Source organism: Littorina saxatilis, linkage group LG4 (assembly GCF_037325665.1).
Source record: "Littorina saxatilis isolate snail1 linkage group LG4, US_GU_Lsax_2.0, whole genome shotgun sequence".
Classification (NCBI taxonomy): domain Eukaryota; kingdom Metazoa; phylum Mollusca; class Gastropoda; order Littorinimorpha; family Littorinidae; genus Littorina; species Littorina saxatilis.
This window is the reverse complement of record NC_090248.1, coordinates 27,881,224-27,933,723: the sequence shown is the minus strand read 5'-3', so window position 1 is coordinate 27,933,723 and position 52,500 is coordinate 27,881,224. Positions and strand designations below refer to the sequence as shown.

The following is a 52,500-nucleotide window of genomic DNA, read 5'->3' as shown; positions in this document are numbered from 1 at the left end:
ATTTTTTTTCCCTGCATGCGTGTATTCATGTTTCCTGAGACTTAATGCCGTGTGAGATGGAATTTTTTTTACTTTATTCCAAGTCCCACGGGTATTTGATGGACATTTTTATCTATGCCTATACAATTTTGCCAGGAAAGACCCTTTTGTCAATCGTGGGATCTTTAACGTGCACACCCCAATGTAGTGTACACGAAGGGACCTCGGTTTTTCGTCTCATCCGAAAGACTAGCACTTGAACCCACCACCTAGGTTAGGAAAGGGGGGAGAAAATTGCGGCCTGACCCAGGCCTGAACACGCAACCTCTCGCTTCCGAGCGCAAGTGCGTTACCACTCGGCCACCCACTACTTTGTCTTTTGTCCAAATACAGAATGACTCAAAGATCATGCCATGATTATAAACATTTGAATCAGCTTTTGTATGCTTGGATGCATTTTCTTGTTTCTCTCTTTTTAATCTGTGTCGTATTTCTATTGAGTCATTACTATTGCCTCCCCCCTCTTGGCATTGTCTTGTGCACATTATTTTTCTTCTGTTCTTTAGTCAAGTTATGTACGTACGTGTGCGCGGTTCGAGCAGGAGGAATATCTTACGAATATTTGGAACGAGACATTTCGCAGAAGGCTTCCCCACAGCAAGAGAAAACGAGAAAGGGGAACACACACACACAGACACACACAGACACACATACACAGACACACACACATACGCGCCGTGCGCATGTATGCACGCACGCACACATACAAGTGCGCGAACGCACAAACGCACATACACATCCACACACACAAAAACACGCACATACTAGCGCACGCATGCACGCACACACACACACACACACACACATACACACACACACACAGACACACACAGACACACACACACACACACACAAACATACACACAGTTGGGTTGGTTGTAAGATGATTGTTTCCATCTTCTTGGTTTCATTCTTTCACTCAGTCTTGACGACGGTGTCGGTGTAGACTAAGGCTTGTCTGCCATAGGTTGAAATACGAATCATAACCACATCGTTCGGCAAATGAAAAATCTAACAAAACATAGAGACGTCAGCGCTCTATAGTGTAAGGGAGTGTCAAACGAACCCATTTTTTTCAGAAAAAAACAAGCATCAAAATGAAATGACATGCCTTTCACTTATCCTTTCGTTGAACCTACAACCGCAGAAAGTCACCGTGACACATGTGCCCGAAATACAGGTAAAATATATAGGCTAATCCGTCGTATGTAGGAATTTTTTTTAATTTTTTTTAACACGTTTTCAATTCTTTTTGGTACATGACAACAACATCAGACAACAACATCAAATAACATCAGACATGCAAAACTAGGCTAAATGCATCTTTAAAAATACAAGAACAAAAACAACGGGAAAGTACAATAAAACATACAATCACACAGCCCATATTGGGGCGGGGATATAGCTCAGTTGGTAGCGCGCTGGATTTGTATTCAGTTGGTCGCTGTCAGCGTGAGTTCGTTCCCAGGTTCGGCGGAAATTTATTTCAGAGTCAAATTTGTGTGCAGACTCTCTTCGGTGTCCGAACTCCCCCCCGTGTACACTACATTGGGTGTGCACGTTAAAGATCCCACGATTGACAAAAGGGTCTTTCCTGGCAAAAATTGCTTAGGCACAGTTAATAATTGTCTACCTATACCCGTGTGACTTGGAATAATAGGCCGTGAAAGGTAAATATGCGCCGAAATGGCTGCAATTACTGGCCGTATAAAATTTCATCTCACACGGCATCACTGCAGAGCGCCTAGAACTGTACCCACGGAATATGCGCGATATAAGCCTCATTGATTGATTGATTGATTTAATACATTTCTAAATTATGTAGGAATATAGAACACGTGTAGGAGCACGTGCAGTTGGCAATTCCACAAAATCCATCGCTGACGCAGGTCACGGACAAAATAATTAGTCTCATCGTTCCAGCATTGATACGACCAATGAGTAACTGAATTCCGACTGTGCAATGATTTGACTACATGGGGGCCCTATTACTATGCTATGAGTGTACATTTATGGCTTAAACCTGAATTGGTACGGTAACAATAACAGACGTCTATGTGATATTTTGATCTCATTGAAACCCCATTATCTAAGAGTACATGCATGATTTGCATCTAACTCGACCAGAGATCGCAGAGTGTACTCTACAGTCTCTCACTCGGCTAACTCGGCTTTCCGAACTCGGAAGTCTGTCGAAATAGACTCGGCTCGTGATATAAATTATCGAGCCAAACTTATGACTTCTCTCTGCCTGCCTGCCTGTCTGTCTGTCTGTTTGTCTGACTCTGTCTGTCTGTCTGTCTGTCTGTCGGTCGGTCTGTCTGTCTGTTTCTGAGTCTGTCTGTCTCTGACTGTCTCTGTCTGTCTTGTCTGTCTGTCTGTCTCAGTCTGTCTGTCTGTCTGTCTGTCTGTTTGTCTGTCTGTCTGTCAGTTAATCAATAATAATAATAATAAAGATAGCTTATATAGCGCCGCTTCACAAATTTAACTATGCTCTTAGCGCTGTACATCGAGATATAACAATTTCAATAATATAAATACAAAGATGATATTATCATAATACACATTTACAAATATCACTCACGTGCATACATCCTCGTGCACACCACGCGCATACACACTCCCACTCATTAGCAAGTGCTTCCATCCCCCTGCCACTGAGATGTTTGTCTTTCTGTCTGTCTCTGTCTGTCTGTCTGTCTGTCTGTCCTAGATCTGTCTGTCTGTCTCTGTCTCTCTCTCTTTCCCTCCCTCCCTCCCTCATTAATAATTTTTATTCAAATGTGATTTGTCACAAGTTCTGGGTTTGTGCGTGCGTTCGTGCGTGGGTTTGTCTGTCTGTCCGTTTGTGCGGACACGAACCTGGCACCGTCTTAGACACGCCAGGTGGCTGACTCGGACAACTGGCAACGGAACATATATCATGTCTTGGTACAAAAGCCATATCAAGCAATTTTCACCCTACAGGCTACTCGTATTAGAGTCATTCTCAAAAACTGGTAAACAAAAGCGGGAATATGGCCCAATAATCAAAAATGATTATTTTTAAAGGTGAATTAATGATAACAAGGTGCCTTTTTATCAGAAAAATAGTTCGCACGAAAAGAAACAGCAAGAAATAGTTTCCCTTAGGAATTACAGGGATCCTATAGGGAGGGGGGGGGGGGGGGGCGGGTGGGAGGGGGTGGGGGGTGGGGGGTCTGTCTTATTGTTATGTGTGCTCCACAGTTACACAATTTGGTCTATTATTTAATCATATTATTTTCATAAAATGTTATGCTAATTAGAGCTTCATAAGCATCTATAATTAAGGAGGTTTTTAATGCACAAAGATAATTAGTGTATGGCTAGGTATAGACTGTTGACAGCTTGATGTTTTATGCGAAACCGTAGCCGCGCACGTAACACAGAACGATAAACTTTTTTTTCACTTAAAGAAGTAAATTACAAATTAGTTGGATTTAGTACTACAAGTATTCATAACAGCCAAACAAATTATGTAATTTATTTATTTCTGGACAACGCTAATAGAATGATAGTGGGATATTGTCTCCCCAGCCGCCAGGTCCATAATTGTCGTGATATGATACCTGTCCGTATTTTTTCTTGTCACCGAGTCACCTTTGTTCGCGTTTTTATGTATGTATTTTTTTTTAAATATTTTACGCCGAACACAACACAACACTCCAATCAAATCAGATTTCAGTAAACACTGATGACAAATCCCTCGAGTATGTGTGTTGGATGTCTCCTTCAAGTTCTGCTTTTCTTTGTTCATTGTTCAGTGTTGCGGTTTAGGTGGTGTCACGGTCAGTGTGTGTGTGTGTGTGTGTGTGTGTGTCAGTGTGCAGTGTGGGCCTGTCAGTGTGTTTGATCACATTTAACACTGATGACAAAACCCGAGAGTACATGTATCAGTGTTGGCTTTCTCCTTCAAGCTTTACATTTGTTTGTTTGTTCAGTCATCATTAATATCGTGCTTGACGTGTTTTGTTGAACTATTAAATATTTTGTGGTTTTCTCGCAGGATCTTTTTAGGGAATCCCATCCAAACATGAAGCAAGGGAGCCTACTCTGTCTATGAAATCAAACGGAAGTTGCTGAGTCGCACGCAACTTCCGCTGAAACTTCACATCGAAGAAGTACACATCAAGTCGAACCATGCGGCTTGAAAAGTGTTATTTTTGCAGTTCTACAGTTTACCCCGGACACGGGGTAGAGTTTGTGAGAAATGATTGCAAGGTAGGTTCCCATTTATGACTGATCAATGTGTTGGTTTTGGTGATTTGTATGGTTCTGTGAGGTTTTCGTGCACTTACCTGTCCGACAACATAACAACGTGCTCATCCGATTGATCGGCTAACTAGTCCAGGCCTTGCTGTCTGGTTGTTGACAGTCAGATGGGTATCGTGGCTAAATATTAATATGTTTGCGACAGTATAGCCAGCTGCAAGCGCACGGTGTCTTATTTCAAGAGAACGGACCTTTATTGATTTCTGTCAAGACTCGAAAGTGACTGGAATGCAAGCAAACATTTGATGATCTATACTGGGAGCAACTATTTCCATACTAATAGTAATAAGGAATGGACTTGGTGTTTGCTCAAGGATCTTTGTGTCATGGAGGTGTTCTTCAGCGAATAAAAAGAGCCCATTTTGGCAAACCACAATGAGTTGCCACGATCGACGAATGGTTGTGAAAAATGATTTCTGTCAAGACTCGAAAGTGACTGGAATGCAAGCAAACATTTGATGATCTATACTGGGAGCAACTATTTCCATACTAATAGTAATAAGGAATGGACTTGGTGTTTGCTCAAGGATCTTTGTGTCATGGAGGTGTTCTTCAGCGAATAAAAAGAGCCCATTTTGGCAAACCACAATGAGTTGCCACGATCGACGAATGGTTGTGAAAAATCGGCTGAACAAGAAGAAAGTAATACAAACCACAACGACCTCGTCGATTTTCTCCACGAATCCGAAATCGTTGTAGTTCGCCGTCAAAATTTCGTCACACTTAGTGACTGTCTAACTCTCAGACTGAGATCATGGAGAATCGTATACGAATCACAACGGAGAGCAGCGATAGCAGTACGATGCACAAAGAACAAGAAGGAATTACAACGAATACACACAACGACATACAACGAATGTCATCAAGTCGTTGCGACTCCACGATCTCTGCGATGCACAACAATGTTTTTGCCAAACAAGAACGAAGTACAATCGAACCTGTCTAAAGAGACCGCCCAAGGGACTGAGCAAAAGTGGTCTCTTTAGTCAGGTGGTCTTTATGGACAGGTGATTTATATAGTTGTAAAAAACGTCGGGGATCCTTTGGGGTGGTCTTTATGGGCAGGTTCGACTGTAATACGAACCACAACGACCTCAACGGTTTTCTCCACAAATCCCAAATCGTTATCGTTGTCGTTCGCCGTCAAAATTCGTCACAGTGGGACTTACGCTTTACCAACAACGTTACTTAAAAGTTAAATTCTTTTCACTTACTTTTTATTCTGTTTGCAGATCTTTCGGTTCTGCCGATCCAAATGCCACAAAGCTTTCAAGAAGAAGCGTAACCCCAGAAAGACCAGATGGACCAAGGCCTACAGGAAGGCAGCAGGCAAAGAGCTGACTGTGGATCCTGTATTTGAATTTGAATGCAGGCGCAACGAACCGGTCAAACACAGCAGAGAGCTTATGCAGAAAACTTGTAAGTTTTTGTTTATACCTAAAGGGTCGAAAGTTCACGAATTCTAGATTTTTAAAATGGTTTTCAGATGACCTCCAGGATTTTTGTTTGCTAAAACAGTCAGATGGAAACATTTTGAAGATGCGTAGATATTTTGAATTTCTTTGCATGACTGTACTCATGTAGTGGTTCAACTGTGTGTCAGATATATGTAAGAGACATCCAGATTTGCCTTCGTCAAAAGTTCGTGAGTTCCGATCTTCGCGAGTTTGTTGAAGTGGTGACGTCACATCCCGTCACGGTCACCACTTTCCAATTTCGGTCCAGATCTACGCGAAGTTCTTCGTGCGCGTGCGTCTGTTTTTCGAAACAGTGATGACGAGTAGTGTTATATGACGAGTCTTTTTTATCGGAATATTCCAGACATCTGAATATGCTGGGTACACAAGCAACACTGGAAAAAAAAGGCGATTTTTAGATTCATTCCTGTAAAATCTCCCAACTCTAAAACAAATAGGCCTAGGGAAACAAATGTCTTGTGCAAGAGAGATCAAGGGAGATAATTGGCAGGATATGTCGCCCGTTGACTCAAGTTCTGAGTTTTGTGTGCACTAGGCCTCCAAAATGAACAGTTTACAGATGCACAGTCCACAGAAGCGTCGTAAAGATATCAAACTTTAACACTGCGCACATAAAACATATTTTTAACATTATGAAAAGGACTAATAAGTACTCACGAAGATTGCTGATTGAGGTTCGTCAAACACGCCTTTTTCACCACGCAGATCCCGGTCTTCGGCAAGCAGTGGTGGGCGCAAAAAACCAAGCGCATGCGCATTGAGGCACAAAGTTAAAAATAGAGAGGAAATCCCCACCACCGACGAATGTTCGTCTGACGAAGGTTGAATCTGGATGTCCCTACTATCACAAAAATGCAGTCGGTGCGATATCCCTTGACCCTGCCGGAAACCCGATGATCCCCATCTTATTATTTAAAATTTTTTTTTATACCTGATTTCTGTGTCGCAATCTTTCATCCCCGTAATGCTGTATCTGATAACAAATCAGGGGATGTCCGACAACATTCTTTTTTAATGTAGGTTTGTGTAAGACTATGCCCCCTTTCCCCCTCCCAACACTCAACCCCCGCCCCCCCCCCCCCCCCCCCCCAATCCCCTACCCTGCCTGCAAAAAAACAAAAAACGGTGATGGTTAAGAAAATTAGTAACCTGTTAGAAAAAATAGAAGTTCACAAGTAATCTTTTTTTACGCTCAGTATGGCTAACTTTCGTTCCAAGATTGCATCATACTGTGGCGTTTTTAATTTGTTTTTAATTTTAGAGGAATAAATGTTGTATAAATGAGACATGAATGAAAAGACTGTCTTTAAGTTTGACGAGTCTGTATTTTTTTCAGTGCAAGCAATGGAAACCATTGAGAAAATCAGAGTCAAGAGAGCTGGTCGACACATCAAAGACAGGTAATTTGATAACTGTTAATGTGCCCTGTATCAGTATGTGATCCAACAATATGTAAAATCATCATTGAACATTCTGCTATCGGATGAGTCAATTAAGAATAGTACATCAGTATCAGTTATTAACCCTTAAGCTGGTTGTCGCGACATATGTCGCGCTACTTTACCTATACTGTCACCTGGTTGTCACGACATATGTTGCGCTACTGGCTCAGTCTGTTTGGTCGGTTCCGATTACCTCCCATGGATGCGAAAACCTATATGACCGTTTTTCTTTTTTTTTCTCTCTGTTAATTCACCAGTGGGTATGTAACATGTGTTGCAGAATTGCACCAGTATAAGGGTTAATGTTGCCCAAGAGAGGATATTTTGTACAGAGGAAATTGTCATTTTGATTGTAACTGTACTATTTCAGATGAGCCTGTGTGTCAATGTGCATTTTGCTCTTTCAGATTGGTCAAGGGAAAGAAACTGCGTTTGGAACATGGTGCCAAGACTTTGGAAAAGAATATTCATCTCCTGCATCCACCCAAAGGTAAGAATAAATTACTGCATGACTTTATGTTTTACAGTTCAGGTACTGTAGTACCCCCCGCGGGTTAGGGGGAGTCCCATATTGGTTGGGACGAGAAAGAATTTACCCGATGCTACCCAGCATGTCGTAAGAGGCGACTAACGGTTCTGTTTCTCCTCTTACCCTTGTTAAGTGTTTCTTGTATAGAATATAGTCAATGTTTGTAAAGATTTTAGTCAAGCAGTATGTAAGAAATGTTAAGTCCTTTGTACTGGAAACTTGCATTCTCCCAGTAAGGTCATATATTGTACTACGTTGCAAGCCCCTGGAGCAATTTTTTGATTAGTGCTTTTGTGAACAAGAAACAATTAACAAGTGGCTCTATCCCATCTTTCCCCTATCCCATCTCCCCCCTTTCCACGTCGCGATATAACCTTGAATGGTTAAAAACGACGTTAAACACCAAATAAATAAAGAAAGAAAGAAAGGTACTGTAGTTACACTTGAAGATGAAGGAAAATTCATCAGCATCTGCATCAGTAGAGTTTTGTATGTATGTAGTTTCGTTGTGGAATCCATGAAGTGTGACTTTATTTCAACATTGTGTTATCTTGCTGTCCGGCCTAACAGTATAGACATGTGATTGACAAGAAGAAGTAAAATATGGTGTTATGTTAGTTGTTACTCTTGTCAAGTCTTGTCGTGTACATGGTTACTTCCCTTTGATTTTAATCGCTGAGTTGTTTCATGGTGTCTTTCCTGGTTTCCAAAGAATGTGTGTTCCCTCCTCACAATTTTCTTTCTATACTTGTTTCTTTGTTTGTGGTGTGTATGTGAATCTTTTTGATTTGTGTTTCGCAAGTTGATAAATTTGCCAGTGTTAGCGTGTTTTCTTGTAGAGATGAAAGGAAGCGGAAGGCAATTGGCTCAGACTGTTTTATTTTCCCATAAATCTCTAATTTGCCTTCCTGTACGATTGCTGTATTGAACAAAGTTTGTGACTGGTTTTGTCTGTGAACACAAATCCCTGGACATGATTTCACTTTGTCTTCTGTTTCAGTGCCTGGCGAGATCAAGAAAGAAAAGAAGCTTGTGGAAGTCATCGAAGAAAAGGATGAAGATATGCTACTAGAGTAACTGAACATTGTGAAAGGGGGAGGGGGTGATTTATTTTATAACGAAAAGTTGTTTTCGGTGAACCATGGCTAGAGTGTGACAGTCACTCCTCATCTTTCATGGTGATGCTGACGAGTCCAAATTAGTATGTTCTAAAAATCAAAAAAGAAAACGCAAGTGAAGGGAAACTTAGATCCCTCAAATGTTGCTAAGGGGTTGGGTGTTATGGATATGGGAAATATTAAGAAGGAAAATGAGCAGGTCATATTGGGTAAATTGACTACACATTGTTTGGGATTTGGGATGAATAAGGAGGCAGTTGTGTGATGACAAAGATCGTCAGGTTTTAACTTGGTGGTGTGGAACTGATACGAAAGAGATGGGTACTGTGGTGTTGATGAATAAAGAAAAAAAAATCAAGCTGATTGTGTTTGGTGCCTGTTATTGTAGAAAAACAAGAAAACAAGTAAAACGAAAATAAGTCCGTTTGCGTGTGTGTGTTGTGCAGTTTTTCTCACAATCTCAATCCTGATCTGTCCCAAATCTGTTTTTCATACTCTAGACATGTAAACATTGCTTGGTATATCCTAGTCTTAAATATGCTTCTCATGAGGAAAGGCAAAATCAGTTGAAGGGTTAAAAACGCCCAAGACTTAGGAACGAAGGGGTGTAACAAAGAGAGTAAATTGAGTTTATTATATGAAGAGTAAACCTAAAGTAGAAGGCCTAAAAAGAGAGCGTTTCAAATGAGATGCCATCATCCATAAGATAAAGTCAGAATTAATACTTTGAATCCACTTTTTTTATCTTGAAATTCAAAACTGACTGTATAAATACACCAGCTTGTGCTTTGATACATCTTGTGAAGTAAGTGGCGGCGGCTTAATGTTTTACGCATGGCGTACACAGCAGAAGAACAATTGTTGATACAGGTGTCATTTTGCAAAATTGATTTGAAAAATAATTACAAAAAATCCCACTCGGAAAATAAAAGTAAGCTTTTTGATGAATTTATACATGTGTCCAAGTTTGTTTGTTTTTGCTTAACGCCCAGCCGACCACGAAGGGCCATATCAGGGCGGTGCTGCTTTGACATTTAACGTGCGCCACACACAAGACAGAAGTCGCAGCACAGGCTTCATGTCTCACCCAGTCACATTATTCTGACACCGGACCAACCAGTCCTAGCACTAACCCCATAATGCCAGACGCCAGGCGGAGCAGCCACTAGATTGCCAATTTTAAAGTCTTAGGTATGACCCGGCCGGGGTTCGAACCCACGACCTCCCCGCTCACGGGGCGGATGTGTCCAAGTGGAAGGATTTTACCCTTAGCACATGTAAAAGCATCTGTTATTGCTTACATGATGGTTTACACCCAGAGGAATAATCTTGATGCTTTGACTGCACAGGCATTGGAATTCTCCTTGGATTAGAGGATTTGTGAGAAAAGCTACACATTTCAATTAAAAAAGAAAAATCGTCTTCTGAGAAAAATTTTTCGAGAGAAACAAAAATCGAAAAAAGACAATCTGCCTAGTATGGCCCTTCTTTCAGTAAAATTGCGCCCGCGTGAGTCACTTTTGCAAACAAAGAATAAGTGTGTTTAATAAATATAATCGTTGGTTACTGGCATAACAAAACATTTATTAAATTTGGTCAGTTTTTTTGCTGTGTAAAATTCATGAAACCAGCAGAATGCGCCACATTGCACAGATTTTAAACTATACTCATAGAAAAAAGTTAGGGACCACTTACGCAAACAAACACAGCTTCCAAACCACCAAACAAAATTGAATCAAATTTGTAACATGTTTAATTCATTATCTCTGCGATCCTTTTCCAAAATATGGTGACATTTCATTCACGCATTACGTGTAAAACAAGCTCTGAAACAACATGGGGGTCAAAAACAAAATGTGCAAGTTCCAAACAGTTCAGTAATGGGTGTGTCCGCCGCGTTTTGCGATGCCTTCTGCAGTCCTGTTCCGCATCGAGTTTACCAGCTTCCTGCAGAAGGCCTGAGGAATGGCCTGCCATTCCATTTGCAGGAACTGAAGCAGTTGCTGCAGGTTCCTTGGGGGTGGGTGGTTGTTCCTCACTCGCCTGTCCAGCTCATCCCACAGGTGCTCGATGGGGTTGAAATCAGGGCTGCAGGCCGGCCAGTTCATCCTGGTGACACCAGCCTGCTGGATGAAGTTGTTGACCAGCCTCGCTCTGTGAGGTGTCGCGTTATCGTCCTGGAACACAGCCTGCACACCAATCTGGTGTGGGGCGGGTAGAACCAAACGGGACAACCTGACGATGAGCTGCTGTCAGTCGTGGCTGTACAGCTGGACGACGTGATTGCAGGCCAACTTCGTGCAGGCATTTGCGGATGGTTTTCGTGCTGACGTTGGTGTTTGTTGCCACCCTCAGCTGGCCCCTGATCTGATGATGTTTGCAGTGGTGCCTCGCTGCTGCAGAGCTTGTCTTCTGATGAAGCGATCTTCACGCTGTGTTGTCTTCTTAGGCCGTCCTGACCTGGGCCTCTCCAGAACGCTGTTGGTGGCCTGGAACTTCTGATGCAGCCTGACCACGACAGAATGGGACACTCCAAGTCGTCTGCCCACTTCTCGCTTGCTTACGCCGTCTTGCAGCCATGCGATGGCCCGGGCTTTGTTGAAGGTGGTCACCTTTCGTCTGGGAGGCATAGTGAGAAGATGGTGGCTAGCGGAAAATCGCGGGGCTATAAAGCCTAACTGGTGACAACAGTTCACTCTCAACACATCCTCCCTGCACGTGCATAACGAATTTTTCATCTTTCCCGCCCAGGCTTGCCCACGCGCCAGCGTAAAAATGGTCCACTTTTTGCAGTTTGGCAGTTTCTGTCTTGTGCCCTAGTCAGGCCTCCGTGGATCCCGAGCAAGTTTCCTGCTAACACAGCATTGCTCATCCACTGGTGTGTACGGCATGACAGCCATTTGGTTTTATAAACTTAGCAACAAGGAGTTTGGCACAGATGAAGTCAGCTGGTTTTGTCAAGGGCGGCCCCTAACTTTTGCCTTTGAGTATAGATTTAAAAAAAATTCCGGCGTACCCCCCCTGGTTTTCCGAGATTTATCTTTCACTCAATTCCCATGACTGCTTGTGCCTTTGAGTACTGGATGTTCCAGAATCACGGTATTTATATATGAGTGCAAACACATACGTCAGTCTTCGTTTATTAGACTACAGGCACATGGACTTGGTGTGGTTGTTGAAGGTTAGAGGCTACTTGCTAAGCCTTAATAGTAGCAACAAGGAGAAGGTGCCCACCGTAAGACAGACATACCAAGACACATTTAATTGCCCGGAGGATCAGGAATTTGCCTTAAATTTTGCAGTGAAAATCAAAAAGGCTTACAATAATTCACACTGAAACACAGACAAGCTTAGACAAACAATCAACGGGATAAATTAAAAGATACATGCTAAATCATCAATCCCGTGAACAAGAATTAAAGCCGGTGACTAACAAATTGAAATATACAATACTGCTTGGATAATTGAGCCATAGGCTAGAATAAGAGTTTTCAATTAGGACATCGAATCTCGCATGTCTGCACAAAACGGAAGAATACCCGATCCCTCCTCAAAATCAGTCATGTGATTGCTTATCCGACAAACCCAAACACACACACAACACTTGTTTTTCCTTCCTGGTCCAAGTGAACGTTTGTTCTAGTAATGTAAATCAACCCATTTCAGCCTGTTAGTTAGCAAATGTAGGTCGAAAGGAGTCGGTGTATACATGTTACTGTGTTGAGATGTATTCGATAAAACCATTCTCCGTTGTGTAACATATGTCTCAGAGGAGGTCTGATCTTTCTTTAACGTGAAAGTACCTCTATTCCTTGCAAGCAACTGTGCAGACCAACTGCTGCACACGTCTACCCAGGCTATTACACAAGTAATGGGTTAGTGCATTTGTGAACAGGAATCGCTTGACAAGTGGCCCCCTTCATCCCCCCTTCCTCGTCCTGATATGGCTCTGCGTAGTCGGCTGGACGTTAAGCAACAAATAAACAAACAAACAAACAAAATCGTTCCACACGTACGCACACACACAAACACACACACATAAGCAAGCACGCACGCACACACTGGCACACACATATACACGCACGCACACACACACACACTACATAAGCAAGCACGCACACACACACACACATATACACGCACGCACACACACACACACAGACACACACACACACACACACACACACACACACACACACACACACACACACACACACAATTATTAATTACAACCTGACTGCATTCAACGCAGAGTGAGAATGTTTTTCCGAATTTATTTCGTTATACTGACACTTATGTTAAACAATGATTTTTTAAAATAAATAATTATAATACATCAGCTCTGCCAAGAAAGCAATTAAGCTGGACACTGTCAGCTGGCGTATGTCCGAGTAGAAGGATGCCTTTATTCCTGGTAAAATCTTGAACAGAGCACGACATTTAAAAAAAAACCCCGTATTTTGCTGAATCCCCTATTAAAAAAATAGCTGGCAAGATCGGGATGATAAAATTAGTCTGACACCCCCCCCCCCCCCCCGAACTAAGGTGGCAAAACAAGATAGCAGCTAGATCTTTGGACTATTTGAAACCTTCGAAGAGAAATATCATTGTGTTGACATATAAACACTTAAACTGAAAAAGGTGCTGTTGTATGACGCCATAAGCCTACTTTTAAATTGACCCGTAACTAAATTTGTCTGCTAGAGGTGGGAAACACAGCTCACGCTGACTAGGGGATAACTTGACTAGTTTAAGACGGTACTTTTGTGAATTTCTTGGACTTGTCCTCCCACACTTCCTGCAGAACGGAATTTTTCTTTTGAATTCAATTAACAGAAGAAAAGTTAAGGGGCTTACTGTCCGTCAGGTCTAAATTGCCTATATTGGACATGACTTGGTTTATACGATAGTTTAAAAAAAAAATTTAAAAAAATCGGGAGCTTGTTAAAAACTAGAGGATGACGGGAGTGGGGGTGATAAGATATTTTAAAGAGATCTGTTAAGATTGGATAAAATCGAGTACTTTGTATCCCCTTAGTATAGGTGGGGTCCACATACGTAATCTGGGGGGGATGGGACGATAACATCGAGTGTTTATTTCGTTAGTTAACTATTTTAAGACGACATTTATATAGGAGTGGGTTTTTTACGCTTTCCCATGGGGGTACATGACAAAAAATATATATACAAGAACAAGAAAGAAAGAAATGCAGGCTGTTCCACCAATACATACATATACACTAATTTTGTTGAACAATTTAAAAATTAAAATAAATTGTTTTACACTGTGGATTTTAAGTCTCCAAAATAATAATTCTCGGGTTATGGCTAATTTCATTCATAGTAACATTTCGGTGGAAAAAAAAGAACCCTCCAATTAACTGTCTATATATCATTTTCACTTATCAACACCAGTTAAAAATTCTTTTAAAATACCTGTTATAAAGTGAATTAAACTTAACAATAATGTTTTATTTGTTGTTGAAAATAGAAGTTGAAACTTAATTACATTTGGACTTTTGCGTGTTCAACCAGAACTGATTTCCAGTCACTGTCTCTCTGCAGAATTGATATTTTCAATTGAACTTTACCACTTTGAGTTGCCATAGGGTGTGCATTTTGGGCACACTGTGTCACTTACCACCAGTTGGGGGGGGGGGGGGGGGGGGGGGGGGGACCGTGTGAGCAGTCTTCTGCCTGTAATGCTTCTACAGCCACGCGTTTTCGTGGGATGAAAGTACAAGCTAAAAACGTCCCTTCGTCGCAGGTGGCCTGTTATAATATGCATATTTTGATAGAGATCATGCATAGACAAGAGGCGAAGCTTTCAAGGCTCCCGTAAGAAATCGAAAAACAGTAACACAAACTCAATCACTCCGTCACACATACACACACACAGTAAGGCCAAAAAAACAAAATTGTCTGTTTCTGGTAACATGGCTTAAAAAAATAGGGTCGGTAGGTCGGGATTTTTTTTTTAATTTTTTTTTTTTTTTTTTTACCCCCAAATGTAGACCAATAAAACTAACTTTAAAAATCGCGCAAAGAGACTGGATTCACTATACATAGAGACAAAATACTCAACACATTTAGAAATCGTCAGCGGACTTTCGTTTTCACACGTTTTTGTTGTTCATTTTCTCACCCTGTCCTTTACCACCACAAAAAAAAAAAAAATTTTTTGAGTTTGGAAAAAAAAAGTTTAGGGTCGGCGCCGAAATTTAGGGTCGGTCGGGTGACCAGAAACAGACAAAAATTTGTTTGTGGCCTAAGCATAGACACGGTGCAAGAGTGGGAGACGCTAGATCTAGATATGTCTGTCTGTAGCCTACTTACGGGGACACGACTGCCACTGAGATCGACACTGCCCTTTCGACAGCGCTTCCTCGCGCAGACACTGAAAACACGCTGTGCAGATCAACCTGTAGGAAATCTCCTTTGGTATCTTCTTTATCTATTTTTTCTGGAGCCGCTACGAAACCGAACAATGTGAAATCGTCTTCCCCGAATCGGCGAATGCAGCTCGGTTAGAACTGAGAAGTGAATCTATACCACAATCCTTCACGCGATCTGACCTAACCTTGACCCCTGACCTGGTCTACATACCACACACAACACAAACCAGTCACCTGTTTTTACCCCCTCACCCCCCCAAAAAAAACAAAAAAAACCACCACCACCCGTTTTCTTTGGATACACACTTTATCTACATACGTGCCGACGAAATGTTGATCATTGCTTCAATACTTTGAAGCTGTTGCTTGGATAATAACCCGGTAAAATTAGTATTTCGGTGTTCAGTCAAATGTTAAAGTTTCTATCATCACCTGTTTTTACCCCCCCCCCCCAAAAAAAAAAAAAAAAAAAAACCCACCACCACCCGTGTTCTTTGGATACACACTTTATCTACATACGTGCCGACGAAATGTTGATAATTGATTCAATACTTTGAAGCTGTTGCTTGGATAATAACTCGGTAAAATTAGTATTTCGGTGTTCAGTCAAATGTTAAAGTTTCTATCACACACGCACGCACGCACGCACAGACAGACAAAAGTTAGCATCGCAAAGGCTACATTTACGTGAGCCAAAAAAGGGATAAAAGAAGATGCCCTTTGAAAGAAGGGGTCCTATCGTCGGAGGGACCCTCAGAGCGCAGGTATTACTGCACAGCATTACTGGGCATGAGAGCTTAATGACAGTAGAACCCCCTTCTTAAAAAACACAAACTGTTTAAGACTTCCTCCCTTTTGAGACCCTGTTTTCTTAGACTTTCTATTCATAACCTATATATGTAAATGTACCCCCATTTTAAGACTCCCTCCTTTTTACATTTAGTCAAGTTTTGTTACATTTAGTCAAGTTTTGACTAAATGTTTTAACGTAGAGGGGGGAATCGAGACGAGGGTGTGGTGTTTGTGTGTGTGTGTGTGTGGAGCGATTCAGAGAAAACTACTGGACCGATCTTCATGAAACGTGACATGAGAGATCCTGAGTATAGTATCTCCAGACGTTTTTTTCTCCTTTTTTTGATAAATGTCTTTGATGACGTCATATCCGGCTTTTTGTGAAAGTTGAGGCGGCACTGTCACGCTCTCATTTTTCAACCAAATTGGTGGAAATTTTGGTCAAGTAATCTTCGACGAAGCCCGGACTTTGGTATTGCATTTCAGCTTGAAGGCGTAAAAATTAATTAATGAGTTTGCTCATTAAAGTTGTCATTAAAATCGTTTTTTCGCAAACAGATTTAAAATTGATTGCATCGTATTCTTCATCACATTCTGAATCTAAAAATATATACATATGTCATATTTACTCTTAAAATGTGATCACAATTAACGAAAATAGATTAATTAATCTTACGATTAAAATTTAAGAAATCGATCCAAAAATGATTTCATCTTATTCTTTATCATTTCCTGATTCCAAAAACATATAGATATGATAGGTTGGATTCAAAACAAGCTCAGAAAGTTAACACGAATACAGAAAAGCGCGCTTTCCTGCTTAGCACAATACGCTACCGCGCTAATCTGGCGTGTCAATATCACTACGTTTTGCACGTGGGAGGTGAGCGATTTCCTTCACGCGGGGATTGACGAAGCTGTACTGTCTCGGTGAAAAAATACAGTGCGTTCAGTTTCATCCCGTGAGTTCGACAGCTTGACTAAATGTAGTAATTTCGCCTTACGCGACTTGTTAAGACCTGATTTTGTCCGATTTTTGGAGGTCTCAACTTGAAAGGGGGGTTTCACTGTTCTGCCCATCCCGTGTCAAGCGCCTGTGATATTTCTGGCACCTCCCACCTTTCCCTCCTCTCCAGTGCTCGCCGTGTTGTTGCAACCCCGACCTTCGATCCCATGCAACAAAAGGGAAGTAAAAATGACGTGTTCTAGCAGGCGTCCCGGATTCAGGACTGATTTTTAGGGCACTTCCCTTTTGCCAGATCGAATTCAGTCTCTGTTGAGTTAGCGGATCGAATGGCAATGCGACCACGGATTTTTTTTAAATATTTTTTTATTGGCCTACCCAAATACAGGCTTTGTCCTCCTTTGGTTGCATGCTTGAATAGAGAGATAGCTCAGGTTAGAAAAGGGACCATTTGCATACCTCACAGGTATAAGTGAATATAGGCCTGCTATACGACAGTCCGTGCAGTATCAGAGAACAGTCTCCTCTGTCAGTGATTGGCACTGCGAAAGCAAATTATATGTGCGCCCATGTGTTCTTTACTCCAAGCTATCTGATTTTTGATTGCTTTTTCAAATGACTTGGATTTTTTCTTTGCTGCTCAAAACGGATTTGTGCGTGTGAGGTAACTGGCTTTCTTTATGGGTGGATGTCAGAACCTTCCTTAAATGATAACGTTATCAGTGTTTATAGACAAAAGATAGAACAGCCGCCTCGCAGGCGATGTCAGTCTTACACACAATTGTCACTACACGACAAGAGAACATGTCGATCTTCACTTGGTGAGAACGGAATGTGTTTTGATGGGTGTTCTTTGTGAGAAACAGAGAAATCGCGGGATTAATGTTCCTGCGGTGTCAATTAACAGCAAACCGACTGCGAACGTTACTGACAGGGCTGTGTGGGGCGACTGAAAATGCCAGGAGACCTTGAATTCCCCTCGACTGTTTCCAGTGCGCATTCGAACACACGACATTATTTCCATGCCTCTTTAGTGGTGTTAAGGTGGAAAAGGAAACCGTGACAAAAAGCACCCACGCCGAATTCCAGTCTAACGTTCGAACTGACCTGGCCATACCTACGCTCTCCACATCCGTTTGGCTGTCTGTGTTCACTGCAAAATGAGATAGATCAGAGCTTGTACTGTACGGAGGAGCATCATGGGGACTAGGCCGAATGACAGCAGAGGAGGAAAAGGGATGGTTGTGGTCAAGCCAAAGACACAGTGGACTCGAGAAAGGCGGTTTGAAGTGCTGGATCAGGTGTTCGATTCTCAGGGGTCGATGGTTCGATTCGAACGGTGCTCGGAGGTACAACCCAACGGTGTGAAGAAACAGGTAGGTAAACTGGTAACAAACTTACGAAGTAAGGTAAAGGAACTGCAGCTGTGAACGCAAGTATATGCATAGATAGGTATCAAACAGACTTACAAATATATACGAGAACCATAACATATGGTACGAGAACCCTACCATATGGTACAGACACACGCGGGCAAGCGCGCACACACACACGCGGCACACACACACACACACACACACACACGCACGAACGCACGGACGCGCACCGCATACACACACACACACACACACTGAAACACACTGAAACACACACACACAAACTGACACACGCACACATGGGTGGGATTCTTCCGGTATATGCCGAGAATCCGGATTCGATTATGGCCTTTTTTACATTTAGTCAAGTTTTGACTGAATGTTTTAACATAGAGGGGGAATCGAGACGAGGGTCGTGGTGTGTGTGTGTGCGTGTGTGTGTGTGTGTGTGTGTAGACCGATTCAGACTAAACTGCTGGACCGATCTTTATGAAATTTGACATGAGAGTTCCTGGGAATGATATCCCCGGATATTTTTCTTTTTTTCGATAAATGTCTTTGATGACGTCATATCCGACTTTTTGTAAAAGTTGAGGCGGCACTGTCACACCCTCATTTTTCAATCAAATTGATTGAAATTTTGGCCAAGCAATCTTCGACAAAGGCCGGACTTCGGTATTGCATTTCAGTTTGATGGCTTAAAAATTAATTAATGACTTTGGTCATTAAAAATCTGAAAATTGTTTACAAAATTTTTTTTTTATAAAACGATCCAAATTTACGTTTATCTTATTCTTCATCATTTTCTGATTCCAAAAACATATAAATATGTTATATTTGGATTAAAAACAAGCTCTGAAAATTAAAAATATAAAAATTATTATTAAAATAAAATTTCCGAAATCGATTTAAAAACAATTTCATCTTATTCCTTGTGGATTCCTGATTCCAAAAACATATAGATGTGATATGTTTGGATTAAAAACACGCTCAGAAAGTTAAAAAGAATAGAGATAAAGAAAAGCGTGCTATCCTTCTCAGCGCAACTACTACCCCGCTCTTCTTGTCAATTTCACTGCCTGTGCATCGAGCGGTGGACTGACGATACTACGAGTATACGCTCTTGCTGTAAAAATGCAGTGAGTTCAGTTTCATTCTGTTAGTTCGACAGCTTGACTAAATGTTGTAATTTCGCCTTACGCGACTTGTTTTCTCTTCTCTTTTTTGTTTGTTTTGTTTTTTTGGTTCCGTTGAGGTTCCAGGATTCATGACATTTTTCAGTCCCACCTACACACACACACACACACACACACATACACACACACACACACACACATACACACACTCACACACACACACACACACACACACACACACACACACACACACACACACACTCACAAACGCAAGCACGCACACGTAATCGGTTCGACGAAATGACAACCAAGCAAACACACATACACATGTGCACGGTGCGAAAAGACACACAAATACAGACATCCACAAATGCACACGCACTAATGGTGTATTTGCTGGCGTCGTGTGTGTTTTCTTAACAAGTAAATTTGCGAAGTCACACACACACACACACACGCACACATAAACACACACACAAACACACACACACACACACACACACACAAACACACACACACACACACACAAACACACACACACACACACATATGCACGCATTCACATAATTCTGCATGTGTGCGCTCTCACGTAGGCACGCGTTCACATATTGTAAAGGAGAAGAAAACAAAAAGAGAATAAAGATGACAAAACATGAAACGTTTGCCTGTTTGTCTGCAAGTCAGTGCAACCAAACACTGCGGCTATATTTACAGTGTGACAACTTTCCACAACCTACGATTTGCTGGCATACTGCCGAGCTCTTCACGACTTCTCACAACAAAAATCCCACCCTGGGTTTTACTTCTATCAGTGTGTATACGACGACGTACTATTCGGTCACTTAACCTGGGCTAGCAATATCGATCCCTCTTTCTTCCTTGTTGAAAAAGAATCACGGAGATAAATGGCTGATTTGCTTGCACCAGCATTATACGAGGTCCCATTTGACACCTGTAGTTTCCCGAGCAAGCATGTAGTGCTTACATTCCGTGTATGTGTATGTCAGTTTCTACCTTTCCTTTCATGTCCATATCGATGTCTACACAAATTTTGACGTCAACGTATTGAGACGCATTGAAAAGATCATGTGAGTGGCTCGATTATTTCTTTTGACATACAGTGGAACCTACCCCCCTTCGCTGTTGAGACTTTCCCCTTTTGAGTCTGTAAATTTACCTCCATATCACTGAGTGAAGTCTTCCTCTTGTTTCGGACCTAATTTTCCCAGATTTTTGTTGGAGGTATGAAAGGGGGGGGGGGGGGGGGGGGGGGGTTCCGCGGTATATACTTGGTATTATTCTTATAAGAACCTTCTGTTAACAAGGATGCAAAACGTAGGCCACTTCAGTGTCGTTATATTTAGCATTCGTATAATTATATATATATGTTAGGTTTACCTTTATCTTTGTCTTTTATCACACACTGTTATAACGTGTTTTTTTTCATATCAACTTTCTGTGACACCTGCAAGATTCTAATAAGGTGCTGTATGTGAAGAGACAATTTTAAGCTGATTATTGAGTCACTTGAGAAAAAGTGACTCTATGTAATCGGTCAGTGTTAGTCTGTCCGGCCGGCCGTCCGGCCGGCCGGCTAGCCGGCCGTCCGGCCGTCCGTCCGTAGACACCACCTTAACGTTGGACTTTTCTCGGAAACTATCAAAGCGATCGGGCTCATATTTTGTTTAGTCGTGACCTCCAATGACCTCTACACTTTAACGATGGTTTCGTTGACCTTTGACCTTTTTCAAGGTCACAGGTCAGCGTCAAAGGAAAAATTAGACATTTTATATCTTTGACAAAGTTCATCGGATGTGATTGAAACTTTGTAGGATTATTCTTTACATCAAAGTATTTACATCTGTAGCCTTTTACGAACGTTATCAGAAAAACAAGGGAGATAACTAGCCTTTTCTGTTCGGCAACACACAACTTAACGTTGGGCTTTTCTCGGAAACTATAAAAGTGACCGGGCTCAAATTTTATGTGAACGTGACTCATTGTGTTGTGAATAGCAATTTCTTCCTGTCCATCTGATGCCTCATATAATATTCAGAACTGCGAAAGTGACTCGATCGAGCGTTTGCAATTGCTCTTCTTGTTGACTTATTCTAGGGCCAGAGCCCTAGTACTACGCTGGCGTTGGCTCACATGTATGTATAGCTGAAAGCTTATGGGTGTCGGCAGGCGTTTGCGCATGCGCTTATGTCGGCCTTCTTTTTTTTTGGATCCCCGGACATGATAATGCTTTATGGTCGTGTATTTGTGCTATTCAAGGGCGCTTTATAAAATGCGATGGGCGACAAACGACAAATGTCCATGTAAATAAAATTCAACCAGTTTTTATATTTTTATTATTTATTGCCTGTCATGAGCAAAGGTTTGGTGGCCTAACGGTTTAGGCGATGCGCTGCGATCTATGAAGTCCGGGGTTCAGGCTCCGCTTGCGGCGAGTATATTAGATTATATTTTTCTTGGTCTCCTATTTTTGTGAAATCCTTCTGGAGTGCAAGTGTCAGTTGACACATTTTTTAAGGTCGAATTGGTTTTTGATAATAATTTTTAGAGCGTGTGTTCTGCGCTTGTTCACACTTGTTCAAAATGCATACTCATGATACTGGGCAACTGAGCGACATCACTGACTTACACGACCGAGTTGCCTCCCCTCTTTTTTTCTAGGGCAAGCCCATGATTTCACAAGTTGTAATCTGCACGCCGGCACGCGTCACAAGTGTATCATCTTACAAGTTGTAATCGATATGCGTCACAAGTCTTACTAACTACCTGTACCAAAGAAACTGTTCTATACTATTTTTTCCCAGTTTTGCCAAGTTTTTGATTTCTGTCTGCATCCAGTCGCCTCCCTTTACATACTATGCACACCATTCGGCGTCATTGCCATCAGATTGTACGGTCAGTTTCCCCTCATCCCCAGCTGGGCATGCACAGTCCAAAAAGTACATACAATGTTTTTCTATCGCCTAGTTTTGCCGAGTTTTTGAATAGCGTTTGCAACCAGTTGCCTTTTGAAGTTTTTTAAATTTTTTAAATTTTGTTTTTACACAATATGCATAACATAGGGCGCCATTGTACCGAAACTGTTCTATTCTATTTTTTTTCTCTGTCTGTCTCTCCTCCTGTCTATCTGTCGGTCTACTTGTCTGTCTGTCTATCTCAGTGTCTCTCTCTATCTCTCTTTTTTTTTGCCTCTCTCTCCTTCTGTTTGTCTGTCTGTCTGTCTCTTTCTCTCTTTCTCTCTCTGTCTCTCTTTCTCTCTCTCTCTCTCTCTCTCTTTCTCTCTGTCTCTGTCTCTGTCTCTGTCTCTCTCCTTCTGTCTGTCTGTCTGTCTGTCTCTCTCTTTCTCTCTCTCTCTCTGTCTCTGTCTCAGTCTATCTCTCTCTCTCTTTCTCTGTCTGTCTGTCTGTCTGTCCCTCTCTCTCTCGTCTTTCTCTCTGTCTGTCTCTGTCTGTCTGTTTGTCTGTCTGTCTGTCTGTCTGTCTCTCTCTCTCTCTCTCTCTCTCTCTCTTATTTATATGTAAGGATAGTGAGAACCGGACATTATTCAGTGCACTCGATCAGCTGAATGGCTAATCACGTCTTAGTGTACTTGTTTTTCTTTCCAAAAAACAGTCAACAGGAGAATAGGGACAGACATCAAGTTCATGATTTGTTTTACTAGTGCGCCTTGCACCATCGGCGTAGATATGAAAATAATTACAATATGTGCGTCAAAGGGCCCGTTGGGATTACGCACCACTGTGCCACTCTATGTCTACTTAGATCGGAGTACAACATTCGGATTAAGCAAAGCAAAGCCCACGACCAAGCTGAGTGTCTCGCGACTGGGGTGGGCTGTGATTGACCGTTGACCTCACCCCGGCATTGAAACAACAACTCTCCCGCTGAGAGGGATAGTTAGACACCGACACTTGGTACCTTTTTGTATCAGTGAACGAGCGCGGGCAGCCTCTACTGGAAGCGCTCTGGAGATAATGATAGGGTTTACTCTGTCGAGTCTTCACATCGAACCATTATTCTTGCGTGCTCCGCGGCTGGTGTTATGCAATATGTCTAGGTTTCACAAGAATTCCTTGTTTTGGTCACCGACACACTGAACATTTCTGTACGCAAAGAACTGTCACCATTGCATTTATTTTGCTCTTTTTCTCATTTTGTTCATGTTGTTTGAACACCGTGTTAACTATTTACAGGAACTTCGTAACTTGTTACTAAAACTAAAAGTTCCGCAGCAGAATCGTCACTGCATATGACATTTTGTTATTTCTTGCAATGTTTTTAATTGTTACTCGTTCTTCTCACTCTCTTCGTGTTGTTTTTACACTTTGCAAATAGTTGTGTTTGTGTGTGCTGTAGTAAGTTCCTCACGAAACACATTTTCTGCCACTCTGCATTTGACATAATTTTAAGAATGTCGGGTCTTCTTTGTTTGAATTCTTCGCACTCTGTTCATATACATGTTACTCTGTATGTCTTCTTTGCAATAAAATGGGTATCTTTTACTCAAAGTTTCTCAACAGGGAGATCTTGCAGTGCATGTGACATTTCGTACTTTCGTACAGTATTCTTTGTTAGCGGCTCATTTGTGGTCTTTTGCTCAAAGTTCTTCAACAGGGAGATCCAGCCCCATTGCATTTGACAATTTTCAATCTTTATTCGTCTGTTTATTTTTTGTTCGACTAATAACTTCATTGTTCTTCGTTGCAAAACGTTGGGTGATCTTTTACTGCCTGCAGTGATGACCATATCACCAAGAAAATTACATGGTAATTTGCATCAAGTTTGCAGTATATTTCAGCCGGCCAATGATTGACAGTGCACTGCATCAGATCTGCTCTCATTGCTTTACTTATCATTGCAAGGCTCAGAACAATTCATGGGAGCAGTGAGCTGTTTTATGCTATGACATAACTGAACCCAAGTGACCTGGATACCATTTTATTTTAAGGAACATCACTTTGATGGTTTTATGTTATGTGCAGATTGCTCATTGTCATAATACATTAGTTGGGTGGCTGCTTCATCCGAGTCACGTTGTGTTACAAGTCAAGTCAAGTCAAGTCAAGTCAAGTTTTATTGTTCATTACCCAGGGGCATTATAAACAATATTCGCAAATTCAAAAATGCACAAAGTACCAAGTGAACAAAAAGAAAAATAGAAGATAAGAAAAGAAAAAATAAAATAAATATTTGGAAAACAAAAATACACAAACAGTAAACACAAAATATTATAGTACAGAAAATGCAAACACACACACATTGATTCCTGGCAATGGGGGACACAAAACGAAAATACGGTTAACAAATCCCAGCACTATGAAAAATTGCTACTAATTAATTTTATAAATTCCAAGAGTTTCGTCAACAATTTCTTATTTCTTGATACGAACAGTTTTTTGTATTTAAGTGAATTTGGTTTTTTCCAGTAGAATGGTGGAATAAGTTCTGCTCTTTTTTCATTGAAAAAGTCACAAACAAACAAATAATGATACTCATCTCCTATATCTTCTGATGTACATTTTCTGCAAATGCGATTCGCTCTAGGTATATTAAGGTATCTTTCTTTCTGTACTGGCAGGTTGTTATTTGTAGTTCTAAATTTCATGAGTGTAACGACTTTTTGGAACGACAAGGATTTAATGTAGTCTTCACACACAAAACTATCTTTAAACATTCTATAATTACAAAAAATGTCTTTTGTATCCATTTCTAAGAACCAATTGTGAATATACTGGTCATATAAACACCGCTTTACTTTTTCTTTAAACCAAGTAGATGTATATTGAGAAACAAATTCTTGTTGTATCCAAAACCCAGAAAGACCTATATCACTTAACGTTTTTTCTATGCATGACAGATAGTCAGAAGTAAACATCTTTTGCGAATATAGTCTATAGGTAAATCTGTAAGCAACACTTGAAAATTTATTTTTGTTAACTGGGTCAATTAGTTTATACCAATAACAGAGCATTCTACATTTCATATTGACATCTAAGGGATATTTTCCAAGTTCGCCAAAAACCATTGCATTAGGGGTGGATTTTCTTAGTTTGAAAACTATCTTATAAAAACGCAACTGAAGCTTCGTAGCTACATGTTACTGTGATTATGTGTGGATTGGTGGGCCTCCTTTTTAGTCACTTTTCTTCCACTGATGATACCGTGATTGAAGTTGCATTGCTGCTCCCACCTTTGATTCCCGTTTCAGTCGTTCATGTTTCTGTATATGAGTGGATTGGGGTCATTCAAATGACATAGTATACATTAATCAACATTAGACAATCAATGCCTTCAATACAGCAATTGCAGGCAGGATCAGGACATTTCCCATGGATGAATGCGTTCATATCATTGATTAAATTTGCGCATATTGCGCAAGTGAAACTTTACAACGAAGGGGTTATTTTTTTCAGTCATTTGAATTTAACAAATATTTTGATAGTTGTTGTGCATGAACTTTAGTTCGTCCACGACCATTCTACAAAGTTTCGAGTCTATCTAGGTAAAATGGTCGGACATTTACCTTTTCTCCAAAACTGAGGTGTTATCAAATTACACCTCCGAAATTGTCAATGGCGCGGAAGCTTTCCTGAATAGGCATGGCCTTGAACTCAGCTCTAACTGCTTTCTTCGGGTCACCAATGATCTAGGGTATTACCGTGCCTAAACATGGCAAAATACGGTATAAAGGAGTAACATGTTTTGGCCCTGTTGATCTCTGATCAACCCTTTTTTCTTGTATAATATTGTGTGCTGGAAGCACAGGTGTGGGGGTTAAATTACTTTGGTTGACGATTCTGCATGTCTGACAATGCAAACACGAATCCTAGCAAAAGTGCGTGTGTGTGCGTTCGTGCTGTGTGTGTGTGTGTGTGTGTGTGTGTAGCAGGCTAATTGCCCCCTGGACAACTGCCCCCCGGACAATTGCCCCCCGACAATTACCCCCCGGACAATTGCCCCCCAGGACAATTGCCCCCCGGACAATTGCCCCCCGGTGTGTGTGTGTGTGTGTGTGTGTGTGTGTGTATGTGTGTGTGTGTGTGTCTGTGTGTGTCTGTGTGTGTGTCTGTGTTTTCGTGTTTGTGCGAGCGGTCTGCGTGCGTGCGTGTGTGCGTTGTGTGTGTGTGTGTGTGTGTGTGTGTGTGTGTACGTGCGCGCAATCTGCGTACGTGTGTGCACGCGTTGTGCAAACTAAATGACTGTCATGTCAGACTATCGACCGGAAGATCGACCGAACACGTTATACCAAAATGCATGCATTGATAATGTTACCAGCAAATGCAATGTTTAGATCACAGTGAGTAATAATAACATTCAGAAAATGAGTATGCACCCTAGAGAAGAGCCCCCCCTTCCCCGCAGATATGTATACATTCATTAACACCCCCATTTAAAGTGAAATAACCCACAATAGCTAATACTGATGTGCCATGTTTTGTTCATACGCTACCACAAGTGCAACTGTTCAGTCGACTTTTTACATTTAGTCAAGTTTTGACTACATGTTTTAACATAGAGGGGGAATCGAGATGAGAGTCGTGGTGTATGTGTGTGTGCGTGCGTGCGTGTGTGCGTGCGTGCGTGCGTGCGTGCGTGCGTGTGTATAAAGCGACTCAGACAAAACTACTGGACCGATCTTCATAAAATTCACATGAGAGTTCCTGGGTATATTATCTCCAGACATGTTTTTCTTTTGTTGGATAAATGTCATATCCGGCTTTTTGTGAAAGTTGAGGCAACACTGTCACGCTCTCATTTTTCAACCAAATTGGTTGACATTTTGGTTATAAGCAATCTTCGACGAAGCCCGGACTTTGGTATTGCATTTCAGCTTGGAGGCTTTAAACATTAATTTTTGAGTTTGCTCATTAAAATTGTCATTAAAATCGATTTTTTGCAAAGCGATTTAACATTGATTGCATTGTAATCCTCATCTTCTCCTGAATTCAAAAATATATAGATATGTCATTGTAGCCGTGTGGCGATTTCATGTACTGTTGTCCCTCTCTTTTACTCCCTGTCCGCTATTATCTTCCCCTGACCCAAGTTGTGTCTCCCGCTGGGATTATTGTGTGTTGTAGTAGGTGTGTAGGGAGGCTGGTTTCTTATTGGTTGATTGTTTGAACGGGTGCGCGCGTGAGTCAGAATAATAGCGTGGGCTAGAAGAGTACCCGGTGTGATTTCGAAGTGTGAAGACGTGTCAGTGTGCGTATCTTGGATTGTGATGTTTTAGTTGTAGTTGAACGATGTTTGTATTTCTGAAAAAATCAATGCAAGTAGTGTAGTTTGGGCCATTATAACTGTATTTTGGCGAAGGAGTGATTCGAGGATTGTTTAGAGATACTTTGTGTGTGTGTGTGTGTTCAGTTGAACAAACGTTTTTAGAGCTGGGTTTATATCAGCGAAGTGACTTTCGACCGGGATCGTAATTCAAGTTCCGACGAGTTGTGTGCGGCTGTATATTGAGGAAGGAACTACACTGCTTTCTGGTGTCTGCCTTCTGGTGTACAATAAATAAAAGTCACGTTATCGCAACCTCTGTCTTGGCGTCTCATTTATGCTTCCTGGCCTATTTCCCCCCTTCCACTCCACCCTACCACATCATGTTTACTCTAAAAATGTGCTTAGAATGAAAGAAAATAGGTTCAGTAAGTACTACGGACGCGTGCTTCGCGGCAGCAAGCGTACCCTTATGTACATCCCCTCACACAGGCAATGATATGGCTGACAGAGCAGCAAAAGAGGCTGTCACAGATTAAGCAGCATTTCATGACTTAAAATTAACAAAGACGGTAGCACTGAAAACACAAAATGGCCAAAGTTGCCTGGTGTCACTGGGAAACAGAATTAAAAACAGAAGGCAATGCCCATGGTTGGCTTATTCTGCCCCGACAAACAAAACAAAACAGGCCAACCCCCTCCTTAAAATACTTCGCAGAATTCGCACGGATGCATGCGCTCACAAGTTCTTTCCCCGTCTCTGTGAATGTGGACAGTTTATATCTTTTTTACACCTCTTTGACAGCTGCCAATCACTCCAACAAGATTTCCGCAACCTACACACCCTTGTCAACGAACACAAACTGAAACCCCATGAGTTTTTAGATAAACATTGCACGCTTCAATGGAAGCCAGCATACACCCTGTGTCTCTCAATATATAAGGCTGAAATAGGACATCTGTTTGGAAAACCTCATCCCCTTTCCTCCTTCCCACCCCTCAATCCTCTCTCCCACCGACCCTCCCCCCCTCCCCTCCCACGCCCAACAACTAAAGAGTCTAAAACACAAAGCATAGCTCTACTCAATTGATCAAACAAGGCTTAAGCACATACTGCCCTCCTACCTGAACTTAAGTTCCCCATTCTGATTATTATTTTAGCAAGTTATTTCAATATATTCCTTTGGATAAATTAAGATTCTGTTTTTGTGAATATTTTTTTAATTTAAAAAAAACACTTATTCGGCCACAAATATAAACATATTCTACATACATAAAAAGCAAATAAGCCTACAAAACCGCTCCAGTCCAACCATATTCCGCGTACACAATCATTACTTCCATCCCCATTTTGAAATAGGCCTATCGAAACAACAGACTACCAGATATATAACACGATCATGTGTTCTCTGTTTGCATGTTTGTCCAGTGTCTTGTCCCCACATAAAGCATATTAACTCTACCTGTCCCAAGATAGGCCAAATGGTTCTAAGAGGACGTTAAAACTAATTATCATCAGCGGCGAGTGTGACCCGTCTTCGGTATGGTTAGACGAGACTATCTGAATGTGGTCTCGGCGATAATTGGTTTGTGGTGTTGATCTTGACTAAATATTTTTATATCCCTTCACGCGACGTGTTTTATTTCAGTTCCTATTGAAACGTGTTAAACGGAAAGGAAGTAGCGCAGATACATGGGACAAGGACCTGATGACCTGGAGTCAGCTGAGAGACTGTCGCTACATCATTAAGTACGAAGATGCATGGGAGACTACACAGGAAGTCCAGAACGTGCTGTGCGAAGATGCCCGGATGTGCCTGTCGGTGTGTCTGGGAGAAATGGCGTCGGCAGGCGTGACACCGTGCACACAGCTTTATCCGCTCTGGCTGTTTCACATCGCATCCGCTCTAGAGGTGAGTCCTTTTGTCCTGGAAGAAAAAGGAGAAAGACAAGAAGAGATAAAATTTACAACAACAATAAATAATAATAAAACAAAATGTTAAAAGGTTCTTTACTCACCAAGTCAAGGACGTCACAAGTACAGTGTCAGCACTTTCGCCTGTGGAGGTTTCTTAAGGACACAAATATTAAGTGAATAAAAATACAAAAAAACAAGTCGCGTAAGGCGAAAATACAATATTTAGTCAAGTAGCTGTCGAACTCACAGAATGAAACTGAACGCAACGCAACGCAGCAAGACCGTATACTCGTAGCATCGTCACTCCACCGCCCGTGGCAAAGGCAGTGCCCGTGGAATTGACAAGAAGAGCGGGATATTCGTTGCGCTGAGAAGGATAGCACGCTTTTCTGTACCTCTCTTCGTTTTAACTTTCTGAGCGTGTTTTTAATCCAAACATATCATATCTATATGTTTTTGGAATCAGAAACCGACAAGGAATAAGATGAAAGTGTTTTTAAAACGATTTCGAAAAAATAATTTTGATAATAATTTTTATATATTTAATTTTCAGAGCTTGTTTTTAATCCGAATATAACATATTTATATGTTTTTGGAATCAGCAAATGATGGAGAATAAGATAAACGTAAATTTGGATCGTTTTATAAATTTTTAATTTTTTTTACAATTTTCAGATTTTTAATGACCAAAGTCATTAATTAATTTTTAAGCCACCAAGCTGAAATGCAATACCGAACCCCGGGCTTTGTCGAAGATTACTTGACCAAAATGTCAACCAATTTGGTTGAAAAATGAGGGCGTGACAGTGCCGCCTCAACTTTCACGAAAAGCCGGATATGACGTCATCAAAGACATTTATCAAAAAAATGAAAAAAACGTTCGGGGATTTCATACCCAGGAACTCTCATGTCAAATTTCATAAAGATCGGTCCAGTAGTTTAGTCTGAATCGCTCTACACACACACACACACACACGCACAGACAGACAGACACACATACACCATACCCTCGTTTCGATTCCCCCTCGATGTTAAAATATTTAGTCAAAACTTGACTAAATATAAAAAAACACAAAGCAGAGAACAAAAATAGATAAAAACAAGAAAAACAGAGAGAATGAAATAAACAAGGGGACGAACTGTCGCTAACAGGGTTTTAGTCGGATTTAGGCTACTCCCAAAACGTGCATTCTACAAAGACTTACTTTGCAGATTTCATTCGCGATTGGAAGTCGTGTAAGTGCCAGTTTCGTTTGAAATAATCAGTTTTTGTGTTTGTTAATTATTGTCTGTAGCAATGCATCCAACAATGGGTGCCTTGAGGGGAAAAGCTAGACATTGACGCCGTAAACTTAATAAAAATACTAATTTAGCAATCCATTTGCGACACTCATCCCCGTTGTTGTGGAACGATGAACCTAAACAATATTTTGTTTGTAAATATACATGTCTCTACATGAATTTATATAAGAATCAAGCCTGTGTCCGCAAAGTTATTAAGAGCATGTATTTTTATCTTATGTGTGTGTGTGTGTGTGTGTGTGTGTGTGTGTGTGTGTGTGTGTGAGCACGTGCGCGTGTTTCCAATTGTCTATGCAGTACATGCACGAGAGGAACAACAAAGACCATCCAATACTTCATCGAGCCCTTCAACCAGACAACATCATGGTCACTGACTCCTGTGTCCTCAAACTCTGTGCATTTGGTACCTCCAAGTAAGTCAGCTTTACATAATTGACCCAATGCACTTGAATTATGTATGGAGGCAAGTCAACACAGGAGTAAGTTAATCATGGCTTATTGAATGGTGCTATAAGAATCATCTTTGATAGACACAACGTTCGCAAGATCATACCAGGAGAAAACATTGTCAGACCCTCACACATCTAACTGGCTAAGACTCACATGTTTCATAAAGCAATTGAACGTTCGAGTTATAAATAGTTCAATGTTCAAGGTAGACAACTCTGACGAGCAGCTGGCGTGACAAAGGGTATTACTGCGTCACCCTGTCACACACACACACACACACACACACACACACACACACACACACACACACACACACACACACACACACACACACACACACACACACACACACACACAAGATCATACGAAGGTGTTTTTGTGTGTGCACCTCCACTGGCACTGCAGGCGCCTGGACAAGGGGCGCGGCAAGACGGACACAGTGGTGGGGGGAGGACTTTTCCAGAGTCCGGAGATTCGTAAAGGTCAACCTTACGATCAGTCGGTACGTTTAAAACAGAAAATCTATTACATTTTTTGTTCTTGATGGCTGTAAAATGCTTTGTTCGTGAGGTTCATGCTGTTAATTTTATTATGTGTTTATGGGCACAGAAACTAAGAGTAATCAACACGAAGAAGCCAACACACTCTTACATGTATATATTCATGTATATTCTGGTGTGTGTCACTGATTATGTTCTCTCGTCACTGTAGGTCATTCATTACAAAGGCAGTTGTTTGGTGTCAGAAGCTTTTTTTAAATTTTTTTTAATTTTTTTTTATTTTTTTTTACTGAAGTCTCTATTAATGCTTTAAATTGTTGTGAGCAGGAGCGATTCATTTACAGCATCCGTCAAAAGTTATAATCGAGAGAGCTCTTCGTGCATTATAATATTCTCTTATGCCACTAACGTCTTTTTTTGTCGGAGGTCATACAAATTGTTCTTGAAATTGTAATACTTTTGTTCCTATTATTCATTGTTAGATACAGAAAAGAGCAAACAACATTGATCAGGTATTACTGGAATGTAAATGGTTCTATCCAACTAGAAGTCATGATCACATTCTTTTCGATATTTAGATGGTTATTATTATTATATTTAAACAAGAAGAGCAAACGCTCGATCGAGTCACTTTCGCAGTTCTGAATATTATATGAGGCATCAGATGGACAGGAAGAAATTGCTATTCACAACACAATACAGATGTAAATAATTTGATGTAAAGAATAATCCTATAAAGTTTGAATCAAATCCGATGAATAGTTTCAGAGATATGATATTTCAATTTTTTTCCTTCAAGACATACCTGTGACCTTGAAAAAGGTCAAAGGTCACCAAAGCAGACGTCAAAGTGTAGAGGTCACTGGGAGTCACGTTCACATAAAATTTGAGCCCGGTCACTTTTATAGTTTCCGAGAAAAGCCCAACGTTAAGTTGTGTGTTGCCGAACAGAAAAGGCTAGTTATCTCCCTTGTTTTTCTGATAACGTTCGTAAAAGGCTACAGATGTAAATACTTTGATGTAAAGAATAATCCTACAAAGTTTCAATCACATCCGATGAACTTTGTCAAAGATATAAAATGTCTAATTTTTCCTTTGACGCTGACCTGTGACCTTGAAAAAGGTCAAAGGTCAACGAAACCATCGTTAAAGTGTAGAGGTCATTGGAGGTCACGACTAAACAAAATATGAGCCGGATCGCTTTGATAGTTTCCGAGAAAAGTCCAACGTTAAGGTGGTGTCTACGGACGGCCGGCCGGACGGCCAGCCGGCCGGACGGCCGGCCGGACAGACTAACACTGACCGATTACATAGAGTCACTTTTTCTCAAGTGACTCAAAAACAAAACAATTTAGACTTTGATAATGACAAAACGTGTTTGTAATCAGGCGGACATCTGGAGTTTTGGTGTTACAGCAGTCTTTATTGCAGACCACAAACGAGCCAACAAAACTGGAACATTTGAAAAGGTCAATGCAGTCATTTTTCTCAATAGATTTTTGCCCATTGCCATAATTAAGTGTTGTCCTGTCTCGCCCCCCCCCCCCCCAAAAAAAGCAAAAGAAACCAAACACACACACACACACACACACACACACACACACACACACACACACACACACACACACACACACACACACACGCACCACACTTAAAAACAACAACAAAAACTACAAACAAAACACAAACAAAGAAAACAAAAATTACAGCAACAACTAAAGGAGGATACTTCTATGGCACAAATTCTTAAATACAGTACATGTAGTTCCAAGCGCCTCACAAAAATCACAAAAAAACAATAATTACTGGAACAATCACATGTGTTTGATTCGTTCTATTTCAGCTGCTAGAGATCATGAGTGAGAGCGGTCAAAATAAAGCTACTCAGCAAGCAGTAAAGGCAGCTCTACAGACACAGCCCTCAGAGCGACCCAACGCGTCAAAAATAGTGGTGGATCTTCAGGAGAATTATGACCAGGATTGGCTACGCGCGTCTCCTTCTGCGAACGTGTTTCCTCCGCCATTCGGTAAGTTCAAGATCACTTAAAAACACAATTGTAAAGTTAGCCGAGTACACGCCGGTTATTCTAAACCACACGAAACTAAAACCAAATCCACAGTAACAACAGTAACAACAAAAACATCATCATTATTATTATTATTATTATGAACATTTGTGCGCCTAATCTAAATATAGCCCTAGGCGCTTACAAAATATAAAATACATAGTTAACATTATACGAAACACAAATCGACAAGGACTCATACACAACAACAACAACAACAACAACAACAACAACAACAACAACAACAACAACAACAATAAACAGAAACAAGTTAAAACAATAAAATTTGCGCTCCGAACTTTACGTTGTTGATCTATTGGCTCTGTTCTTCTTTTGTCAGTGGCTGGACAACGACCGACGTCACAACCTAAATCTCACTCGAGAACAGACATACCCCGTGTTCAATCTACAGAGAATGTAGACCACACTTGTTCTCGCCCAGTTCTACCTGCAAGATCTCACGTTTCCAGAGATGATGACCTGTCGTCTAAAACACCTATTTTGCACACCAGAACCCGGCCGAAGCCTGGGCTGGTCGAGACTACTCAAACGGGAGTAGAAACAGCGGAAATGACGACACAGACCTCCTTCAAGACTGAAACAGAGACAATGGAACCTCACTGCGCGGCCATGCAGAACACCGGTACACAAACTTCTCAAAAACTTCACCAAGCGCAAAATAAACAAAAGCACGTGCACGCCAAAGTCATTGTCTTGAAGATAGACCGCAAAAATCCTGCACACGAACAAACTGTGCTTGGAACCATTGACTCTGAGCACCTTCAAAACCTGACGGATCACACAGAAGAGGACCTGATCAAACATGCTCTTCAAGATTATCCCGATCCACACCACCGGCACCGTCGTGGGTCGTCAAGAAGAGTTCACCCCAGCGCTACAACAACGTCTTCAACATCGTCGGGGAATTCTACTGCAACGACAGCGTCATATTCACCAAGCACGCCTAATACTGCTGACAGTCAGGAAAATCTGAAGTGAGTGCTGCGTCTTTGTGTCAGTGCTCACTTGACTAAATTTGAATTGCATTGAAAGAGATGGTGTGAGAGAGAGAGAGAGAGAGAGAGAGAGAGAGAGAGAGAGAGAGAGAGAGAGAGAGAGAGAGAGAGAGAGAGAGAGAGAGAGAGAGAGAGAGAGACAGACGGAGAGACAGACAGAGAGAGAGAGAGACTGAACTTTATATAATTATTTTACAAGGATAAAGATTTCAGGCTGGGACTTTTCTTACAATCTGTCCTTGGGACAATAAACAAACAAACGAACAAACAAACAAAACGCTACCAATTTATACTAAAACAGAAACACTGTAGAAGTAAAAATTCAGACACCAATCTACACATTTTTGAGATGATGATGATGATGATGATGATGATGATGATGATGATGATGATGATGAAAATGATGATGATGATGATGATGATGATGATGATGATGATGATGATGATGATGACACCGTCATTTACACCGAAAGTACATAATAATGAAAACAACGTGGATTTTAGCCTAAATGCAGCATAGCTCTGCAAATACTATCAAATAATTATATACAAAACCGTCTATAAACTCAGCGTATCCAGGGACGGGGGTGGGGTGGGGGGGGGGGGATGATCGGAAACATCTAAATCATCAAAATATGAGTGGATTATGAACAGACTTGTTAAAACTTTTAAGTGACTTCAAGCGTTTCAAAGATATTGGCAGTGAGTTCCAAATTGATGCACCCGAAAAGGCAAGACTGGTTTTATAAAGAGAGAGAGAGGGAGAAAGAGAGAGAGAGAGAGAGAGAGAGAGAGAGAGAGAGAGAGAGAGAGAGAGAGAGAGAGAGAGAGAGAGAGAGAGAGTATGAATACTATGCACTGTATCTTCAGTAATATCAGCGGATTTATTGAGTGTGTCAAACAGCTTAACTGATGCTGTAAGCTAGGGTGTGTTGTATTTCTGTAACGCTCTCTGAAAATGACAGGCCTGTTTTGTTCTTAATCATTTTATACTGCACAGATGTTTAAAAGAGTTTTGATAACGGCTCTTTTGACATTACCCACACCATTGCATTCATAATCATCATGCTTTTCGCTGATTGTATTCACAGGAGAGCACTGGAAAAACAGAACGAAACTCACAGCAGTTCTTCAGGTCCGCTGACGCCTCACAGTCACCGACAACGGCCACTGACCTCAGATGACGATCTCCAAGCACCTCAAAGAAATACTCCACCTTCTCACCATCGCAGTCGAGAACCTCCAAAAGAACGGCACACACAGGCCCAAGAACATCGCTCAGAACAGACAACTATCTCCGAAAGACACGGACTACCCTTCACCAGGACAGAAACTGTTTACGCGAGTAGACACGAACGCGCTATGGACCAAGAAGCCCTACAACACATCGCTGCTCTAGTCAACAGGTGGGTCCTTTAATTCGGATGATAAAAACAACGTGGGAAAGCCCATCCAGCTTGAAATTCAGGGATTTAACCCTGTTTTGGCTAATTTAAGGGTGGAAATCTCCCAGGTCAAATTATGCGAAGACCTACCATCGCCCTTTCTTGTGTACACACAATCGCAAGACCCAAATACGCACGAAAACTGACTTAAAATCCATATCAGAGTTTGGTGGATTAAATTTAAAGTTACATGAAAATACCAAGCATACCTCCCCCCTCCGCCCCCACCCCCCCCCACACACACACAACAAACACACACACACACACACATACACACACACACACACACACACACACACACACACACACACACACACACACACACGACGCACAAAAAACCCCACCACATACACCAAAACAAACACACACAAACAAACAAACAGAGTATGACCGAAAAATTGACAGTGAAAACCCCCCACCATACCCGTAATAGCCATTGGAGCTGCAGCTCACGAACACACCAGAATGATGATAGGAACGATGACAGGAGTGTTGACCGGGGCTGAGATGTGGATCGAGGTGGTGGTGGTTGTGGTGTGATATTTGTGGTATTGATGAATAAAACTATCGGTGACGTCGTTTACCATCAGGTTGTTAATGGTTACAGTCATGACCGACAACTTAAAATATGATAAAAAATAATAATGATGATGATGATGATGGTTGATAAATAACGATTAATGTTACACACACACACAAAGATGACGCTCAGAACTAAGAACAGTTTTATTCCAAAGTCAATTGGCTTTTTAAATACCTAAGTTAATTAAAACTAGTACGTGTGCCGGTGAACATATGCACTGATTTCTGTGATGAATATTTTTTATATTCTTTGATGTGCACCCTTATGCTGAGTGTGATAACCCTCGAATGACTAGTCCTGTGATAAATATTGTTCAATGACATATCTAGTCCTGTGATAATGATAGTTTTTAGCGGTAAACTTTTAGCTAAAGCTGACGGCAATTTACCTATTTGGAATCATGTTACTATTCCTGTTAGTGTACATATGCGTGCGCGAGTGTAGTATGCTTCGTATGGTATTTTTATCTGTTGTCTTATTATTTGTTTTGTCTTTTAATGTGCACCACACTGAAATTTCTCTGTATGAGATAATAAAGTATTCGTATTCGTATTCGTATTCGTAGTTCCGACAAGGAGGAATTTGATGAGGGAATTATAACAATGATCATATTTCAATATTATATTGTTGTCATTAAAGCCTTAATTGCATCATTACTTATTATATACACATCAGAATAGTATCTAATTTATATGAATTATTTTGCGATATTATATCATAATAACATTATTACAATTGTACATTACATTTTCATATCTTTAATGGATGTTATTATTGTACAATATAAGTTTTTTTTGTCATAGACGCCCAAGTGCCACCCAGCGAACGGTACAAGACGAAGACGAAAAGAAAACAGCAGCGCAACGTGTAAGGAGAAAATCACGTCAAAATGACGTCATACCAGAGGACTTGTCACGTCATGAAGGGGCGAGAAATAATTCAAGTCAGGACGATTCAGGACGTCACACGGACGATACGAGCGGCCAAGGAGACAGTAGTGATAGATAATGTCATGTCAATAAACACATCCCACCTGAAGTTCACGATGACAATGTCCGTGATCTATATAGACTGATGTAGTAATTGCGGCAATGACACGTGAACTGAACCTTATTTCACTCAGGGGAAAGAACAACAACAACGAAAACAATAACAAAATAAAACAAACACTTTAACATTTTCTTTGAACTACCAAAGATAAGATAACATAACATAAAATAAGAAAACTTTAATGTCCATTTTCATTTTTACACAAACAGGGACATTTTTCTTCTGGCACCACGTCGCATTTCTACTAAGACATTAACACACGATCATTAAGCACAATCAGACATACGTACACTAAGATTTACTTATAACATGAACACACACAAAAATGACAAGTATGGCGTACGTTCACACACACACTTTCTTCCAGAGTCTGCAGGTCAGTCCGACGTTTTGCAAGCGATATTGATTTTAACTTACAAAGCTACTTTAAGCAAAAACAAAGGTGAAACTACTTGTGTTTACCGTATTGTTGTTCTTCCTTTCATACTCCTATAATATATGATGATATGAGGAAAAACTTATGTTTGTATCCACAATCAGGCAATAACATTGTATTGCAGGTCTATTGTATAGCATTGTATTGTATTGTATTGAATATATTGTGTTGTGTTGTGTGGTGTGGTGTGGTGTTGTGTTGTGTTGTGTTGTTTTTGTGTTGTGTTGTATTGTATGGTTTGTTATTGTATTGTATTGTATTGTATTGTATTGAATGTTTTGTGTTGTGTTGTGTGGTGTGGTGTGGTGTGGTGTGGTGTGGTGTGGTGTGGTGTGGTGTGGTGGTGTGTGGTGTTGTGTTGTGTTGTGTTGTGTTGTGTTGTGTTCTTTCTTTATTTGGTGTTTAACGTCGTTTTCAACCGTTCAAGGTTATATCGCGACGGTGTGTTGTATTGTATGGTTTGTTATTGTATTGTATTGTATTGTATTGTATTGTATTGTATTGTATTGTATTGTAGTGTAGTGTAGTGTAGTGTAGTGTATTGTATTATTTCCTCGTCGTTTTGTATGAAAATCAACATCGTTGAAAACGTGGAGGTCAGTACTGACCTAATTAACTTACATTGCAAAACTGACTATCACCTAATCGACTACAGTTGGGTGTTTTTTAAAAAATGTTATCGGTGCAAGTAATTAAATCACGTCATCGATTTTAAGTCATAACTTCAACAGCATTTGTTTCTTCCGACAACGAAGCCCGCAGTGCAGTTTGTAGGCTAGGATATTTAAGGCAAGGTAACAAGAAGATTTTTTGCAAAAATCGTTCACTTTCATTTCTCACTCACAATTAGAAATATAGTTAGATTTCAATGAAACTTGGGCATAGTAACTTATATTTATTCTACTTTCAGGAAAGAAAGACCATTACCTCTTAAAATAAGTTAAAGGGGTACACTTTTGGCTTTTTATGGGGTATGCGCAACGACAAAATGCAAAAACGTTATTTCAGGGATGTCGCTCTTTAAAACAAACTAAGGCACTTAGAGTGCCAACATTTTGCATATATTCAAAGCAATAGTATGTCTATAAAATGACGAAAATTTTTTGCGATATCGATAATATATCTTATGAAATTAAAAAAAATATTTTATGACAAAATTTCAATTTTTGATTTTTTTTTTTAAATAATGGGAGACCTTAGTTTTTTCGTCATTTTGAAGAACACACTATCAGAAATGTCTGCAGAAAATTTCAAGTCATTTGGATAATAAATGACTGAAATATCCTGACATCCGTGACGCAAACACGTAAAATTCAATTTTTGAGAAAATTGACTTTGAAAATGTACAATGTCTTCAGTGTTGATTTTATTACATTTTATTTAAAAAAACACGCATGTTTTCTGTCATCTTGGAGTATAATAGAAATTAAAACACTGACCTGGACTGCTAGTGAGCACCTCCATCATAAAATTGATGATGTCCTTGCTCATTGCGGTGAGCCACCACTCTTCGCGACTGACGCTCGGCAGGGTCAAGTGCTGCCCCCGCACCCCTGATCCTCTGCCGGTCAAGCTCCTGGAAGCACTTGATGGTATAGAATCCTTGCGGCATTCCGAGTTTAGTGAAGATACTCAGGCGCCCCAGCTCCCCGTCATTGTAGGCCACTGTAGCATCAGCAACAGCTATGGCGAGGCGCGGCCGACCGACAAAAACAGTCTTGGGACACCGCTCCCAGATGATGTTGTGAAAGGACTCGTTAGTGTTCTGAGTACCTCCATGAGCACACTTCTGGAGAAGCACATCATCAGACAGCCTTTGAAACACAGGTTTGATGGCTTCACACGCAAACTGTGGCAGGGCATTCCTGTTTGGGTCCTCTGGCGGGTTCTTCTTGGAAGGGCACCAGGCTCCACAGTTGTCGTGGATCTTGTTGCGGTGCTCCCAGATCGCCCAAATGGCCTTCTTCATTCCTTTGACATTACCTGAATTGTTCCTGATAGCAGCACCATAGTGGCCTTGAATTGCTAGAATGGCTTTCTTTGTCAGCCCTCCCTTCCCTCCTATCCCTGTCACCGTTTTCCCGTTTTTTGGAAATTTTGTCTTTTTCAGTTCCGTCACTTTGCTTGTGAGCTGTCGACCCATACGCTTCTGTACATGGCCACAACACTCCAGCTTTTTAATCTCAAGATTTGGATAGATATTCCTACTACTGACAGAAGCATAGGCTTTGCTGTCACCGTCACCGAGAAACGAGACATATTTGAGCTGGTGTTGGTCGACGCTCCGCTGAAAAGCAGTGAGAGCGCCAGCAGCCTCCATGCCGCCAGCCGGGCCATCATGATTTTTGTCGCACTCTCCTTTTGGAATATGATCATGATCTCTCCACTCAATGAATTCCTCGGGTGTCTTCTTTTTCTTGTTCTTTGCACAAGAATCACAATAAGATGACATAGTGACAGTATCAATCACCTTCGAGTTCTGCTTGTCTGCCGACAGCAAGGTGAAGACGCCGTTCTTGGACTGGAAGCCCCTCCTCTGCCACGTACCGTCACATGAGACAGTTACCTGGTCTCCCTTGGCCGCCTTGAGGTCAGCTGTAAATGATGGGAAAAGAATTTAGTATCATTTATGACTATTTCAATGGAGCTGTCAAAATACCATAATATAATCAACTGGTAAAAAAACAAAAACAAAACATATCGCATGTTCTTCACAATGATTCATGTACAGTTAGTATAAGATATATGACTAACGTTATCCTTTATACTATGTGTGTAATGTATGTATTACAGCAGCATGAAGTTGATCTTTGTACTTGCATAATATTATATAAGTAACAAGAGAGACTGCGCGACAGTCCACGAGCTGCTGCAGCGTAAAGCTTACACTTCCTCAGTGAAGCTAGCCACTGTCACGGTCCACCCTCCATTACCTAACTTCCATTACTACTTTACAAAGAAAACAATAATTCATTACAGACATTTACAAAGTATAGAAAGAATATGTGCTTCATTCTCTTACCTGCAGCTTTTTTAGTACTTTCTTCAGCAGTTCTTTCAGTCGCCTGTAGGATGGCCTTCTTGTGATGTACCCAGCTTGTCTTGTACATTGAAGCAGGCATGTTCATATTGCCAAGAAAACGTGTACCTTGTTGTTGATTTCTGCCAATTGCAAACATTGCCACGGCAAACCGTCTGTTCACTTCATATGTCTTTGTCAACTTAGCAGAAGTCCAAAAGCTCTGCTTCATCTGGCATTGACATGTGAATTCGAATTTCGATGCAAGGGAACTACGACTCTCTGACACATGAGACAGCCTCTTGTTTTCACCCATAGGCCGTTTACAAGTTGGACAGAGAAGTTTTGATACAAATTCAATCAGGAGGCTCACATCGATGAAACGAAACCCAGAAAGTCCATCTTCCTGATCAAATTCCATGTCGAGATGAGAGCCTAGTTTCGATTCCGACGAAGTGGCTTGTTTTGGTTTCGACGAGCGAGTGGGTGCTTCAGCCGGTGGCGGTGTGTTCTGTGCTCGCTGTGCCTGTGGCCTACTATTTCTTCTTGTGTACATATTATCCTGTCCTTTGCGTGATTTTCGCCTATCAGCTCTCCTAGACGATGGTTTTCCCATGATGGATAGATTCAAAGAGTCTAAAACAGATCAGACTGGAACTACGAAGTGAAAAATCGACACGTTTTTGCGTGTACTGTAAACTTAGCGACCGGGTGACGCCATGACGCAAGCGTGGTCTTGCCGATGGAGGTTATGAAAGGAGCGCGCTGATTGGTTGGCTGCTGAGGTCAAAGAGCTCAAATGCTCTTTCTCTCACTGAAGGTTCAGCCAATGAAAATGCTTCTTTTATCCCTCCAATGCGATTGTGCAAATCACCGTCCTGTTTCGTCTGCTTTTTAAATTTCTGCGATCCGACTTCTACCAGCTGAGTTATGCAAAATCAAAGTTGCACCTAAGTTGCACCAAGTTCATGAAGGAAAACAAACGTAATATTTTGACATACACACATTAGAAAACATCAACAAAGGTAATAAAATCGTGTTTTGTTTGGGAAAATTTTTTACAGAAGTGTTCTTGATTACTGAATGAAGGCAAAACGAAAGTAAACCCAAATCACAACTTTGAACGATTTTAGTCGAAAATCTTCTTGTTACCTTGCCTTAAAGAAACCGTCCTTTCGGCGTTAAGAATTTAATTGTCTCACCATCTCAGATCTGGCCAAGCTTTTAAATGAGATATTACCATCTCGCCACTCGGACACATACCAACAAATCAACAGCTTGGACCCCCCCCCCCCCCCTTTGCAGAGTGGGAATCTTTTGAACAATTGATTTTTTTTTTAACCAACGCTAGTGTCAATCTGTTGAGATCTCTGACATCTCGTTCCCCTGCGACCAAGAATGTTATGGGACAACATTTACCTTTACCTTGTTAGTGTCAATCTAGGAAGTTTATAAGGCCCCCCCCCCCAAAAAAAAAGTCTGTTTACGGTAACATAGGCAAAACAAATAGGGTCGGTAGGTCGGTATTTTTTTCTTTCAAAAAAACGTATTTTTAAGTTATTTTGCCAAAAAACAAGGACTTTAAAAAAAAATTTTATTTTTTATTTTTTTCCCAAATGCCAAAAAAAGTCAAGGTCACGCGAAAAAATAGGGTCGGTCGGGATACCGTAAACAGACTATTTTTTGTTGTTGGCCTAAACAAGATTCCCACCTTGCACATACTGGAGCACCCAAAATGTTGATTTTTGCCATAATGTCCAAGTGGAGGCATGGTTTTATCCCACGTAAAAACCTGACCAGATCTGCGATAGTGACTGAGGTAAAATGTCAGTTTTCACGAAAAGGAGTGTGCATTCAAATGCTTAGCGGCGAAGTTTTGTGAGAGGAGACGAAGCGGACAGCCAAGAACGAAGGATCATGTCACTTCATTTTACATTTATTTATCACACGAACAATACAGTGCAGCATCATACTTCAGTTTGTGCGTGCGTGCGTGTGTGCGTGCGTGTGGGCTTGCATGCCTGCCAACGTGCATGCTTAAACAAAAAATCAATGTTTACCCACACTTGTCAAAATTTGATATACGCAAGGGAGGGAAAGACACAAGGCATTCTCTAAAAATAGCAAGCGCAGAGCTACACTTGTTTGAAATTTACCGAAGTAGAGTGTGCTGTCGGAAACATCAAGACAGCGGTGGGAAACAACCCTGACTTTTGCTCGTCTTCTAATCGAACGTGATTGTCTCCCTTTTTAGAATCAACAAATGCCTCGCCGACTTTTCACTGAGGGGCAGGCTAATTTCAACCAATTTGATCCCGCGTCTGGTAGTGTAAAGACAGGAAACCTATTAAATCTTCAGCCTTCGGCAATTTTATTCAAGACAGTAAAACACGAAATGTATAATAAACATAAGAATCGGAGGGAGTGGAATGGTTGTCTTCAGAGAGAGCTGAGGGGGAGAGACAGAGAGAGATTGTATGTGTGTGTGTGTGTGTGTGTGTCTATGTGTATGTGTGCAGTGTGTGTATGTGTGTGTGTATGTGTGTGTGTGTGCCAGTGTGTCACAGTGTGTGTGTGTGTGTCAGTGGAGACTCGAGAGAGAGAGAGAGAGAGAGAGAGGAGAGAGAGAGAGAGAGAGAGAGAGAGAGAGAGAGAGAGAGAAGGCGAAGGCGAAGGCGAATTTTTATTGCATCAAACACAATGTGTATGTACAAGGGGGAGAAATAGTTAGCATGTGAACAAAGTGGACTTGACCGTCCGGAAGCAAGGCAACTTAAAATCAACACCTAGCACAAGAAGTAAAAACAGAGAAGAAAAAAGAAAAAAAAACAAAAAAAAAAGAAAAAAAAAAAAAGAAAAAAAACAACAAAAAAAAAAACAGTAAGATGAAGACAAGGATTTTGGGTTGTACGATCATACCGGTCTATTTCACAATTGATTTTCTCTTTGTCTAAACGCGTAGAACACATAATTTGACAATGCAATCAGTCGTAATTTGTTGTCAGTCTGTAAAATACACAACGATGAGTTGGAGAACTGGTCAAGGTCAAAACAAGCACCAATGTACTTTTGGCGGATTGCATTGTAAGCTGGGCATTTAAACAGGAAGTGGTTTTCATTTTCTTCAGTTGATTTACAAAATGTACAATTTCTGGATTCAGCGCACTCGGGATTATAGCGCAGTTTATTTACCTTCAATGGTGTAATGCCCAGTCTGAACTTTGTGTACATTTTGCGTATGTACTGGTTTTCAATGACACCCAGATACTTTTCTTTTTCAAGTTCTCCTTTAAACATCCTGTATACATCAAATCTCACACTTGTATCAAGTTTACAGTGCCAGTTTTGCTCAAAGCAGTCTTGCAGACGTTGCTGTAATGTTCTAATAAACGCACATTCCCTACCTACAGACCCGTTCAACCACACATCTCCAAATCCATTCATGCAAAGGAGGCATTTAACTTGTGAGACCCAATTCTGTTTTCCCCTTTCAACTGCGTTTTTTAACATGATGTATGACATCTTTGCATATCTCGAATCCGGCATACAGTTAAGTCTCAACCAGTACTTTACGCTTCGGATATTTGCTAGGATTGACAAAGTGCATCTTCCAAGTTCCCCATACACCATCTGGTTTGGACTGTTTGACGAGATCCCGAGTAATCTTTTACAGGCATACATGTGAACCTTTTCAATCTGTGAACAGTCAAAACATCCCCATAGTTCTGAGCCATAGAGCAAGATGGGAGCAATTTGCGCATCAAATAATTTGAAAAATATGTCCATGTCGTGGCATCCTATATTCCATACTAGAATGAATACCCGCTTCGCCGGGTAGCCGGCTTCGCCGGGAAGAAGTACTTAGAGCCGTACGCCGAACTATGGACCCGCCAAGCTTAGGTCCCTCCCAGATTCGTGGAATGGGAACAGCACGAAAATGATTCAGTGGCCATAATGCCATTCCTGACCATATCGAGTCCCATCCTTGTCGACGAATGTAACCGTGTTAATCACCTTTGGAGGCGAACTCCACTCAAACAGGACTGAGCAAGTTATGGCTTCTCAAAGGAAGGCCAGTACATAAAATTACACAAAAGCCGCCAGACCACATCACAAACAGAACTGAAGAATGCACAGGTGTTGCTTACATAGAGACACACACACTCACACACACACACACACAAACACAGAGAAGCCGTATCTATAGAGAGATAGATGACAGTGTATTTTTCGCGTGGCTATAAATTGATTCGACCTTTGCACTTTTACAGTGAGGATAATTTACGGGTCCAATTTACGTTCTGTACACTGCGTTGACCTTCTAAAAATAGGTAACAGTAACAGAACGCCGGGAATATCCGAAGACGCTCAGCGCAGTGGACAGCGCAGTGTAGTAACTTACAACTGAACGGGAAAGCCACACGAAGGAAGGGAGATAAACGCCAAACACTGGAGAAGATAAGGAAGAGTTACTTATAATGGTGAAATGAACACAAAAACGAAAATGAGTTCAACGCTGCGCGCTGAGAGCACGTGTTGAAATATCTCATCGATGATATTGTGTCCGGGGTGTAGCTGAATACGGTGTCCAAATTTGAAAAAGATCCACCGAGAACTTTGGCGTTGTGATGTGGTGTAGCGGCTATGGTGTGTCGGTATGGGGGCCCGGGTAAGCTGAGGTGGAACCAAAATAGCTGAGGTGGAACCAAAATCGGTTCCGCGCTGCGCGCTGAGAGCACGTGTTGAAATATCGACCAGGTTGTGTCGTGTCCCGGGTCTACTTGAATATGCCCACCAAATTTGAAGCAGATCCATCGAGAACTTTGGCCGTGCATCGCGCACAGACACACAGACAGATACACAGACAGACACACAGACACGAGTCGTATATATATATAGATAGAAGACTTTAAAAATTTCAATGACACCTTGTTTGGGTCTGGTGATTGCGTCATTGAAAGAGAGATTCAAACGGGCTTGGGTTGTGAATGTCAGACCGAGATACTTGTAAGAGCTAGCACTTGATACTTGCGCGTTTCCGTAGAACCATTTCTCACTTTTGGCTAAATGACCACCGTTTCGAAAAACAACGACATTGGTTTTATTCATGTTTAGCCTTAACCCAAGACGCTTTGAAACGTTATGTAAGATGTTCAGTTGGTTTTGCAAACCCACTATGGAGAGAGAGAGAGAGAGAGAGAGAGAGAGAGAGAGAGAGAGAGACAGAGACAGAGACAGACAGACAGACAGGCAGACACTAGACAGACAGACAGACAAAGAGAGACTATGATAGGCAGAGGGAGAGGGGGAATACACGCAGAGGTTGGTTTTGGTTCTCCGTTCCATTGTTTGAATAATTTGCAGGAAATGGTAGAAGATTCCCAAGACAGGCCTGTGGGTATTTCTAGTCTGGCTCAAGCTCGAGCTCTGACGAGACTTGTCTTTGTGTCTTTTAACAAGCTAATAAGACTTAAAGAGAGAGAGAGAGAGAGAGAGAGAGAGAGAGAGAGAGAGAGAGAGAGAGAGAGAGAGAGAGAGAGAGAGTGGTAGTGGTAGTGCAAGACCAAGCCGGTGCTGCTAGAAAATGGTTGTGAAAGGCCGGTGCTGCAAGAGTGAGATTGCCAGTGGTAGTGCCAAAGTGAGAATGAGAGTCAGTTGTGTCAAAGTGGGGATGCCAGACCAAATGCCAGAGTGAGACCTGTAGTGCCAGAGTGACAGCAATAGTGGTAAACAGGTAAGTCATCAGTATGACTATTGAAAACAAGTTTTTGTTTTTGTTTTGCTATATTTTGTTTTGTTTTGATTTATATTTATTTTCACAGTTTGATGCTTTCTTCGTGGTGCCTCAAGTTACTGTCTACGATTCTAAAACTATGATGTTAGACTGCAAACACTTTAAGTGACCTACACTGCTTCTGCCAGCAGCAAAGCAACACCACAGAAAATCTGAGCTAAGATGAATCGACTTTTCCTCTAATCATTTTGGCTTCCCCTTCATGATTCACTCGAACACCCACTCCCCTCTGCCCCCCCCCCCCCCCACCCCACCGTCTTTAAAAGTTTTTTTCTCTCAACAGTCAGCGTACCCTTTTTTTAAATGCCCCCTCCCCGGCCGCCACCCTTCCACATTACGCTCTCGTCTTACCATCCCCACCCAGTTTTAATTTCGTCCCCGAGAATTAAAAGGGAAAAAATTCCTCAAGCAAGGCTATCAGCGTATCTGTCTTTAAATTCGTTCTTATCAATTTTGCGCTCTGTCGGCTACAAGAAACGGGTTCGCGTGTCCTTGTCTTGATCACCTGAGTGCATCATGTGTTTTCTTTGCGAAGCACTCCGTCAGTGCAGTAAGCTTTAAGCAGATACCTTTTCGTTTTAATTTAACTTCAGAGGATGGAGTGCTAGATTGAATTCGGTGGGGTTAAACTGTAGATTGCAAAAGAGGGGTGGAGTCAGTGAGGGGGAGGGGAACGGGGGTGGTGGTGGCAGTGTGCACATAGCTGGTACAAACTTTGGACGGAATTGAAAGGAACAGCCTGAAAAACACACATGCGGACAGACAAAGTTATGCAGACAGAATGACACACAGACACAGATATAGACACAGAAACAGAGACACCGACACACAGCTAGAGACAGAGAGGCAGACAGACAGACTGACAGACAGAAAGATAGACGCGCACGCACACATACATACACACACACACACACGCACACATATCTCTCTCACACACACCCACACCCACACACACACATCATATACACACACACATATACACACGCACAAACGCACTCGCGCTCGCACGTACGCACGCACGCACGCACGCTCGCAAGCACGTACACACGTACACACGTACACACACACACACACACACACAAGACACGCACACGCCCCCCCACACACATACAATGAGAAAAGAGAATTGACCGCTAGAAAGTATATATGAAGAAATTGGATCCCAGTTGGCAGTAAGGACATACCAACAATCTGGACCATTCTCTGATACGCGCGGACTATCATTGTCCCCACCTGGGGATGAAAGAGAGTCAAAGGTTACCGGACATCCACTGACATCTCTTATATATATATGGGTGTTTTTCAAAAATGTACGAAAAACGTGTCTTTGATTTTTAAATTAATTCAGAAAGAAACATGTGCTATCTATCTTACTATAATTCATATTTTTTGTACAAAAATGAATAGACAACAACATGAACATTCATTAAAGTACATTCTTGACACTTGAAAGTTAGTTTTGCATGGTTTAAACATGTAGGGGTATCTAAAAATGCCTGTCTTTTTGAAGGCACTCAAAACTTCCACCACCTCTACAAAGAAGAAAAAAAATTGTAGACCATTAAAAAAATATCCAAAAAATTGCTTACGGGAGCACATTTGGATTATTGCAACAGATTTTGATTGTAAGGTTGACCCAGACTCTGAATGTGGACTTAAACTCTCAAAAATGAGTGTCTCTCACTTTTTTGTCAGTGGTGTTACCAGAACAGTTAAACAGACCTAAACAATGAGTACTCCAGTTTTTTGAAACCATTTTGGGCTTGTAGTTATCCCCCATCCTTCAGCAGCTTCCTGCAGCGGGAACAGCTAAGCGAGTTTGATCGCTTGTGTATGGTGGACCCGACAAGTGTAGAAAGGTAAGATGTTTTTTTTAACGAATCAGTTGTGTTACTGTGTGTCTCTAGCGATCTGAAGGAATTTACATTCTTCTGTTACTTTTTTATTGTTTCATGTAAGGATCAAAACTACTGGAACACATGTTTGTTCAGAATGCATGGCCTGGGGAGTGATCATTATTTTCTCAAATGAATTCTATCAGTCGTGTTACTTTCAGTCGTGTTACCTTTAGCCTGGTAACACTACTGACGAAGAGGTAACACGACTGATCTTAGATTCTTTCCTGGTTTTATTTTCATTCTTCTGCCTGCCACATACTTCTTTTGCGTGTATAATTGTTGATTATACGTGTGTCCCTGTGGGGAGGCAGAGAGAGAGTGAAAGAGGAGGGGGTTGGGGTTGGTGTGTAGGGGTGTGCCAGAGAGAGAATGCAAGACTTTTTACGGGATCATTTCTTATAAAAAGACAACTCTGTTATGATTATCAAATATTACTGTTTTTCAGGTAATCTTATGTCATGGCTCTTTCTGCTGCGGAAATACCCAATGCACAAACGTATCCTGTTGTTGTGAGAGCAGATGGTGATTGTCTACGAGCATGTGGCAGTGTCTACGCTTTTGGCCATGATCAGCGACCAGCAGAACTTAGAGCCCGCATTGTCCATGAACACGCGTGTCATTCTGAATACTATTATAAATTTTATGTGGACGCCCAGTCATATGGGCATACAAGGCAACGAAGCTGCTGACAAGGCAGCAAAGGATGCTCCGGAGATGGCGGTTCCACCTCTTCCTGAGCAATTTGGTTTTTTCACCGACCTTCGTCGGAAGACCCTTTTTTACAGTTTAAAACTCTGGCAAGACCGTTGGTCCACCTGCAAGGAAAATAAACTGTATAAGATACACCCTGAGCTATCAAAGCCCTTTCCTTTGTTGGCTGCAAGTAGAAAAGACGAAAGTGTTCTGGCTAGGCTACACACACTGGTCACACTTATACAACGCATGTCCATCTGCTTAAAAGAGAAAAGGCACCATGGTGCCACGCCTGTGATAATAGTTTTTCTGTGAGCCATTTTCTCACGGAGTGCGCTGATCTGTATGATCTACGAGTGAAGTATTTTGACACTTCTAGCTTGAAACATATTTTTACAAAGGTCAGCTCTGCAGCTCTCTTTGGATTTTTAAAGGAGTCCTTGACATGTAGGGTTTCGATATAGCTGTTATGTTACCTTCGGGTGACGTTCCTAATTTTGTTTAGTAACATTGGTTTATTTTAAATATTTGTAATGTTAAACTTGTGGGGTCCTGATTTGGCCGATATGGTCCGCTGGACCCAAAAAGCAACAACTAACTAACTAACTATTCTGAATACTACTTGAAAGAAGAAAACCTGAGGAAATGCTTCGGGACCAGCAAATAACGCAGAGGACACATCATCAAGAGCTTTGCAATGTATTCTGACGAATACCTTCCTGGAATGTCCCTGGACGAGAACACCGTAAAACGAATATAGGAAGCGGAAGTGATGAAGATAATAAAGCAAAAAACATTCATGGGTATATATGTTACAGTTAATCTGTTAAACCAGGGAATACGTGTATTAACTAGGTAATACATGAATTAACTGACGGAAAAAACAGTTAATTCATGTATTACCTAAAATAGTTTAGTTAATACACGTATTCCCTGGTTTCACAGATTAACTGTAACATATATATATATATATATATATATGGACGTCTGCACGTGTTGACATGAACACGACGCACTGGATCCCAAACCACTTCACACCGGGTCTACCATATTCACCAACTGCTGACTGCACTCCTAATAAAGTTCCTGAGTAGTTGAATGTGCTAGAGTCCAGCTAGGTCACTGTACTGTTCGTGCCAGAACGTTGGGGATTCCACTGCTGATCTGTTTCAGAACGTTTTATTGTTTGTCGAAACATCTAAAGGCAATTTGGTGTCAGTGGTGTTACCATGCCTGTAATGTTACTGTTTAAAAAAACTGTGCAGCTTTAGTTATTTTAAAGATAATCCTGTTTATGCTTTGTCTTCGCCGTTTGAGGAAAAGAATTGTATTTCTGTCAAACAGTAAGTAAACACTGCTGATCGTTTTTGTACGTGTAACTTTTGTCGAAACCAGCCAAGGCAATTTGGTCTCAGTGCTGTTACCATCTGTCAGTAATTTTGCTGTTAGAATCAATAATGTTACAGTGCAAAATGTTTGCAGTACATTTCTGTAGTAATGCTGAAAATAAATAAGATTTTGTTCTTTCCTTGAATCATATAAAATTGCGATTTTGCTAGGCCTGTGCAAATTCACGGCGCTATCATTACAGTTTATGTTGTGACAAGTTTGCATTTTTTTGGGTCAAATTGTGGAGTTAGGCTTAAAAGGTGGAAATAAAGTAAAAATGTCTTACTATAAGCAAATTGTTTGTTCCATTTAATTAACTTTACGTTTAAAGTTAAAATCAGTTCATCAATCAAAGTTAGCTAAGGATGGTCAGTTGTGTTATGAGACGTCAGTCATGTTACTCAGTCGTGTTACTCACATGTCATTGGTGTTACTGAGGCTTCTGAATGCAGAATTTCCAGGAAGATATCATTCTTTTCAGTCTGTTTATCTTTTGCTCAATGCTCTCATAATACTTGATTTGAGAAAAATACAATTGCAAGAAATGTACAAGTTTCAAGCTGCTGGCAATGTTTGACAATTTTCAAAAATGATTTTTATTCATTTGAGTGACAATTTCTTTAATTTGTATCGCTTTCTTTCACTTTAAGGTATATATTTTTCTTCAGAAAGTGAAAAGTGTATTGTTTTTGTCATACTGGAGGCAAACTAGTCATCTGTCAACATTTCTTTCAACCTAAAAAAAAATTAAAGAAAGAGTAACACGACTGACCACTGCAACAAAATATTTTGTGTTTATTTATTTTTTTGGCAAAACCATTCTTTATTAAGAGTACATATCTTATGTTAACATGGCACTGGGTGTGCTGAATAATGTCAACGCATTTGTTAAGAGTTTGGAATAAATTCACTTTTAACCATTCACTAGTCTCATTTTTCAGTCTTTTTTGAAAAACACCCATATAGCAGGTGAGACTGGGAATCAGTGTAAGGCTGAGAGAGAGAGAGAGAGAGAGAGAGAGAGAGAGAGAGAGAGAGAAGAGAGAGAGAGACTAGAGAGAGAGAGAGGAGAGAGAGAGAGAGAGAGAGAGAGAGAGAGAGAGAAAGAGAGAGAGAGGGGGATAATGTGTGTTGCTTTTGG

The 52,500-nt window shown here is 41.1% G+C and overlaps 3 protein-coding genes across 3 annotated transcripts; 2 read left to right on the top strand and 1 right to left on the bottom strand.

Moving 5' to 3' along the window:
• The first annotated feature begins 4,121 nt into the window (after nt 1–4,121).
• LOC138964390 (probable ribosome biogenesis protein RLP24) lies at nt 4,122–9,135 on the top strand. The gene is made up of 5 exons (XM_070336329.1): nt 4,122–4,281; nt 5,565–5,751; nt 7,147–7,210; nt 7,660–7,742; nt 8,782–9,135. The coding sequence occupies exons 1-5, from the start codon at nt 4,201–4,203 to the stop codon at nt 8,856–8,858; spliced, it is 492 nt and encodes a 163-aa protein (XP_070192430.1). The 5' UTR covers nt 4,122–4,200; the 3' UTR covers nt 8,859–9,135.
• An 8,326-nt stretch (nt 9,136–17,461) lies between these two features.
• Nucleotides 17,462–38,827, top strand: LOC138964387 (serine/threonine-protein kinase Nek4-like). The gene is made up of 9 exons (XM_070336325.1): nt 17,462–18,426; nt 29,450–29,713; nt 31,318–31,433; nt 31,876–31,972; nt 33,359–33,439; nt 33,814–33,997; nt 34,377–35,031; nt 36,144–36,458; nt 37,884–38,827. Exons 1-9 carry the CDS (start codon nt 18,250–18,252, stop codon nt 38,086–38,088), a joined length of 2,094 nt encoding a protein of 697 aa, XP_070192426.1. The 5' UTR covers nt 17,462–18,249; the 3' UTR covers nt 38,089–38,827.
• A 1,186-nt stretch (nt 38,828–40,013) lies between these two features.
• Nucleotides 40,014–42,310, bottom strand: LOC138965547 (uncharacterized). The gene is made up of 2 exons (XM_070337731.1): nt 41,589–42,310; nt 40,014–41,161 (listed from the first exon to the last, which is right to left on the bottom strand). Exons 1-2 carry the CDS (start codon nt 42,199–42,201, stop codon nt 40,014–40,016), a joined length of 1,761 nt encoding a protein of 586 aa, XP_070193832.1. The 5' UTR covers nt 42,202–42,310.
• Between the last annotated feature and the right edge of the window lie 10,190 nt (nt 42,311–52,500).

Coding starts and splice junctions, on each gene's coding strand:
- LOC138965547 (XM_070337731.1), bottom strand. CDS start 42,201: ATGGGAAAACCATCGTCTAGGAGAGCTGATAGGCGAAAATCACGCAAA. Junction 41,162..41,588: donor AAGTACTAAAAAAGCTGCAG/GTAAGAGAATGA, acceptor CATCATTTACAG/CTGACCTCAAGGCGGCCAAG.
- LOC138964390 (XM_070336329.1), top strand. CDS start 4,201: ATGCGGCTTGAAAAGTGTTATTTTTGCAGTTCTACAGTTTACCCCGGA. Junction 7,211..7,659: donor GGTCGACACATCAAAGACAG/GTAATTTGATAA, acceptor TTGCTCTTTCAG/ATTGGTCAAGGGAAAGAAAC. Junction 7,743..8,781: donor TCTCCTGCATCCACCCAAAG/GTAAGAATAAAT, acceptor CTTCTGTTTCAG/TGCCTGGCGAGATCAAGAAA.
- LOC138964387 (XM_070336325.1), top strand. CDS start 18,250: ATGGGGACTAGGCCGAATGACAGCAGAGGAGGAAAAGGGATGGTTGTG. Junction 31,434..31,875: donor TGTGCATTTGGTACCTCCAA/GTAAGTCAGCTT, acceptor CTGGCACTGCAG/GCGCCTGGACAAGGGGCGCG. Junction 33,440..33,813: donor AAACTGGAACATTTGAAAAG/GTCAATGCAGTC, acceptor GTTCTATTTCAG/CTGCTAGAGATCATGAGTGA.